Genomic DNA, 60,797 nt, shown 5'->3' with positions numbered 1-60,797 from the left:
TGGAGGTACTTCCATGTAAACTTCCTCTTCTAGATCACCATTCAAGAAGGCGTTCTTCACATCAAATTGTTTCAAAGGCCAGTCTCGGTTTGCTGCTATAGAGATTAGTATTCTGATGGTATTTAGCTTTGCCACCAGAGCAAATGTCTCTTGATAATCGACGTCATATCTTTGTGTAAATCCCTTTGCTACAAGTCTTGCCTTGTACCTGTCAATGCTTCCATCTGCCCTTAGTTTCACAGTATAAACCCATTTGCAACCAATTGTCTTCTTCCCTTCCGGTAGAGATGTCAGACTCCAAGTGTTATTTTTCTGAAGTGCTTCCATTTCAGTGTTTGATGTGCCTCTGGCAAGTGTGGTTTTCCAGTATTAAAATTGATAAGAATTGAGTCATTAAAGAGCAACTTAAATACATATTTGCTATTTATATTGATTCTTTCTATGTCAATAATATTTACCCTTTTGGTTGTGTTTTTGCAGGAAAAAGAGGAGTGAAAATTACAAATTATAAAAAGCCTTTTAACACAACACCACACGATGTATCACAGTTCAAATACCAGAGACTTGGCGCAAGTTGGCACCCGAATGGCGCAGACCCGCGCCGGATCACGGAAACTACAACGGAGAATTTTCAGCGGCGCATCATGGCACCAAAGTGGCGCCACAACCAGCACCAACACATGACGCCAAAGGGCGCCCCAAATGAGAGAAATAATGGCGCCAATTGGCGCCCCAAAAGCATGAACATTGGCGCCCCAAATTGAAGAACAATGGCGCTGATTTGCGCCCCACACATTGGGCAGCAAGTTGGCGCAAACGTGCGCCAAACCGGCGCCAACTGGCGCCGGGTTGCAGGATAGAAGTACCGTGTTATCTCAGGGGTATTTTTGGAAGAAGGAAAAGAATCCTATAAATAGGATCCTTTTGACAGAATTATTCATTCAGACCTATTTCTTCAGAAGGAGACCGACGGCAGAGCTCAGGAGGATTCTTCTACAGTTCTTCTTCTTCTCTTTTCTTCGTAATTTTATGCTTTGGAATATCGGATTATTTTTAGCCATGATTATGCTTGGATAGTTTTCTTTTATTGTAGTTAGGGTCACGAGCCCTATGTGAACCCTTGTTACGATGGATTGATTTAGTTTTATTCATTTATATAATTATCTTTGTCTCTACCTTGTGCGTATTTTCTATTTTCTTTATTAGAAATGATCAATCTGATAGTTGGGAATAGTTTGAGGGTTAGAACTCTAGATAGGAATATTGGGGTTTTTGATCTTGAAAGGGGGTAGGACAACAATTGGTATGCATGCTAGGAATAGATGTGTATTTAATTGCGGATGCTTAAATTATTGCGTTCATTGCTTAATACCATGAGGAACATTGCAAGGAATTGGGGTTCCAATTGGGGATTAAAGGGTTAACCTTGCAAGGAATTGAGGGTTAACTAATAAATATTTTTAGATAATAATTTATCCAAGTAATTATATGAATAAATATTGTGAATCAATCCAAAGTAAGAAGTGGAGATCATAAGGTGAGTGCGCTCTAGCTACAATAGTTTTCTCATATTTTTAAAATCAATTCTCATTGTTACTATTTTATTTCTCTTAAATAAAAATATAAAAAAACAAGTCTTTATTTTTATTTCATATTGTTACTCAAATTCAATTCACAATTTTCCAAACAACAAACCGAGTTTTCCAACTTAAGGGGACTGGTTATTGTAGTACTTGGTTTACAATCCCTGTGGAGACGATACTTTACTTACTCATTATATTACTTGTGCGATCGGTATACTTGCCGGAGAGCATCAGTGTTCATAGCTTGCTTCCATTTAGGATCTTCCAATGCTTCCTGCACACTATTAGGAATTTGTACAGTAGATAATTGATCAATTATTAAAGCATATGATTTAGATAACCTATGGGATGACACATAATTGCTAATGGGATATTTCCCTTTCACTTTCAGATTTGGTTCATAAGTGGTCTTTGGAATGCCTTTGTTTGCCCTCTCTGATCGTCTAATATGTGTAATATCCGAAGGTAAAGGATCTATATTCTGGACAGAAATGACTTCAATAGCAGGTGGGATTGGATGATCTGTATTTTGGGCATGAGTGGTTTCAGTGGCAGGAGATTCAGAATGTGTTTCAGATGTTTCCAAGGAAGGGGTCTTAGGTATGTGGGATATATTTGGTGTCTCATGTAAAGGAGGATTAGTATCTGTAGAAGAAGGGATAGGAATAGAAGTAGAAGACTAGAATTCTTCTTCTCGAGTATTAGGTATCTCCCCCTGAGAAGAAGAAGAGGAAACTCCCCCTGAATAGTAACCTTCGGATTCATGAAAAGAGACTTCAAGTGTGACATACATGTTGTGGGTTTTAGGATCAAAACAGCGGTAGCCCTTTCGGGAGTCAGAGTAGCCCAAAAATATACATTTCTTAGCACAAGGATCGAGTTTGGTGCGTAAAACTTTTGGAATATGGACAAATGCAGTGCAACAAAAAACTTTAGGTTCCAAATTCATAACATGAGGAATTGAAAAAACGGTTTCAAGTTTCTGTTGAGGAGTTAGGAACTTCAAAGAACTAGATGGGGTTCGATTGAGAACATAAGCTGCAGAAAGAACAGCTTCTCCCCAATAGTGAGAGGGTACATTCATGTCAAATAAAAAAGCTCGAGTGACTTCTAATAATTGCCTGTTTTTTCTCTCAGCCAAACCATTTTGCTGAGGTGTATATGCACAAGAGGTTTGATGTTTGATCCCTTTAGAGTTTAAAAAATCAGAAAATGCTTTATTTTTATATTCAAGTCCATTGTCAGATTGCAAAATTTGGATAGAAGTTTTAAATTGAGTGGCAATCATATTATGAAAAATTTGAAATACAGAAAACACCTCATTTTTGTTTTTCAGTAAAGAGATCCACATCATTCTAGTGCATTCATCAATAAAAGAAACATAATAAAAGGCATTCGAAAAAGAAGACACACGAGCTGGTCCCCATACATCAGAATGAATAACTTGAAAGGGAATTTCACTTTTATTTGAACTAGGATAAAAAGGCATACGATGGGTTTTAGCCATTTCACAAGTAGAACAATGAAATTCAGAAGGATTACAATTCGAAAATAAATGAGAAAATAATTTATTCAGATACGGAAAAGAAGGGTGTCCTAATCTCCTATGCCAAAGCCATAGTGTAGGATATTTATTTTTAGAATTATGAACAACAGTTGCCCTATACTTTATGTCTGATGCACTATGAGGGGCTTCAAAAAAATAGAGGTTGTTCTTTCTAACACAATAGCCAAGAATCATTTTTGTTTGGAGGTTCTGAAACACACAAAACGTTGGATAAAACAATACTTCACAATGAAGTTCTGAATTCAATTTGATGACAGACACTAGATTATACTCAAGGGAGGGGACAACAAGTACAGAGTGCAGGGTAATAATAGGTGATAAAACAAAAATTCCTTGACCCGTAATTGAAGCAACATTACCATTTGCAGTAGTAACAGAAGATTTATCACAAGGCAAAAAATCAGTCAAAACAGAGGCATCATGAATCATATGATTTGATGCACCAGTATCAATTATCCAAGACAAATTTCTAGAGTAAGTAGAGAGAGCAAGAGAATTACCTAAGACTTTTTCATAGATAGCATTTGTCTGAGGAGAGGAAGAAAAGTCACCATCGGAAGAGAGGAGAGCTGTAGAAACAGCCTTGCGACGAGGACGTTTGGTGAAATCCCACCAATCGAGATACCCAATTAATTCATAACACTGGTTCTTTGAATGACCCGAATCCCCACAGTGAGTACATTGGAAGGTTTTTCCTGAGGGTGCCTCCTTGCGCGGTTCTTTGAAATTCCTCCATGATGCTCGGTGAGCACCGATCACATTCTCATAACCAACGGAAAGCAAATTTTGCTCTCCAATGGTCAGTTCAACATCTAGATTTGCAACTTTCTTCATTGCATCCACCATCTCTTCATATCGATCGGCCTGCTTGGCGACATAGACGAAGTTCTCACGCTCCTTAGAGGAACCCATAGCCGATTAGATCTCCTCGAGATTAGGGTGTGTGTTATTTGAGAAAGAAAAAAAGAAAAGAAAACGGAAGCAAATACGGATACGGGTTAATAAATTCAAAGAAGATAAAAGAAAAAAAAACTGATAGGGGTAGACAACAAATTCACGCAGGAGATGAGCAAAATTTGTGTGGTTGGAAAGGACAAAAAGACACGGTTATAAGCTCAACTAGTCCTTTTCGTCCTCAAGTACGGTTCAGAAAAAAAATAAATATAATTCACTAACATAGGTAAGGATTATGACTTCCGAGGATTAGAAAAGAATTCATCTGATACCATGTTAAAATTCTAATCCTGGAAATATACATCTCTTTTTATTTATTATTCTCCTCTTTAACTGAGGTATTTATACAAGTATCAATAACAGTACTAACTTAAAAATAGATAACAAATTCTATAAATCTAAACAACTAAACAAATCAATCCTATCCAATTTACAACAATATTTCAACAAACTAAATTCTATCAACAAATTAAATCCTATCTTCAACAGTTTTAACCCATAGGTCTTTCCTGAAATAAGGTGGGGGTGTGGTGCACATCCAATACACTCCGATGCTCAAGTCAGTTTCAATGTTCAAGCAGATTTATTCATGTCAAAGAAGATCATTTTCCTTGTGTTTAGCCTGCTTGTATTTATAGTAGGGGGTGTCCAGCTTTGGGGGATATTCCTGCAAGTTGATATCCTTGCAAGTTGATACAACTGGTGGGACAAGAAAGTTTTTTAATTGGTTTCCATAAGAGGTATGAGATAAGGTTTGCAAAGAAATTTGCTTGTTGAGATGCAGGGGTTATCTTGCTAAGATGTATAATAGCATTTTTGAGTTTGAGAGATTTGTTTGAGAAGGCTTCAAGTGGGCTTTTCTTCATATTGAAGGGTTATCACAAGTGTGCTTTTTATATTTATTCCAAATCAGTTGTATAATAGAATTGCGCAACACTACTCTTGTTGAAGGAAAAATCTTTTTGAAGATGTTTTTTCATAGTAAAAAGATTAAGCTTTTGATATATTTGACTATTTACAATTAGCCCAATATAGATGTCAAAAGAATTTTAATACCGAAGAATGTCCAAAGACTAAAAAATATACATTTTAAAAGATAAGAGACTGAAATTAACAATCAAATTTTTTTCTCTTTTACCTTTTAACATGGTATAAGTAGAAACCTTTATCCTCCATGAATGGATTCAGCTCTCCATATAGTGTTTTACCACGTAGATTATGTTTATTTGATTTTATTTTTACATTTGTGTGGCTTGTATTTGGTTTTGTCATTATTTAACTTTATTTTTGGTCTCCCCTTAAAGGGGAGCATTTATATCGATTGTGGTTTGATTTGCGAAATATTTTAATTATAATGGCTCTATCGGTTTTTATGCTATATGCAACACTCAACACTGTTGTTTAGGCTGATGTCCATCTCAGCTCTTTCATTGCTGATGTCCATTCTAACACTATCTTTTTATCATCTCTTTAGACTAATTGTCATTCCAGTTGATTTGCTATGCTATCTTTTCCTCTGTCTTTTTTCTTAAAAAAAAAAACCCTAAATCATATATTGTTATTAAAATTAGGAGGGATCCAAATTCATGACCAAATGTTATTTGCGTAAATTGACGTTCGCAAATGTTTTATAAACTGAATAAATTATCTGAATCAAACTTATGCTTTTACAGGAAGCATTTCTAACACTATTATCAATATTACGCCAAGTTTTAAAAATTATATTTGAACAGATATCTTTTTCTTTGAAACTTTAACTGGCATAATTTATTTTTATAAAGTTTTAAACTTTTAATTGGTGTTATTTATTTCATCAACTATCAAATTTTATTACCAATTTTAATGACATTATAGAAAAAAATAAATTGCACACACAGATAATTACCGTAATATTTTTTTTTTTAATTAAAGTACACACGTAGAATAAATTTATTTATTTATTTTAATTTTTTTTATGACTTTGCAAAAAGGTAATGGATCTCAACGCCACGTTTCCTTTCCGTTTCTGTTTCGTACTCTCACATCGACAGTCGATAGAGAATGCCTGTAAGTCCCTATTCGTGGTCTGGTCTCGATCTGGTTCCAAAGAAGATCAAATAATGATAAAATGTTCTTAGGGTTTTCAATTCACCACCACGCATTTTGATTTTGATTTTGATTTGAGCATTGCATGATCAATTTTTGGGTTTGATGATGCAGATTAGGACGTTCATAGAGGTGGGCCCACCAAGCCCACTCAGATACTTAGTCGGAGCTGCCATTATGATGATTGGAGTCGTATTTCCCGTCGGTTACATGATGCTCCGAAACAAGCGCGTGCCTTCCAAACAGACGTAGGTTTTCCCTTTCTCTTTCTTTCTTTCTTTCTTTCTTTCAGGTTTCGTGTTTCGCCTTAAAAATCACTTGTTGTGTTGCTATTCCAGGAACAAGGTTTTGATATAGACACGTGATGATGAAATGAAGGGCTCGGATTTTGTGGATTTAGATGGATTAGAAAGTTTTGTTTAATCTATATAGACATATCAACAATTAGTTCAATTGTCGATGCCAATCCCAATTCTCTTTAGTGGTTTGTTGATTATGAACTCACTATACATGGGGCTTTCACTCCATTTTTACTCCTAAATTTCAATATTGTGCATATCTTACTTATAGTACTCGCGGAAATAAGTGTCCATGCAAACATTGTTTTCTTCTAACATAATGATGGTACTGTTTGGATTGGATATTTTGGGTTATTGTATAGATATGAGCATGGTACGGGTTATGAGCATGGCACGGGTCATTTTTTAAATTGCAATTTTATTTATACTCAAAGGGTTATTGTAGAATCCCAAACCTCAAAAAAGTCCCAATTTCGTCACACATTATTGTCTGAAATCTGCGTTGAAATTTGTTTTTGTAACACAACTTTGTGCTGGAATTAATTACTCGAGGATCTACACAAAAGCTCGATGCTTTCTAGATGCAGCAATAATACAGAGCAACATCGTCAAAATATCCATATACCATTAAATATCAATTGCTAATCATAGTTTCGGGTATGAGGTGCTAAAGATTTTCCAAGCAGAATGTGGAAAATACTTTTTTAAACTCAACAGCCTGAGACAGCGTATATTCACAAATATAATGAAACCGCAGACAAAATCAACTTGTCACGAACTATGCCACCTCCCTAGAGCCTCACCAACACGAATTCTATCCCCAGAACTGACGCAGAACTCGAACTCTTGTGATGAATTGCCCTCGTTGAGCAGTTTTGAAACTGGAGCTTGGAAAACAAGAACAACTGTTGATCCCATGTTGAAAGCACCTATCTGGGGATTAAAAAATAGTGAATTACATTATACCAAATCTATTTATTTGATAGCTCGGAAGTAGTTGAAGTACGATGAACAAAAAGGAACGGAAATTCAACAGCACCTTTACAATCTCTGTACTTATTTGAAATCAAAGAAAACAACTTATACGTTTTTCCAAGTATCTATTCAATTATAAATCTCTTTGGTAGTTATATAAATATTGTAGTTTCTGTTTACTTCAATTTGTAATAGTGAATCCAGCAAGTTCTAAAAGTCAATTAAATCACACTTCTAACCTCATCCCCTTTATTGAGAACTCTACCAACACCTTCACATTCGTAAACCCGTTCTTCAGGAGGTTCTGAATGTAGAAACTTCTTCCTTGGCTTGTTGGTCCGAAGTTCGGGTTCAATGGAAAGCTGCCATGTCAGAGTAACTAAAGTCATTAATGAAAAAGCCAGTGAATGACATGATATTAGCAACTGTAAATACAAATAAGTCATCCCCGCCAATGGGTTATATGTAAAAATTGGGTCTGCTGGCTTTTATTTTTGGTATCATTATCTTTAAAAAGGAAACTTAATATTGATCCATGCAAGCGAATATAGACAGGGATATATGCATGTTTATTGTATAGCATGTTCAGTGAACTTATTGGGAAAGAAAAGTAGGTGTTAAAGAATAGTATAAATCATTAAAAAGGCCCTCATCCAACAGTTTAAGCTTTTAGGTTGAATTAGTTCTTTATATGATACTAAGCCTCGATGTCACGGGTTCGATTCTCACCGCCTCTCATTTAATTAATAATTAATTAAGTCTTGTAGAGTTTCTTAGCACAGGATAGGTGGATTTGTGCATTGTTCACCTTTCAAGCCCAGTGAGCTCTCGTGTGAAAGGACATGTTAAAGAATAGTACAAACCATTAAAAAGGCCCTCACCTAACAACTTAAGCTTTTGGATTGAATTGGTTGTTTCCAGTATGATTTGCTAAACTAGAAACTATTTTAGTCTTTTCCCAACGTTGCTAACCCTTTCCAATATATCCCAGACAATGGGCTTACGGGAAGTTGCTCATGTTTTTACTAAGGACGTTAGATTACTATTATTACATCCTTAAGGAACTATGGACAAACCTCAATTGACCCAATATTTGTGGCTCCAATTGCAGCAAGTGCCATAAATCCTTCCTGCCATAGACCTTCAAGAATAACCTGAACAAATTATAGTCAATAGACAGTGGGTGATCATAAATTGAAGAGTGAAACACTTTAACCAGTGTCATGAATAAAAATCAAATCACTTGAGAATTGGAAAAGTAAATAAGTTGAACTGTTAATCCTGTTATTAAGTTGTGAATGATTAACCATTTTACGACAGGATTCACCAGATGGTTGATGGGTTCTTCTTCACAAATAAGTTCATCCACTGGTATTTCATAGTAATTGTCCCCAAAATAAAGACAAGACAAGGGCGAAAGACAAAATTAGGGAAATTCCCAGAGTTTATATGGAGGGCTGAGTACACCTAGATGGGATGCCACTCATACCTACAACTACATCATAATACAACTAAAGCTCATAATAATGTGATTATTTCCATAAAAAGATATTCAAATGAGAAAAATAGGGAAATTCAGAGAAAGAGTTCCTAGTACTTAGACAACAAGTGGAACAGCTTCTCCTTTGTTTTCATCAAATAGATTCTTTTTTTAAAAAGCAGAAGTTTTCTATGTAAAGTTATAGATCAGCCACTCTGATATAACTCAAGCAATTACAGTGGAGCGGAATTAAGATATAAGTCTTAAGTTCAATTTCTATTTAAGTCGCAAAAATAAATAAATAGATAAATAGAAACATGAGGCCTTGAAAGGAAAGCTAATACAAGATAGGCGCAATACGCTGACATTGCTCATGGCAATCAGATATAAATTACCCTCTCGTTCTCAATATAGAGGTTTCTAATTGTTCTTGTAGCACGTTCATTCATGGGACAAAGCCTGCCTGGAAAATAAGCAATAAATCAAACAGAAAATACAATGCAATAAAACTAATTACTAATTAATTGGTGTGCTACAAGATAATCAACACATGCAAAACTTGAAAATCTACAGTTCTACTTCATTATTTTCTCCTACTGGTTCCAGTGATTATTTTCGTAATATACATAATGAAGAGGTAGTTTTGATTTGCAGAGCTTAATCAAAAACTTGTCCACCCTCAATCTAAAAAACCGCAACTGTACCCATCAGTAATCAAACATAAAAGGTTCCCTGAATTTAAAAAAAAAAAGAAAAAAGAAAAACAATTTGAAAGAAATAAGTCACATGAGCAAGTTATGATGAAGCGTTTCATTGTTTCCTTGCAGGGTACATTCCTAATGATCACTGGTAGAATTTATTTGGTAGTTTACAATAAACAGAAGAGTTCATGACTATGTGAGTAATTAGTTTTTCTTCAACTCAAGGACTAACAAAGATAGGCAGTATCATATATGATGAACTATCATGGAAACGAATTTTCACCCCCACAATCCTTCTGGAAATTGCTTACCAAGGTGTTGTTTATATTGAATCTGTTTGGAAATTAAAGCCCGTAGGAGCCCATCGCAAAAAACTATCCTATTGGGTGGGAAAGCCTCGTGGCTTAAGTACCACATTGAACCTATTTGCTCAATGCATGACATAACATTGCACACCCTTTCAAAAGTCACGCTTGCTATGGCCACTTTTGGCATCGACACAGGGTGGCATTCACAGTGACCCTTATGTTGCAAGTATCCCTTGATTGCTCCTTCCTAGGTCACTCCTTTCCAAGTCGCCCCCTTTGAGCCAGCCAACTCTTGGTGGAAGCACCAATTGCAATGACTCAAGCCCAAAAGGAGAACCCATCCCAAAAAACTTGCCTATTGAGTGGGAGAATCTCAGGGCTCAGGTACCATATTGAGCCTCTATCTTTGGATCAATATGGGATATAACAGTTTCTATTTGCTCATAGCAATAAATCCCAGGGGTTAAGTGATTTAGACACAAACCAAGTCAAAACAGATTAACACGAGGTTTTACTCTCAATTTGTTAGACTGTCAAGGTTTGCATGAGAAGGTTTACCAGAAAAATGCCTGCGTACAAGAATGTTCCAGTCAGCTGGGGAATGTATCCGGTGGTAATCTCCAGGCTTTAAGTAAACCACACAATAAAAAAGGCCTCTCTTTGGACTGCAATGGAAAATTTCAATGATGTATGGACTGTAATGCATTACATTCAGTTTCTGTAATAATAAAATACATAGCAGATACATTGGTTTTGGTGGGCCAGAGATCAGCAAAAAACAATCATACGCATTTGAGGTGAAAAGGTTACATTTTTGGTAATAGACATAATAAATACCAATATGAAATGTATGCATCTGAACTATGCAACTACTTGGCGTGTTGAGATATAACATTTGCATGTTATGTAGTTCAATCTACTCTTAAGTTTGCTTTATGATTGTAAAATAATAATGAGAAACATACATAAAAGAAGCAAGACTCATTTCTTGAAAAGATGACAAAAAAATTGTTATTTTTAATTAAAAGAGAAAAGGGTTTTTTTCATTATAAAGGTTTTATGGCACCCTCAGTCCCCTTATCCCATTTAGTCAAATAGTTCAGATTTCAATTACAACTAGACACCAAGCTTGCCAAATCACGAGTTTCTATTATTTGAAGCCATCGTAGGATGGAAGCTGGAACAAGTTTAAACCTACCTGTAAATACTCAAACGATATTTACAAAATCAATTATCATATGCGTTGTGATAAAAAATTAACAGCAGATACATGATGAAGATTTATGAGTTAATTTAAGTAGGTTAGAAGATAAATATATCTATCAGTGATTTTCTTCAATAAACAGATCTTATTTAAATGCAAATGCTTACAACCAGATGAAGTAAGACATTGGCAGCAGAAGGCAATTATAAATACAACATCAAATTACCATGATGAAGTTGGGTCCCAAACTTTTGGAGAAGATAATGAAACTCTCCACCATGATTTCTTGCACTTCTCAGTAGTTTTTATTGATTCACTATGCTCCTCTTGCACATGATCATCAGCTGTTGTTGGAAGGAAAGGGCTTGCACCAAGAAGGGAAAAAACAGAATATGAAAACCCTTTCACTTGTTCAATCATTGCCCCTGCTCCCTTCAACTCCCCAAATCTTAAAACTGTACCATCCACAGGACTAACCTGCGGAAAATAACAGGTTATGTATCAACTGAAAATGGTATAAACGAAGATGTTTGAGATTTCCAAATAGCTGTTACCAGTTACCAGACATTGTGGATCAGCATCGATAGGCCTGGAACCTTCTTTCAGAGTGCGAACAAAAAAATCCCTTAAAGAGGCATACTTGTCTAGAGGTAAAGCAGCTTCTTCTAAATCTGAGATGTCAGTAGGAATTAGGAATTAGGATCATATTTACACAAATTCTAGATCATTGTTTATCTTGAACAAATTCAGCCAGTTTAAGACATGATGGCTATAGGAGCATATTATAATGAAAAGAAGAAAATGTTATCATAAAAACGGAAAAACTTTCATACTTGAATGGAATGCCCGAGCCCAAGCTCTATAGACATATGGCCTTAACCACACTGGAATTTCCTGAAATTTTTTCATGAATAGGTAAAATCATACATATAATATAACATGCAAAACACACAAAACTGCAGACAATGGGGACCATAAATCATTTTCAAATTTTATAGAGTCAGGCTTGATTTGATAAAACGAGAGAGAGAAATATTATAGTAAAAATATACTTAAAAAGTCTTCAAAAATATGTTGCATCTTTTAATCTTCTTGTACTTTCTTTTTTTGATTAGTAGCCCGGCTCAGCTTGTCCTCCTTTATTATACACTTTCCTTCCTTTCCTTCTAATATTTTTTTTTTCACATATTAAAAAGTCAAAAATATGGTTTGTTTGATTAAAAAGTCAATTGTTTATTTCTTCATCAAGTTCTTATACTTACATTACTCGGAATATTGTTTCTCTGTATTCTTACGGCCAGTAGCAATAGAAGAGTAACAATTTGCAAATAAACATTAAAATTACAGCTCAAAAAGTATAAATAAAAAAACAAGGATATTCAAAGATTGAGTTGATTTCTTACCATGCGTGTCAAGTATCCCCAACATCTAGAAATTGAACGTAGAGGCAGTAATCTCAAAAATGTAGCCTAGTGATGACAAGGCCATAGCACGTCTCAGAACTAAAACTGTCCAAGTGTAATGATACACACACACACACAAACAAACAAACAACAATTCAACTGTTCTTCCCCCCCTCCTTTAAGGGAGAGGGAATAATAGGGGTAAATGAAAAATTATACCTTTACATCAGGTTGGAACTCCAACTCAATTCCTTTCTCCCGCATCTCTTCAGTCTGCCACAAGGATAAACAAATTTATTTTATAGTTTGTAAACTACAAATCATACAAGGATTCAATTGACAAACAGATAACAAAAACACTAAATTCAATAAAATAAGCAAAGCACATGAAAAAATTCTAGTATCATGGCTGGAAACACAGCTTAATGTGTGGCATAAACAGAAGGCCTCACATAGGACCGGTAGAAATCTCTACCAGGAATAAAGATTCAACTTCTCATATGTCTTGACTATTAAAGAACAATTTTTATTTTTCATTATTTTCTCTGCTCTTGTAGTGTTCCCAAACAACAATAGACGTATAAGAAAAAGGAGTAGTCAACATGACTGGCCTAATGCTAATGATCAATCACTCAGCAATTATACTTTACTACTTGATAAACCAGTAAATAAACATGGAGTAGCATGTGAGGCTTGGTTAAGCAGGAAAAGGGGGAGCTGCAATTCTATCTGAGCCACTACAGGTAAGAGGGAAAAAAATAAAGTGACCAATGATGTTGCTAAAAGAATCAGAGGCGCAACCAAAAAAGTTACCCTTGCCAGCTAGACTAACTCAGTATGCATTATGAGTTATCAAAAGTGTACCTTCTTGTCATCATACAGTCGTCGGGCATGAAGAACACCAAGCATAAGTATGGTAGCTACGGTTGCCCCAGGTACAAGAAAAGAATCCCCTGCACACAGTCATAGCAATAAGCTCAAAGCTTCTGAACATGAATGAAATGTAACATAAAATATGAAAATCACAAGATATTTAGTACTCTGAAAATCTACTACAATTTCTAGATTTGCTTCCTCGTGAAGATTATGGCTATCACAACACAAAATTCTCTTAAAAAAAATCACTCATGTAGCTTATCATAGTTCAGCAATCAACGAAGCATTTAACAAAACGGTTTTGTGAGAGTTTTTATTTCCTCTAGCTTGGTTTGGCAAGAAGACACATGAGACTGCAGTTGTGAGTGGAGAAGTAACTGACCTTGAGAATTTCCACTTCCCCCATTGATAGAAGGGCGAGCTTGAGGTTTTTGAAACCTTTTGGTGAAGGAGCGAATCTGGTTAAGGGAACGTGTATGGTGAGGGAGTATAGGGAATCTGTGAGAAACCCTGTATTTCATTTTTGGAGGCGCGGCGTAGAGTAAATGTAAATGTTTTCAGAATGAAGAGGACAGCGATGTTTCTCTCTAATGTCTACACTAACACAAGACTTTTTAAGAAACTGGTACCTCGTAATCTCGTATCCCTAAACACCCTTTTGGGATAAAATTATTAAATAAATAATTATTTGAACAAAAAAAATTATACTTACAACTTTTTTTTTTCTTACGACCTCTTACAATCATATATCATAATCGTTGATTTCCGTCAATCAATGATTGTTATTTATTATAAATTAATAATTAATTAATGAGTTTAATTTGCAAAAATCATAACCGTTAATTGGCAAAAATCAACGGTTATAATATATGGTTGTAAAAAAAAAAAGTTGTAACTATAATCTCTCACTTCTTTTCTTTCTTTCAATTATTAAATAACTTTTTTAAAATTCCAATTTTAAAAAATAAATCGAGGGACACTTAAAAAAAAAGGCTCTTAAAAAATGATTTATTTAATAAATTTATTTTAAAAAGAATCAAGTTAAGCAAAAAATAAAATCAATTATTTAATCCAACTCATGTTCTCAAATTAATTCATGCTAAGTTGATTAGATCGTTGAGTCAAATTAATCAATTTATATACATTAAGATATTAAGACCTGTTAATTTATTCATTTTTTTAAGGTTCTTAATTTTTAAGAAAAAGGTGATTCGAAATTTGTGCATAAATGAAACACAAAATGTTTATTCAAACTATTTAGCCCAAAGTAATTTTTTATTGAATCTCACTTATTTAATGGATACGAAGAGAAGTAAATAAACAGTTCATGTAAAAATTTTGTATAAAATTTTTTAAGAATGGGAGGAGACAGACTGAGTCAATGAAGACAAAGCCCAGAAAACTTATAGGAGATAAGCCATCAAATCGGAGTGAAAACGATGATGTTGAACGGTGGTGATGGAGTAAATTGCAGACTTCATGGAAAATATTTTAAATTAAATTAATTAGTAATACACTTTTATTCATTTTAAAAGATAATATCACTTTCAAAAAGAATCTTATCAGTAATTTTTTTTGTTTGGGTAAAAAAAATAACTTTTATCAAGTAATTTTATTTATATGATTAGAGTTGGGGGTGGTGGTTAGATAGGCCGTAAAAATTAACACCTTTTCAAGTTGAATGGGGTTAGTAGGTGAATCAAGAATCTCTAGATGAAGAGTTAGTGATTGTATCTACACAGCTGAGGTAAATATTATTGGTATTGGGAAGTACAAAATCTCTAGCCTATAGTTTGATATTATGAATCAGGAGTGTGTGTAACATTTGAAAATGGTGAATGCTGTCGGACTAAAATATGCCATTTGCCGAAGGTAGTCCCTCTTGGGCACTATTTAGTTATATATGAGATTCTTGGGGATGGTTGAGGTGGTGAAAAAATGTCTCAGTTATCTCGTAGGTGGTAAACATGGTTGAGAAAGTGGCGAAGCAAAAAAAAAAAGGGCAGATAGTGCCAATTTTCATTTTCATTTTGGACAATAGTTTTTTTTTTAATACATAAATGAAACACAAAGAAATTACAAGGAAAATGAGAGAAATTTTTTTGGACAATAGTTCTTCTCCACCTGTATTTTTCCTCTCTTACCTGTGAGTCTCACTTATAATTTTATTTCTATTACACGAGAGAAACTTTTTCCTACAACATAAGAAAATTATTTCCCAAAAATAAAATAAAAAAGTGATGCATGCAAAACAATGGGCCTATGGCATGAGAAAAAACTTCTGAAGTAACAGCACATTAGAAAAAAAAAAACTGGTCTTGTTACATAGAAAAATAGTACACAATTAATTACAAGGAAAAATAAATTAAACTAAAATACAAACAAGAAACAATTTAACTGTAAATTTTTTTGTTTCATGCATATATAGATATTAATAAATTAGAAATTATGAAATTAGAAAACCTAAAATGATAAGGAAAGAGTCAAAAATATGTGTAAGAAAGTTTATTCACATTCAACAAATGCAATAGCAATGAGAAAACAAAGATAAAAACATAAAGCGAGAAATGGAGTGTGGTATTCTCCATGTATCTGTTTAAGTTTTGTTTAATTTTGAGGTATTTGCGATTATTTATTTAAGATCTTTACTTTTCTAATAAAGTGAGACCCATTAATTTTTATTTTTATTTTTAAATAAGGGGAGTGTATTTTTTGTACGTGAGTGTAACATAAGAGGTGAATCTCATACAATATAAAAGTATAATTTTCCTTTCTTTAAATCCAATTTAGTTTACCAATTTTTTTTTTTACCATAACAAAAAGTTGGAACAGTAAACATTTTGTCACGTCTGGTCAAAATATTTACTAGACTGCTATGCCAACAGTAAATTTTCCCATAATGACACGTGGCATAATTCGCTACACTGTGCAGCGAAATAATATGATTGCAAATAATTCGCTACACAGTGTAGCGAATTAGGCCATGTCAGGCTGCACAATCAGCACTAATGACACGTGTCAAGCAGGTAGTTATCCAAGCATAATTCGCTACACAGTGTAGCGAATTACTGCCTGCTTGACACGTGTCATTTTTGCTGACTGTGCAGCCTGACATGGCCTAATTCGTTACACTGTGGAGCGATTATTTGCAATTATATTTTGCTGCACAATGTAGCGAATTATGCCACGTGTCTCTAAAAAGATATTAGAGATAAAAGTATTAAATAAGTAGATAATATAACCAGCTCAAAAGAATTTTTTTTTTTTTTTTTGGTATCATGGTCTTCTTAAAATTATTTTTTAAGTATTTTGAAGTTATCTAGTTAAACTTCTCAGTTCCCGCTTATAAATGGAACCCGTCCAAATTTAACGTAGCATCATAAAACGACGCTCTATAAGTATCGGCTCGAGTTGTAGCAGAAAGCAAATTTTGCTGAAAATAGAAACCAGGCAACAATGGAAGACGATAGTGGAGATAGTTCCAGCTTCGTGGTCGGTATCATCGAAAATAGAGCTAAAGAGGTTTTGATACTCGATTCTTTGATAAACATTTTTTCCATTTTCCATTTTCAGTGTAATAAAGGAAAATTCATTTTTGTGTTCTCTTTCTCTCTTCAATTCCTTTTCATTTTACAATTGCTTCAAGTTTTCTATTTGATTTAGCAAACTATCAAGGCCTTTCTCCTAGTTGTTTATTGTTTGGTTTTCAAATTTTTGTATTTCTAGATTGATTGCTCGAAGTTCCTATAACTTCCAGGATTGTGTTGCGGTTTTAAATGTTCTTATTGATCTATACGTGGTAGGAATTTCAATCAAGCATGCGTTAGAAACACAAATCTAGATTTGATTTTTAATTGTAATGTCACTGAGTGCAGCATTGCTGTTTAATATACGATTTGTGTTACTGGAGTTGGAAATTAGTTTCATATCCACGTATTTCGTTATTTTGTGAAGGACATGTGAATATGGAGGTCAGTTTTAATCGTATCAGAATGTGTAAAATGCGTTTTAAGTTTGTGTATTCTGTTATCGTTTAGTTTTCTCCCAAATTCTTACTGGTTATTCTGGACTATCTGTAACCGGCCAAGATCACATGCACCTTTTGGTGTTCAAATTTTTTCAAGTAAAGCTGAACGCCACTTTTATTATTATATTGTGAAGCTAACTCAATGAATCACCATATTTGATTGTCACTAATGGAACATATTTAATGTTTTCTCCATTTTTTTTCATTTCGTGATACTTATATCTAGTTGTTATTACCAGGTTTCTACTTTGTAGTAATCTGCCAGTCAACTATTTATTACATTCAATTCTCTCCCCCTTTTCCCCTCTTATAATTTTCTAATAATATTATTAACCAAAGAAAACCATTCCTCCTTGAATCCCGACTTGTTAAGATAAGAGTGAGGAAAATCAATCTTATCTTGCATTTTAGAAAGGGGTTATGTCGTGGATTGATTAATATCATAATGAATTTTGATTTTGAACATGTTATTTGATTTTGAAAAGATATCTAATGCATCCCTTGCTACTAAATGTTCCTAAACTTGAAACAAGTCAGATTGTAAACTCTATCGTTAAGAGTAAAAAGTTTTCTTCTGGTAATTTATGAATTATGACCATTACAATGGGACTTTTGGCTGTAAGGAATTTTGTAGTGTGCTGAGGAAGATCACAGATGTTCAAAAAGAATTGTACAAAGGAGCTTTACGTGGTGTTATGTTGGTTATCATAATAAAGAATGGGGGCGCACCTGTTGAATTTCCCATGTTTTATATTTTTGTGTTGGGTGAAAGTGTTTTTAATGGTTTATATTATTCTCTAACATAATTTGATAAAGAATGGATATAATTTTTTTTTTTAAAAAGCTGAAACCATTTCTTTATGAATTTTCTAACAGATTAAGGAACTTGTTTCAGATAAATAAACGAAATTTATAATGCCTGCCTAACTGGAATCTTTTATCGGACAGGTTGGATTAGCCGCTTTTGATTTGAGGTCAGCTTCACTGCATCTTTCTCAATATATTGAAACTAGCAGTTCATATCAAAACACAAAGACGTTACTGCATTTCTATGATCCCATCGTGATCATTATTCCTCCAGACAAGTTTGCATCCAATTCTACAGCTGCAGTTACAGAATTGGTTGATAGATTTTATGGTTCGGTCAAGAAAGTAATGTCACTATCTCTGTGTCCCTACATTTTTTCCCATGGTTGTGCTTTCTATGCAAAACTCTTGTGCATGATGCCTGTCTACAAAGTTCATTTTATTTGGAGTCCTTATTTATGCAGGTAGTTTTGGCCCGTGGTTGTTTTGATGACACCAAGGTTTCATTGCTTACTTTTTGTCTTTCAGTTGATTTCAAGATTTAGAATGTTGTAACATAGTTTTTTTCTCATAAATTCACTGAAGTTGTGTGCTTTAGGGTGCTATCTTAATAAAAAACCTAGCTGCTAAGGAGCCTTCAGCACTTGGTTTGGACACTTATTACAAGCAGTATTATCTCTGCCTGGCTGCTACTGCCGCCACTTTAAAGTGGTATTTTCAGTACTCATACGTAGAGATTATCTTTAATGTTGAACTTTAATTTATTCTTGTCAATATTTGATACAAATAACGGTAAATAACGGTAAATTCTATCTCTTTAATTATCACTCAACAACAAGGAGACATAAATTATTCTCTAAGGCTTGCTGTGGCATTGTTCTTAAGGTATTATCATGGTAGAAACCTGTCCTTTTTTTGTGTGTGTGAATGGGAAGTACTTCCTATTATAGGATGCATCCAGCATGTTTGATGCTTTTATTATGAAAACACTGGTACCTCTGTTTTAAAAACAGAATTATGCTGTTGTCTGAAGAATGAAATTTCACATTGCATTTTCTATTTTGACTTGTGTTTTAGTCCTAGATATTTCCTCTGCGTTCTCTCCCCAAATTAAATGTGTAGTGAGACTATGTATGGAAGGATGCCAAGGGATGGAGTAGTAAGGAATTGAATGGCAAAAATTTATAAAAGTGTAATTGGGAGTTTTTCTAAAAGAAAGGAATCTGTCCCTTGCCACTCAACCCCAAATTTCTGTTCCATAAATCAGGGATCAAGGAGGGAATGGCATGACTCTTCCTCATTAAACAACCAAACAATGGAGTGGTGTGCTCTATTTCATTACATTATGCCTCCACTGCAGAGTCTTTTCATTCGTTTTAGTGTCAATTAGAAAGTTCAATAGTTGCTTAGCCTTTTAAGTCATTTCATTAGTGTTTATTTGGATGTAATGCGTCTCTTTATTTACTATATTTAAGATTTAGTTTTTGCTATGTTAGGCTTGTGTCATGTATCATGAAGTATGAATAGCAAAAATTATTCCCTCTTCCAATATTGTGAGTTCTATATTTCTGCATCTTATTTTATAAGGGTGGTCGGGGGCTGGTGTAAGAAATATTGGTCTTCCACACATATGTCTTCTTCCCTTGACTTCTAATGATACATAGAAGCCCAAAACCTTTTCAACGGATTCTTCCACCAATGGGCTATGCCAAAAACCATAACAAATGGTTTGACAACATATTTTAACCCAAAACTTTAGGTTGCAAATCCATGGGTCTTTCCCACTTTCCGGTTCATTTTAAACCAGCATGAGGCTTCTCAATCATACTTGAATTTCAGTCGGACATCTTATGCTCGCACTCCCTTCAAAGGCAAACTTCCACATAAATCTCTTCAAATATTGGAGTTATACTGGCCTCTATGGACGCCGCTTCACTCTCATCCATCATCTTTAAAAACACCCAAACATACCCCAAGGTACCTTAATTATGATACAGACAGCTTCTTGTAACTTGCGGAAACCTGAAAGGTGTTATCAATAATGCTGTCCCTTGATTGTAAAAGGCCTTAGGGAAGGAATAATTTCCTATTTTGATAGCAACTCAGACATCTCTTTCGTTCATCTTACTTTGCTACAGGAGGAACTTCTAGCACCTAAATGTTTGTGCTGTCGCCTTCTAAGTTTTTATTGCACCAGTATCCTATTTGTTTTTTTGGATTTCTTTTAGGTTATGAAGACTAACACATGTGATGTGTCTGTATATGTTAATTTTTTGGGAGTCCTAACGTGTATATATTTATGTATATTTAATCCTCATTTTCGTACTGTTCGATTGCCTGCAATTTAAGTTTTGACCGTGCTTGCACAGGACGGAAGCAGAAAAAGGGGTTGTGGTTACCAATCACTCATTGTCGGTATGTGTTCTGTGAAGCAAGGTTGTTCCTTAATTGAAGTTAAATTAATTGTGTTTTTTATTTTAATTCAGTATTTCTGATCTTATCCCTGGCATTCGATATGTATCTTAATGAAAATAAGGTTATGTACACAAGAATGCAACTCTGTTTAAATATATAAATATATATGTGTGTGTGTGTGTGTGTGTGTGTGGGGGGGGGGGGTGGCTACATCTGAGCTTGAGTGCGGCTACCAATTGTTAAGTTGTGCAAATTCAGTAATTTGAGTGGAAGAATCGTGCAAGTAGCATTATTAGGTAGTACAAAGGCGCATCATGCATATCTTCGCCCATTTGCACACCCACTAATAGGTCTTGATGGATACAAATTCAATTTAAAAATAGTAAATCTGGTCATCTCTTCTTGGTTATTTGAGATTACTTACGTCACAAACATATTGCTATATTAGAAGAACCCAAGATGCATTATATCTTTTTCGAATGGGCAAACCCATATGCAAGGTATAAAAGAAGTTCCATTCTGTTCTTGGGTAAATAAATTTCAAATTCAAAAATGGAGTTAAGAATCTATATTTGTTTGATTCATTATGCATATTAATAAGCTTTGGGTGCTGAGTAGTATACAAATAACACTCATATGGCAATATCCTATGTCGGTCCTTTGTCATATCTTTCAAATTTTCCATTACAATGCTTAAAAAATATTCAGTATTCATGCACGTTCATTCCTTATGATATTTTTTACACACTTGGAGCCTTTCCGCAAGTTTTTACATTGTAAGCTTGCAACCATTTTCTGCCATTCATTGGGTTAGTAATGTTCTTTACGACAGTGGTCAATGTCCGAACTCTTAAAAGTCTTCAACCAAAAAACTCCCATATTTATTTTTATATAAATTTTAATCTGTACCCACTACCCAGTGTATGGAGGACTGAATTCTCCAATTTATTTTATGCATTTCACTATTTCAGGTCACCTTTAATGGATCATTTGATCACATGAATATTGATGCAACCAGGTAAGCCTGCCTGCTTTTTTAAGTTGATAGCTGCTCTTTACTGATGATTCATAGATAGAAGTCACAACTCGAAGGGGAAGAGGGGAGGCGGGGAATTACAAACTGTAGTAACTTTCCCTGAAAAGGGACCAATTTATAACTTTTAGTGGACTGTTACGACTTGTCTTGGCCTTGTAGATGTTATATCATAAAGAGGGTAAAGGCTCGATCAAGTCCGGATATAGCTTTGTTCATGTTAGTCTTTCAAAGATGAAAATTATTATATGGACTTCCAAAATATACATTTTATCAATCAAATTAGACCCTGAAGTCTTTAAATTATGGATTAATTTGATGAGCAAAATACATATTACAATTTGTCCAGATAGTTGAAAATGGATATTAAAATCAGTCTATAATTGGTTGATTATGGTTAATGTTTACATAAAATATTTTCTTTAAGTAGACGAAACATATTGAAAGATTAAAAAGTAAGACCTTATGGTAATTGATAGGACTGATTGCCCATTTTGAAGAAAAAATATGATTTATTTTTGTAAGATATTCTTTTAGTAATAAAAGTTTGGATATAAGTCCAATTTACTTTTCGTATACCATGTGTTTAGTCGATGCTAATGGATTCCGTGGTTAAATTTTAATGGCAGTGTCCAAAATTTGGAAATTATTGAGCCATTTCATTCTGCTCTACTGGGAACAAGCAACAAGAAGAGAAGTCTGTTTCACATGCTCAAGACAACTAAAACTATTGGAGGGTATGTGATGATTCACAAAAAATTCCTGATGCAGCATTAGTTGTTTGACATGGTATTTGTTTCCTACAGCACAAGGCTCCTCCGTGCCAATCTGTTGCAGCCTCTAAAAGACATTGAAACAATCAATGCTCGTCTTGATTGCGTGGTCAGTGTCAATCACATTTATTCAAGTTTCTCTTTTGAGCTATGCCATATGTTCCTTATTAATTACGATGTGTTCCTTTATTTGCTAGCCTTTCAATTCTCTCTACTAATTTACCTAGCCTTTCAGTTCTCTTTACTAATTTACCCTTTTAATAAGTCCGCCTTTATTATAGATTCAATTCAGATGTTATTCTTGTTTAACCTTCGGTGCTCTAGTCTGAAACTTAGAAATCAGATGTTTAGATATACTGTCTCATGACTCATATTTGTGTTCTGATTTTAATTTGTAAGCTCGAAAACTACCTGACAGTGTTTAACAGCATTCCTTTGTATTTATTATTTTTAACGTGTCCTCTAATATTTCATTTCAGGAAGAATTGATGAGCAACGAAGAACTATTTTTTGGCCTCTGTCAGGTTTTGCGTAAATTTCCAAAGGAGACTGGTAATTGAGAGCAGTACTTGAGCACACATCAGTCTTTAAGAAGTTTATACATCTTTGGTAGTAATGCAGAGCTGTATGGTTGCAGATAGAGTATTATGCCACTTCTGCTTTAAGCCGAGGAAAGTTACAAATGAGGCCTTGGCAGTTGATCATGCTAAAAAGAGTCAAGTGCTAGTTTCGAGTGTTATCCTCCTTAAAACTGCGTTGGATGCACTTCCTTTACTGTCTAAGGTAAACCCCCCCCCCCCCCCCCCCCTCTCTCTCTCTCTCTCTCTCAAACACACACACACGTTTTCCGTAAGTAATCAAATAAAGAAAAGATTTTACAGATGATCCTGTCTTCTGATAAACATATCAGGTGCTTAAGGATGTGAAAAGTCCCCTTCTTTCAAATATCTACAAGTCAGTTTGTGAAAATGAGAAATATGATCTTATTAGGAAAAGGTATGCTAAGCTCTGCTGCCCATGAGCATATACAACTGTTACATTCTAGATGATTAGTACAGTGTATGGAAATCCATTAATTACTTAGGTTAGTATTAGTACACCAGCGGCGTAAAAATGGCATACGGGTCCACCCGCGACACCATATAAAAATTTGTATTCGGGTTGATCTGTTAAAAAATTTTGTATCATATTTGTGTTAGGAAAAATGACCCGCAAAAAATTTGTATCGTGTTGCGTGTCAAATTCGTGTTAACCTGTATTTTTTTTTTTTTTAATTTCCACCCATTTTTTAATATTTTTTGGTCAATTATCGTTTTGACTCGTATTTTGCGTGTTATTCGTGTCGTGTTGATATATTTGTGTCATGTCAAATTTGTGTTATGTTAACCTGTTTTGACACCCCGTATAATTATCAAGACATATATATCTTGATAAACTCTCTCTCTGTATATATATATGGGTTTATCGTTTCTCTTATAATAAGAGATAAAATTATTTCCTGTTACTCTAAAATTATGTCGTTTTGAGGGTTATGGGAATTAATGAAAGGTGTTTTGATAAAATTCATATAATAAAAAAAATTACTAAAATACCCTTCATTAATTCTCTCAATTCTCAAAAAGATGGTAACTTTATCTCATGTGATAATAGAATTTTTTTTTCCTTATATATATATATATAAAAAAAATAAAAATGGCTAGGCTATACATTTAATTCCAACTTAGATAATAGGACCAATCAACTCATGTCTTTAGGAGTTTTTTGTTACAGGATAGGGGAGGTTGTTGATGAAGATGTGCTTCATGCAAGGGTTCCTTTTGTTGCTTGCACTCAGCAATGCTTTGCTGTTAAGGCCGGGATTGATGGTCTCTTGGATATTTCACGAAGATCATTTTGTGACACCAGTGAAGGTTTTATAAAACTGCTTGCTTGACTTTTCTTTCTTGTCAACAGTGTAATCTTTCTCGGAATGCAGCATACTATATGAGGCTTTCCTAAAGCTTTTGGAGTTACTTTCACAGCTATCCACAATCTTGCAAACAATTACCGAGAGGATTTCAAGTTGCCCAATTTAAAGCTTACCTTTAAAAACCGGCAGGGATTCCACTTTGTTATACCACAGAAGAATATTCAAGGAAAGCTTCCAAGCAAGTTCATTCAGGTTAGGAATTAGAATTTTCTTGCTATATTTTTAAGAATATCCTTTTAAAATTTCTGTTTCCCTGAACCTAGTGTTCTTTTGGCTTATATTAGGTCGTAAAACATGGGAACAACAGTCATTGCTCAACTTTGGAACTAGCGTCAGTGAGTAATTTGATCATTTGGATTTCATAAACATATGATTTCTATTTAACTTCTAGAGAATGGAAGAAACGAAAAAGAAGAGGAAGAATGCAGAGAAAATTATACTTCTCATTGAATCGAATGCCTGATATTACATGCAATATTGATATATATACATCTAGCTAAAACTGAATTGTGTAACTAACTAACTTAAATTAGTTACAATCTGTTATTTCTAACAAACTCAATAGCTTAATGATGAATCACTGAGTTATTGCTTCCAATTTGTTTCTGTCATGATTCGTGGGCCTGATATATGAAGTGGATGAAACGTTGGACTTGGGCTCATGTGGTTTGGGCTTGTGAGCTGATTTATCGGGTGAGACCCCCCCGCAAGTGGGACGTAGCAAATTGTGAAGACCCAACTTGAGGATAGCTGGAGCGAAGGACTTGGCTGGTAAAGGTTTGGTAAAAACATCAGCGAGTTGAGCCTGGGAAGAAACTGGAAGTAGATGTAAGAGACCGGAGCGAATCTTCTCCCTTGTCACATGACAGTCAATGTCGATGTGTTTAGATCGCTCGTGAAAAGCTGGGTTCTTAGCTAGATATATTGCTGATTTATTATCACAATAAACTGAAGCTGGTTGAAGCCAAGGGACTTGAAGATCAGTGAACAGATGCTGTAACCACTGAAGTTCGCAGGTGAGAGAAGCTAATGCTCTGTATTCTGCTTCAGATGAAGATCTGGATACAGTCGACTGTTTCTTGGATCGCCAGGCAACTAAGGAAGATCCAATGAAAATGCAGAGACCAGAGATCGAACGACGTGTGTCTGGACAAGAGCCCCAGTCAGAATCACTAAAGGCTTTCACTTGCATAGCAGATGAACTTGAGAAAAATAAGCCAGCAGCTGGTGCGTTCTTGAGGTAACGCAGTACTCTGTGAGCAGCCAAGACATGTGTGTCAAGTGGTTGAGAAAGGAATTGACTCAACTGTTGGACTGCGTATGAGATATCTGGACGAGTAGTAGTTAAGTATAAGAGTCTACCAATGAGACGACGATATGAGGTAACATCAGTGACTGGGTTGCCATTGGACCTACTGAGAATAACAGAAGAATCCATGGGTGTAGTACAGGAACGAGCAGCAAGAAGACCGGCATCGGATAAAATCTCGAGTGCATACTTCCGTTGATTGATGTGAATACCTTGTTTCGAACGTGAAACCTCAAGACCAAGGAAGTACCGTAAGGAGCCCAAGTCTTTAATGTGAAACTGATCGTGAAGAAACCTCTTAACACGTTGAATCTCTGAGATAGAGTTCCCTGACAATACAACATCATCGACATAGATTAAAAGAACGGTAAATTCAGAATCACGTCTGAGTGTGAACATTGAGTGATCAGCTTGGGCCTGAACATATCCGATGGAAGTAAGAGCAGAGGAAAGTTTGTTGTACCACTGTCTACTCGCCTGACATAGGCCATATAGTGACTTAGTAAGGCGACATACTTTATGTGGTGAAGAGACAACAAGGCCTTGAGGAATCTCCATGTAAACTTCTTCATGAAGATCCCCATGCAAGAATGCATTGTCCACATCAAGTTGCTCTAGCAACCATCCCTTTGAAGCAGCCAAAGCAAGCAACACCCGAAGAGAATTCATCTTGGCAACCGGAGAGAACGTATCGAGGAAATCCACCCCTTCAAGTTGAGTGAATCCCTTAGCCACTAATCTGGCTTTGTATCGTTCAATCTCACCATTTGATTGATACTTAATTTTGTAAACCCATTTACAACCAATGGGTGTTTTTCCATGTGGTAAATCAACAATGGACCAGGTATTATTAAGTGATAATGCAGCAAGTTCTTTATCCATAGCAAGTTTCCAGTGATCATGTTTAACTGCTTGACTAAAAGTGCGTGGCTCATCATGAGCAATGGTGTTAAAACAGAAGTGTTTGTAAGATGGAGTGCACAAATTGTAAGACAGGACATCAGACAAGGGATAGAGGACATTTGGAGTTGGAGGATTACCTGAAGAGGAGAGTTTCTGCTGACACGAGGAAAGAGCATAGTGATAGTCTTGAAGATATCTTGGAGGGTGACGCATTCTGGAAGATCTACGAACATCAGACTCAATAGCAACCTCCACTTCATCATTTGCAATGCTCAAAGAATGGGAAGTAACATTGGTTGTGGGGTGTATATGTGGTTCAATGGCTAATTGGGCTAATGGGGTAAACTGTGAGTCATGGTGTTGAGGGAATGGCATGGTAAGATCTCTGTCAGCAGGGAATGTATTTTCTAAGGAGGTAGGATTTTGAGATATGGTAGGTGTGGGCACTGTTTGGTGAAAAGGAAAATCATTTTCATGGAATATGACATTCCTGGAGAGAAAAAGTGCATGTGAATGTAGGTCATACAACAAATAGCCTTTTGTACCATCACGAAAGCCTAAAAACACAGCTTTACGTGCACGAGGAGAGAACTTGGTTCTATGGGATGAAAGAGTTGAGGCATAGGTGAGGCATCCAAACACACGAAGGTGTGTGAGGGAAGGGCTGGCATTATGAAGTTTTTCGAAAGGTGACTTGTTTTCAAGGTTTGGTGTACAAGTTCTGTTAATAAGGTGGACAGCATGTGTTACTGTGTAATTCCACAATGGATCAGGAAGCTTGGCTTGGAAGAAAAGGGCTCGGGCTACGTTCATAATGTGTTGATGTTTACGCTCAACTACTCCATTTTGCTGAGGAGTCTCTACACATGTACGCTGATGGACAATTCCCTCCTGGGCATAAAATTCATTTAGCATGAATTCTGGACCATTATCCGATCTCACTATTTGAACTTTAGTGTCAAACTGGTTCTTAACGAAGTATATGAACTGTTTCAAGTATGCACGAGTCTCTGCCTTATTTTTCATGAGAAATACCCATGTAAAACGTGAGTAATCATCCACTAAAGTTAGGTAATATCTATGCCCATGAATGGAACTAATGGAATATGGGCCCCAAATATCCACATGTAACAGACTGAAAGGTTTTATTGAATTGGAAATGCTGGAGTTGAAAGGCAGCTTATGTTGCTTTGCCATATGGCAAATATCACAAGGTTCAACATTAATACAAGGTATGAAAGAAAATTGACTGGACATGAGTTGTGCAGCATCTCTGGAAATATGGCCAAGCCTTCTGTGCCATAACAGTGAAGCTTCTTTATTTCGAACTACATTACAAGATGAGTCATGACCTTCACCAACTTCGATATCTCCAACTATCACATATAATCCTTCCTTACGCCTAGCAGAACCAATCATCGTCAGGCAATTTTGGTGTTTCTGTTGAATTAAACAAGAAAAATCAGTGAAGGTAATGACACAGGGAATGGAACTTAAAAGTTTTGTAACTGACAACAAATTGATGTGAAACTCAGGAACAAACAAAACATTATCTAATCGTAGCATGGATGACAGAAAAATAGTTCCAGATACATTTGCTTTAACTGTGGAACCATTAGGTAAAGAAATATTGATAGGATTAATTTCATGGAAAGAAGAAAAATTTGATAGAAGGTGTGTGATATGGTCTGTGGCACCCGTATCGATGACCCATTCCACACTTGTCATACCTGATCGGGGCGTGTTGGAGTGTAAGTGTGATATATGGACTGCATTCGCAGAGTGTTGTGGTGGTACACTTTCAGTGATATTGGTCTTTTGTAGCAAATTCAAGATTTGCTTGTACTGATCTTGCTGCATCTGCATCTGCATCTGCATTTGAGTTATGGAAGGTTGATCTTGTTGCAACTGCATCTGAGTCATGGATGAGTTTTCTTGTACATTACAATTGACATTGGCAACTGAAGCAGTATTGGTAGTTCTCCTATAGGCAGGTGGAAAACCATGAAGAGAGTAGCAGGTATCTATGGTGTGATTACTTCTGTTGCAATGAGTGCAGAATTTCGTGTTGCCGTTTCGTCCAGGATTACTACGGCCACGTCCTCTAAATCCTCTTCCACCATTGTAAGGATTGTACCTTCTTGATGGATCTCCCATTACAGCTAAAGCTTGAGGATTATTGGAAAAATTCACATTACCATCTGAATGAAACTGACGTTCCTGTTGTGACACCATTGCAAAGGCTTTAATCACATTTGGCAATGGATCAAGAAGCATCAACTGTGAACGTACTTGAGCGTACTGCTCATTTAAGCCTCTGAGAAACCTTATTGTTTGATCATTTTCGCGATACAAACGCATTCTTTCAGTTGCACCGCAAATGCAAGGAACCACTGGATTGGGAAGAGGTTTCAAGTTATCCAATTCATCCCACATTATTTTCAGCTGAGTAAAATACTCACTTACTGATCTTTCTCCCTGGCACAGTTTGTGCACGTCTTCTTGCAGATCAGATACTCGAAAGATATCTGATTTTGAGAATCTGTCTCTCAAATCACACCACGCATTGTGAGCATTTTCGATCCACAGAATGGATTGCGCTATAGTTTGGGTGATCGATCTATGAATCCAACCCAAGACTATAGTGTTACATCGATCCCACGCTTCAAAGGCTGGATCATCGTCATTTGGAGCTACCACCACTCCATTGATAAAACCGAGTTTATTCTTTGATCTCAATGCCATAGTCATCGCTCGAGACCAAGAATGATAATTGTTTCCGTCTAGCAAAGGAACCACCAATACTTGCGATGGATTTTCATTTGGATGAAGAAAGAAAGGATGCGCAGGATTAGTTAAAAACTCAGGAAGAACAGCTTGATTCGCCATGTTCAAGAACTCAAGAATCTGAAGCAGATATCAGAGCATGTGCTCTGATACCATCTAGAGAATGGAAGAAACGAAAAAGAAGAGGAAGAATGCAGAGAAAATTATACTTCTCATTGAATCGAATGCCTGATATTACATGCAATATTGATATATATACATCTAGCTAAAACTGAATTGTGTAACTAACTAACTTAAATTAGTTACAATCTGTTATTTCTAACAAACTCAATAGCTTAATGATGAATCACTGAGTTATTGCTTCCAATTTGTTTCTGTCATGATTCGTGGGCCTGATATATGAAGTGGATGAAACGTTGGACTTGGGCTCATGTGGTTTGGGCTTGTGAGCTGATTTATCGGGTGAGATAACTTACAGTAATGACGAACAGATAAAAAGCCCAATTTATGTACATGACCTGAAATTGTACTTGTCTGACAACATATATGGTTAGAGTTCAACTTATGTAAAAGCCTTTAATGTGCTGAACTGAAGTTTAATGGGATCATGATCAAGCTAACTCCATTATTATTTATCCCAATAATGTCGTTTGATGGATAAATGCCAGTGAAGAAAATGATCCCTCTGTTCCATCTGCCTCCTGCCAGTTTTTGGAGATTGTTTATTTTGTAAGACTCCTCATATGCTAAGGACGCTTATAAGTTGTCACATTGATTAGGCTTTTCACCGGTGAAATTATCTTCTTTTTCTTTTTCTTTTTCTTTTTTTTAAGTTTGCCCAAAAAAAATTTTGGACGCTCAAACTGAGAAACATAATCCAAACTTCTGATTAAAAATATGACACAAATTACAGCCACATTTGTTTAATATGTCACCGCCCCATAAGATATTACTTTCTTTTCTTCAGAAGCTTGTCTGGGCTCTTCAAAAGCCTCCATTTTTCTTTTATTTAAATGAAATTTGCAGTTGAATGCCAGGAATAAATCTGCAGCTGCAGAATGCTATACAAGAACAGAGGTTTGTCTGGAAGGTAGTGCTTGATGTACCTGCACCTGCCAATAAAAACTTTCACAAGCTCGGCATGTTTGCTTTTTGTTTATTTGTGCATGAATTATCCTATATATTTAGTTCCTTGTACTTGCACTATCTCATATTTTCAGCTATTGCATTTCCTCTGTTATAAAATATATCCATCGTAATAGAAAAAATTTACAGAACTAATGGATGCCATTCGTGAGAATGTCTCTGTGTTAACACTGCTTGCTGAGGTCTTGTGCTTGTTGGATATGATTGTGAATTCATTTGCTCATATGATATCCACTAAGCCTGTTGATCAATATACAAGACCATCATTTACAGGTAAGAAAGTTGGTAATTTATGTCACATTTTTGTACTTCGATTTAGAAAATTCTTATTTGTGACTTCATTTTATTTACTAGAGAATGGGCCAATGGCAATTGATTCTGGTAGACACCCAATCCTGGAAAGCATACACAATGACTTCGTTGTACGTAATGAGTATATCCAATATCATTATAACTAACCCCCCCCCCCCCCCCCCCCCCCCCACACACAAACACGGCAGACACTTTTCATGTAGGAGGATTTCTGCACTATTTTTATTTTTATTATTATTTTTGAGTAAATTAATCTTTTGCATTGCAGGCTAATAATATATTTCTGTCTGAAGCGTCAAATATGGTGATTGTCACGGGCCCCAATATGTAAGAAAATTTCTGTTTCACATTTAAGGTGTACTGTTCTAAACAGAATAGGAAAATTCCAGATATGTTAAACTAGCCTAGAAAATGGCTATTCATGAATCATGACTGAATGCTTTTGATAAGAATAAGGAAACATGTTTGGGCTTATTAGTGATGTGTCAATCTCACAATAACGAGCAAACGAAGCACGAAGGATACAAAATTATTTTACTTAGAAATGCCTCAGATATGAGGTTGTAACTTTGAAAATTCCGATGAACTAAAAAAGTTGAAACTAGGTTATGTGACAAAAACATGTCTGGTGCATTTTCCTTCAAACTATGCCTTAAATGCCTGGCTTCAGTCATTAAAATTATGTGCGTTTCTTGCATACAGTTTAATGGTGAATTATTCGTGAACTAGAGCAAAGTTTAATGGCTCCAGTCATTAAAATTATGTTTGGTTGGCTATCTGTTTGCATGAAGAATATGAAGTTTGGAGATTTATTTTCTATATTCCTTTCCCCCAGGAGTGGAAAGAGCACTTACCTTCAACAAGTCTGTCTTATAGTTATTCTTGCTCAAGTTGGGTGTTATGTTCCTGCCCGCTTCTCAACTCTGAGGGTAGTTGATCGTGTATTTACAAGGATGGGTGCAGTTGATAATCTTGAATCAAACTCTAGCACGGTACAATTTCTAGACACTTGCGTTGAGGCTATTTAATCCCAATCATGTGGTTTAGAAATGTATATGAAGTTATCTGGATGTGTAGTTCATGACAGAGATGAAAGAGACAGCTTTTATCATGCAGAATGTCTCACAAAGGTAATGCGCCTTCTGATCCTCTTCACTCTAGGTACACATGACAGCTTTTATCCAAATATTCTGCTGGATGCAGGAGTCTGATTGTTATGGATGAACTTGGGAGGGCTACTTCTTCTTCTGATGGATTTGCAATTGCATGGAGTTGCTGCGAGCATCTTTTGTCACTTAAAGCGTAATTGTTTCTTGATTTCCAATTATCAGCAAGCATTTGTAGCAACTTTAGTAGCATGGATTTCTGATAACTACTAAAATGAAGGTCTTAGCCGCTTCTCAAATTCCTATTAATTCAATGGAAAATAATATTGGGAGAAAAAAAAAGAGCAATGACGGAAACACTTAAAGTATTTTTTATTTATTTATAATCTTTTGGGTAAAGTTTTAGAGAAAATATTTCCTTTAATGTGATTTGGTGTTTAATTGTTTATTGTAATACAACTGGTATAGAGTTTTCATCAACCATCAAAGAAACATATTTTTGTACATTGATCTTTCTCTCTCCTGAGCTATATTTTTTATCCTCCTTCAGGTATACCATATTTGCCACTCATATGGAAAACATGTCAGAATTAGCAACAATCTATCCCAACGTGAAAATTCTGCACTTTGATGTCGACTTAAAAAACAACCATTTAGACTTCAAGGTGGTATCTTTACGTATTTTATCTTGTGTTGAGATGATGATTATCTGCGAACTGAAATTCTGTTTTACTTAGTTTCAACTTAAGGAAGGACCAAAGCATGTTCCCCATTATGGCCTTCTCTTAGCAGAAGTGGCAGGATTACCAAATTCGGTTATTGAGAATGCCAGAATGATTACATCTAGGATTACAGAAAAGGTGATTATATACACACAACTTGTCGAAAATGGAATGTTAATTTAAATTTTGTACATTTTTAGTCCTCAAATTTTCTTGATTGTTGACAAAAAGGGTACTCTAGGTGGAAATTTCAAATATTACTCCCTTTGTTTGACATTCCGATTTCGTAAATAGCGCGTTCACTTCTACTAGTTCATACGAACTATTGGGTGAACCGGGAAATTGGCTCTATGAATTTTATTAGGCTGTCGACAATATGATTGTGCCATCTAGGCATATATTTCTAAATTGCCCGAAATTGCAAAATATCATCACTTTTTTCACATTGAGTTTGTAAAGAAAAGGACTTTGTCATCTAGGCATATATTTCTTAATTGCCCGAAAAGCAAGTATAAAACGCAAACCAGTTCTAACATATGATATGGACTTCTTGTCATTAGGAAATGAAAAGGATGGAAGTTAACTGCTTGCAGTATAACTCAATACAAAGGGCTTATCATGTTGCACAACGCTTGGTTTGCCTGAAATATTCCAATCAAGATGAGGTTACGATTAGGCAAGCATTGCAGAATCTCAAGGAATGCTGTATCAAGCAAAAGCTTTGAAGTTTGCATCACGAAGAATCATTTCTATAGGCTGAATAGTTCTTTCATTATTTCTTCTCATGCCATCTATCATTAGACGAAAAAACATGATGTAATGCATCAAAAAATTTAAGAAATGTTATAGTTCTTTTAAAAGAGATTAAATCTACAATTTGAATTGCATGTCAAAAATCCTATTAATAGGCTGAAGAGTTTTTCATTCTAAACGCTTATGCCATCTATCATTAGACAAAATAATATAGGAATGGAGAAAGTGTAATACACGAAAAATATAAATTTAAGAACTGTTATGTTCTTTTAACAAAAAAAATAAAAAAAAATAAATCAACCAAAGCGAGAGAAAGCCCAAATTAAATGTCAAAATGATTATTCATGGTTAAATATTCAATTAATTATGATTACGAAAACATTTGATAAAAAAAAAATAGAAAACTAGTGATAATGATGTGAATCCGTGATGTGTAAGTATTATCAAACTGATCTAAGTCAAAGGGCCTACAAATCCTTCGACTTCTATCAAACTGCATAATGCCATTACAAAGACCAAGAATTGCTAGGCCTAACTCTACCCACCTCCGTGGTGGGTATAACTAATATCGGTTATAAACTTCGAAGTGAACAATCAAAACTCGACAATTTATAGAAAAAGATATGATTCGGGCGTTCAAAACTCGGATTTCAAATAAAAAACAACAAATGTTATGTCCTCAAAATAGTATTCAGAAAATGAAACAAAAATAAATAACTGCAGAAAAATCAACGGTAGCGGCGAAGGGACAAAGTGTTGTTTCTCTTCCAGGTTGCCCTGCGGGATGGACGTGCTTTGTGGTACAGATGTCCTCTGCCACGTAAGCCCCTGTTACTTTTCCCAGCAGAGGTGAGCCCACGGAGCTCCCTGTGTTTGTGCACTGGATTGCAGAGCCAATTGATTCTTGGATCATTTCTAATGGCAGTGTGAGCAACATCCACCAGAATTATCTCAAAATACTTATAAGTCGAGTCCTGAAACACAATAGTAGGGGTCGGACAGCGAACGCGAAATTCACAACCACATTACAATTTCTACAAAGTAATATAATAACAAACCTCGTTCACCCAGTAAGAATTGAGGACCCTAAGGCCACCAAGCTTCCGTCCAGCTCGCTCCTCAGCAACTGACCTCTTGCTACGCTGAAATTTCAGTTGAGTTACACCCTGATTTGTGGGCTTCCCATAAACAATACCTTTGGGAACTGGTCTCTTTCTGCCCCCCCTCCGTACACGAACTCGGTAAACCACATAGCCCTACAATGTGATAATCACAATCAACACCAGATCAAAACAAATGAGGCAATTGTGCAATAGCTCTTTATAAGTACAGACATAATTGGGGCAATTGTCTAACTCCACAAGTCCATGAGAAATCATGTAACATGCTTTACCAAGACAAAAAAAATTCATTGAAAACCCATGTAAATGAAAATCTAAAGACTTAAAATGGAAATGGTGAACAAATAAGTCCAATCAAGACAAAAGCAAAATTCACAAGAAAGACAATTCGCTGGGTCAGTATGATCAACTATTTATTATTGCCGGCCTCAAGAAGCATCCAATCATTGTACATAAGCAATTCCCAAAGACTAACTGCATATACATTACAATGCCACTTAAAAATGCAGAAAAATAAGCTCAGCCAATCATTCATTCTTAACAAGGATTCATCATAATTCTGATGGCATGCCAAAGCAGATGTCACTTCTTCATAAATTACTAAACTACTAAAGAAATCAGACCATATTCTCATTGCTTGGCAATTGGAACGAAAATGAGAGAAAGTTAAAAAACCAAATATACGGTACAATCCGTGGAGAATACAGTAGATGAACTAAAAAAACACATGAAAATTTTGTTACCTGCTTGGCTTTATAGCCCAAGCGACGAGCCTTATCAGGTCGAGTCGGCCTTGTCAGACGAACAATTGAAGGTTGCTGCCTATACTCCCAGCACCTCACCCGCTGCAAGAATCTCATGACATCAGACTGCTTCTTGCGCCAAAGCTCTGAAACATACTTATAGGCACCTATTTCCGATGAAACCAACAACAAAAAAATTATCAATCACACTTCAAATTTCCTAAAGCTGTATAGCAAATTGTCCAGCCTAATTATCAAACATTGGTCTTTCAATAACATTTAATGTAAAATAAGTGACAAAATGACTAAAGAAAGACATGAATGCTACATATTTTATTAATCATTTGATTTTTAGAGACTAGGGGGGTTTGAACTACATCTGACGAAAAACAACAGAAAACTGTACATGATTTAAATCTGGCAAGTGCAAGTGGGATCAAACGATAATATTACAATAGCAAAATCAAATATGAAACAGAAAGCACATTATTCATCGAAAACCTCACTGTCATTCCAAAGACCAATTTTCCATCGTTTACAATTCCTCAGATATGAATACCAAATTAAAAATCTAACAAGATGGAAGTGAATAGGTTCTCAAATCCTGAAATTCTAACTAAAGAAGCAGAAAATGTATATACATAGTAAATACCAATAATGTTTTCAATTAGCAAAGTCATGGAAGAGATAGCAAAAGAAAAAACATATATAGATTAGAAACAAAGCCAATTTGTAAAACAAAAAAAAAAATGTCAAACAGAAATGTAACAATCATGGATCAAGATAGAAGTGTCCATTTCTGAACCAAAGTCTTAATTACGGCCTATGGTACAAGGGGAAAAAAGACTCGAATAATTGACACAATAACAAAACCCCGTGCTCGTTCAGGTTAGCAAAGAGAGAATGTTATTTATCTTGTTATGGCTTTAGCACTAAAACACAGAACCTTATTAAGGAAGCTCTAGCAAAACAATGGAATAGAAGTTAACTAATCCAATTCCTTTGGCCATAAACGAAAATAAATTTCAGCTGAGCCAACGTTCTTCTATATCCGTTGGACCTCATATCATGAAAATATCAGCTAGCATACAAATTACATAAGAAAAATAAAATCTACGAACGAAGAAGTAAGAAACTAAAGAATCATTCGCATTCAAGCACCAGATCAAATCAAACAATAACAAATTTAAAAACGAATAGCAAAAGAGATAGAAACAGTACCCATCGCGCAGTCACCTCAGGTGAAGGGTTCTACCTCACCTACACACCAACTGAGAGCTAGGGTTTTTGGGCGAGTCGTAACGCTTTATAACCCTAGCGTTGATGGGCCCTGCGGTTAATTTGCACGTTGGTCAGGATTGGGCTTTTCTTCTTGATGTTTTGGGCCGGGCATTTCGTGCTGGTTTTATGTAATAATAACTTGATCAAACTTCAAAGCCATTTTTATTTTTATTTTTTACTGAAAATAAAGAAGGTTAATGCTTCTCCTTTTTTTTCATCTTGAAAAATATAAATATTGCTGCTCTACTTTATTTTAAGGTAATAAAATAAAAATATCTTTTTATTCTAAAATAAAAATATCATTTTATTCAAAAATAAAATTCAAATTAAAAATAATAAAGGACGTATAATCATTGTAATATACAAATACCAAAGTCTTTCTATTCAATATGACAATGTGTTTTTACCCACATAGATCGAAGTTGATCCATCAACAAAACTTTTATAAATTTTATCAAAATATCACTTTATTTTTATATATCTAATGATCTAAAAAATATGACTTTTATTTTTATAACAATATATTTTTTGGTGAATTTATAATATTTCAATATTCTCTTAAAACTTAAGTCAATCTTTCTGCAAAGACAGATTTGGCTATGAATACCAAAATCTCAAGTATATAACCATTGTCATGAATTCCACTCCTATACCATAGTACCATATCATACACATAAACTAAAAGAGCTCTATCATAAATTAACTAATGGAATAGATGCTCTGATATTAAAATTTAACATAACCTGATCATATATATTTTTTTTATTTATCTCTCTTTTTATTAATTATACTTGGACCTCGTCAATTTAATACATGTGAAAAAAAAGGGAAAAATCTTTTTACACCGGTGTAAGATTAATAAGACTTACACCGCATCTCAACCGTTGATGGATGAAAATCATCGGTTGATATTTGTAGTGTAATTAATTATTAATTAATTTATATGACTTCTTAAATTATAATCGTTGGATGCACAGAAATCAACGACTGAGATGCAGTGTAAGACTGCATCTCAACCGTTGATGGACGAAAATCATCGGTTGGTATTTATAGTGTAATTAATTATTAATTATTTTATATGACTTCCTAAATTATAATCATTGGATGCACAGAAATCAACGACTGAGATACGATATAAGACTTATTAGTCTTACACCGATATAAAATCATCCTCATCCAAAAAAAGATAGACATAAAAATTTCAGATAAATTTTAATATGAGAACGAGAAGATGCACTTCAATATAGCTTACCAAAAAAAAAAAAAGATGCACTTCAATATTATACAAGAGGCTGCTGCTCACACTCATCAGGTACGCAACTCTCATTCAAATACGTTATGCCGTATCTAATTGAACATTAGAATGCCTTTACATGTACACTATTCATGCTCCACCGAAGCAGTTACTACACTGGAATGATTTCAGCATTAGAGCTAGGTCCAAGTTTCAAACTCGAATCCCACTTAAAGAACGGTATCATAGAACAAACTGGAATATAAGATTTGAAAAGTAACAACACACTTTTTGACACCTTACTATTATTATTTGGAAATGATCAACTTACATAAATGTAAAAATAATAAGTTTTACATTAAATTTTAATCGTTACTTTTTGTATATCTAACGATTAAGATTTATTGGATCATATTAATTAAATAAATAAGGAGAAAGATATTGTGACAATCAAGTTGTGTTACTACCAAGTGACTACCAATGAATCTCACCGTTAGATCGATTATGTTGATCCAACGGTTATATTTATTTTCATCTTTGTATGGTCATGATTCCCTAAATTTAATACTTTATATTTATTTTCACCTTTGTATGGTCATGATTTCCTATATTTAATGCTTTCACTTTAAATATGGGAAATCATGACCATACAAAGATGGAAATAAATATAACCGTTGGATCAACATAATCGATCTAACGGTGAAATTGATTGATAGTCACTTGGTAGTAACACAACTTGGTTGTCACAATATCCTTCCCCTTATTTTTATATCAGTTTAAGAATAATCTACCCCATTTTTTTTATCATTGTTAAAATCTACCATTGACCCCTAATCTGAAGCCACTCTTTATTGGTCGGGCATTTCACCCAATGACAGAGAGCTTTGAAATTTGAAAAGAGAGAATTAGAAAAATGTTGGTAACATTTTTCAAGTTTTGAATTAGTTAGACAAGAAATAGAACTACAAAAGACATAAACCCGGCTGGTGCTTGAATGGTTACAAAATAGAGAAACATAAGTAGGTTTTAAAACTATATTGCACCGACACGGGATATAGAATATGATATGACACGATATTTTGACACGTTAATTTTAAAAATTATTAAATTTTAATATGTTAGGACACGTTTTGATATTAAATAATATTTTTAATTTATGTAGTATATATTATATTTAATATTCAATAATTTAATAAAAAAAAATAAAGTTAAACTTATAATATCTATTAATTTTGTAAAGAAAATAAGATATCACATTTGATCCCTTGCTATGTGTATGGAAAAGACTTTGCTGAGAGAAGTTTACCCACTTAATATGATATCCCGCCTCGAAAGAATAGTCTTCGGCTGTCGGCTGGAGGATACCTTGAAAAAAAAAACATAAGATATCACAAATATTTATATTAAGCTCAATAAAATGGTAATCGTAATCCAACGAATCTAATAGTTGAAACTAAATACACAATGCAACGCAACCTTTGAACCCTTTTGTTAATCTGTGCAACGTGTGTTGGAGTGTCGAGAAGTGTCAGACACGACACGTCAAATTTTTTCATTTTTGAAATGTCTGTGCATCATAGTTTGCAAATAGCAGACAAGAAATTTTATGAGGGAAGATAAAATTAATTATTACTTTTAAATAAAAATACTAAATAGGGCTCGCAATTGGATGATCATTAATTATATGATCGAAAAATAAAAAATAATATTCAAATTTAAAGGTTTGTATAAATTTAAAAGCTACGGTCAACCTCCCCAACTCCTCATTTGCTACATTACACCAGTTGACAATACAACAATCAACAAGTTGTTGCTTTCAGCCATGTAACTATGTGACCAATGACCATTTTTGTTACCATACTCAAACTCAAATGACGCACACGTGGATGAAGTGAAGAAACACGTGGATAAATAGATCCAACTAATTTCTGTTTGAAATGAGTTGGCATCAGTTTCTCTTCTGTTAGTATTCTGTTAGTTAATTATTGTTAGTGGTAGTTACTGTTACTGTAAGTTAATTTTCCGCGCTTATTTCATGAGCTTATCACCTGATGTATATAAGGTGAAAGCCTTCTCTTGTAAGCACTAGATTTGCATAATGAAAGTTTCAAAGAATTCCAAGATGGTATCAGAGCTTTAAGGGCTCTGAACCATTCATCACTTCCGCAAGCGTTCTCTCTGATCGAACTCGATAATCTGCAGAATCATGGCAGATCAAAACCATTTCTCAGATCCTTATTACCTTCACCCGAATGAATCACCTTCTTTGATTCTTGTTTCTCCGCTGATGAACGGAAAGAACTACAATTCATGGTCACGTGCCATGAAGGTAGCTTTAACATCGAAAAACAAACTAGTTTTTGTTAATGGCAACATCACAACTCCTGAAGAAGATGATCTATTGTTTGTAGCATGGGAGAGATGCAACACAATGGTACTTTCTTCGCTCCACCATTCTCTTGATGATTCCATTGTTCAATTGATTCTTTGGATCGATAAAGCATACGAAGTGTGGAATGACTTACAAGATCACTTCTCCCAATCTGATATGTTAAGGATATCAGATCTACAAGAAGATTTTCATCAGATTAATCAGGGTGACAAAATCGGTTTCTGATTATTTCACAAGCTTGAAAACGATCTCAGATGAGCTGAATAATATAAGACCACTTCCTCCTTGTACCTGTGGAAATCTAGCTCGCATGCGTGAGTATAGAGACACAGATCAAGTAATCAAGTTTTTGAGAGGTCTCAATGAGCAATTTGCTCATCTCCGATCACAAATAATGCTCATGTCTCCTCTCCCTAACATCAACATAGCCTTTTCTTTGGTTTTACAGCAAGAAAGGCAACTTCAATCAGATACACATGGTGGAGGTGCAAGGTAGATGAATTTTTTTGCAAATTCCTCTGATAGCTATCGTGGCCGTGGTTATTCATATAATAGAGGAAGATGAAGGTCTAATACTGGATGTGGACAAGTCACAGGGAATAAATTTTGCACTCATTGCAAAAAGACTAATCACTCGATTGATACATGTTACTTCAAACATGGATCCCTCAAGGCTATCGTTCAAGGAATTACCAGAATTCAATCAATGTTGTGATTTCTGAAGAAATTAATAACACTACTGCAAAGTGTGAGAATGATGTGAGTCAACAGATTTCAGTTCCAAGGAACAAATATGAAGAATTCTGCAATTTCATGCAACAATCTGAACCCGAACATGCCATAAACATGGCACAAACAGCAATGAATGATCATATTTCTCCAAACACAAGTATGAATCCAATTATATGAATTTTAGATACTAGAGCTACAGATCATATTGCTAGTCTTTGATGCATATTTTCATCTCTTCACAAGATATCACCTAAATCCATAAAACTACCAAATGGTGATTCTGTTTCTGCTTCGTATTCTGGAAATGTCAGCATTTCTTCTTCTCTTACTTTAAAGAATGTATTATATGTTCCAAAATTCAAGGTTAATCTCATATCTGTTACAAGATTACTTCATAATGTTGACTGTTTCCTCACCTTTCATGGCTCAACATGTTTCATCAAGCAGAGCAGCACTTTGAAGACGTTTGGTACAGCTGAAAGGCATGGAGGATTGTTTGTAATGGCCACTGATTTGCTTCCTTTGAAATCAAGATTACAAACTTACAGTAATTCTGTTCAATGTAATAAAGATGATCCATCCATATGGCATCTTCGTTTAGGTCATGTCTCAGATAGTGTCTTGAAGCATGTTGCTTCACAATTTTCTTTCATACCAAGTGTAGTTACAAAACCTTGTGATATATGCCATTTATCTAGACAAAAGAAACTATCATTTCCAGCTAGCAGTTCACTGGTGAATAAGGTGTTTGAAAGGTTACATGCTGACATTTGGAGGGAATTTTCTGTCCCTACTGTCCAAGGGTACAGATATTTTCTGACCTTAGTAGATGAATTTTCCAGATTTACTTGGGTTAGATTCATGGTACACAAGAGTGAAACTCGGACAATGCTGCAAAATTTCATTACTCTCATAGAAAATCAGTTCAGTGTATCATTGAAATGCATTCGAACTGATAATGGCAAGGAATTCATGATACCAGATTTTTATTCACAAAAAAGGATCATACATGAGACTAGTTCTTTGGAAACCCCACAACAAAATGGATTGGTGGAGCGCAAACACCAACACATCATGAATGTCACAAGAGCCTTGGCTTTTCAAGCATCTCTACCACACTCCCTTTGGAGTTTTGCAGTGAACCATTCCATCCTCATTATTAACAACCTTCCAACTCCTTTACTTCAACAAAAATCACCATATGAAATCCTATATTCCAAATCCCCCACCCTTACAAACCTTAGAGTCTTTGGTTGCTTAGCCTATGCTTCCACATTATCCTCCCAAAGACACAAATTGTCACCACGAGCCCGTAAATGTGTTTACTTAGGACACCCTGCTCATACCAAAGGCTGTATTCTTTATGGCCTTCAATCTAAACAAATATTCATCTCTCGTAACTCAATTTTATATGAGACCTTCTTTCCCTTTTCTGCTAAACCATCTATTCATGATAGTGAGCCCAGCCAATTTTCAATATTTCCCAATCATTCATCACTTGACTATGATTCACCTCATCATCAGACTATTACATCTCCTTCACCAATAAATAATACCAATCTTTCTGAACCCCCAATACCTATAAACTTGTCACCAACTCGTCGTTCCTCAAGAATCAGACATCCACCTTCCTACCTTCAAGACTTTCACTAAAATTCATTCCATACATCCTCAACTGTCAAATATCCTTTACATGATGTACTCATATATGATCATTGTTCACCAAAGTTTCAAAAGTTTTGTTTTAATGTTTCACTGCAGGTTGATCCCAGAACTTACAATGAGGCCATTAAGCACAATTGCTAGAAACAAGCCATGAACACAGAGTTACATGCATTATCCTTTAATGATACATGGAAACTTGTTGAGTTACCTGAAGGAAAGACTCCCATTGGTTGCAAATGGGTGTATAAAACTAAATATAATGCTGATGGCACCATAGAAAGACACAAAGCAAGATTAATGGCAAAAGGGTATACACAAGTCGAAGGCATAATAGACTACTTTGATACATTTTCCCCAGTTGCCAAGTTAACAACCGTGCGGACTCTTCTTGCTCTTGCAGTGGCCAACAACTGGTACCTCGAGCAATTAGATGTCAATAACGCATTCTTGCATGGTAATTTAGATGAAGATGTATGCATGGTCTTACCACCAGACATGGTCAGTTCAAAACCAAATCAAGTTTGCATGCTCCTCAAATCACTATATGGCCTCAAACAGGCTAGTAGGCAATGGCACTCCAAGCTCACCTCTGCTTTGTTCTTCTTGGGTTATGCTCAGTCGCAAGATGATCATTCCCTTTTCACATCAAAGAATGGTCATCATTTCACTGTCATCCTAGTTTATGTGGATGATTTGGTTTTAGCTGGCAACAACATGTTTGAAATTCAGCGTGTTAAAAAGTTTCTTGACAACAAGTTTCTTATAAAGGACCTTGGTGCATTGAGGTTCTTCCTTAGTCTTGAGATTTCTCGTTCCACAAAAGGCATTATTGTTAATCAACGTAAATATGCTTTGGATCTTCTTTTTGACTCTGGTTTACTTGCAGCAAAGTCAGCATCTACACCTATGGATGCATCCATCAAGCTTAAGCGTGCCATGGGTGTTCTGTTACCTGATCCTTCTTCATATCGTCGTCTTGTTGGGAGACTTCTCTATCTAACAACAACACGACCAGACAATGCCTTCCCTGTGCAACAATTAAGCCAATTCATCTCAGCTCCCACTGATGCACATCAAGCTACAACATTTCGAGTTCTTCGTTACATAAAGAGATCTCCTGCTTCTGGTCTCTTCTTTTCCATTGATAATGATTTAAATCTACCTGGTTACTCTGATTCATATTGGGCTTCGTGCCCTGATACACGACGTTCAATAACTGGAAATTGTATATTTCTTGGTTCAACATTTATCTCTTGGAAGTCCAAAAAGCAGACTACGGTCTCTCGATCTTCATGTGAAGCTGAATATCGTGCTTTAGCCAGCCTTTCTTGTGAGGTTCAATGGCTATCTTATCTTCTTCGTGATCTGCATTTTCCTTTGTCCCAAGCTTCGACAGTCTACTGAGATAATGCTTCAGCCTTATACTTAGCTCACAACCCCACGTTTCATGAGCGGACCAAACACGTGGAATTAGACTGTCATGTCGTTCGTGAAAAAGTGATTCAAGGCTTAATTCATTTGTTGCCTGTCTCCTCTGCTAATCAGATAGCTGATCTTTTTACCAAACCTTTGTATGTCACTGCGTTTCAGCAAGCCATTTCCAAGTTGGGACTTCTGGATATCCACCGTCCCACTTGCGGGGGGATGTTACCATACTCCAACTCAAATGACGCACACGTGGATAAAGTGAAGAAACACGTGGATAAATAGATCCAACTAAATTCTGTTTGAAATGAGTTGGCATCAGTTTCTCTTCTATTAGTATTCTGTTAGTTAATTATTGTTAGTGGTAGTTACTGTTAGTTAATTTTTCCGCGCTTATTTCACGAGCTTATCACCTGATGTATATAAGGTGAAAGCCTTCTCTTGTAAGCACTAGATTTGCATAATGAGAGTTTCACATAATTCCAAGAATTTTAGAAGAAATTAAATTTCGGATTTTTGTCCAAGGATCAAAATTTGCTCTTAAAATTCAATGGCTGAAAGTAATCTGTTTGCGTGCATAATCTATATGTATCTTAGTCTTTCCTATTAAAGTATTATACTCAAACTCTAAATCAAGGATATTGTAGGTACACAGAAACGTACATTTGTGACAGAAGCTTTCGAGTTAAAACTTGCTTGTTAGTACGGAAACTTTCATCATTTCATTGAATAAAAAGCAGCGGGGCTCAGGCCGTAGATAACCAACAGAAGGTGTTGATGGAAACCCTTCTATTTCTTTATCAAAAGCAGCTGTATTTTTGAAGAAAAAATGAAAATTAATTTCATGCTTGCACATGATAGCATGGATCGAAAAAATTCCAGTGCTCCCGGCATATGAATCATTCAGTGAGATAGGCCAATAAAAATGAAGCAATGTCTATGATGGTGCAAGGAAAATAGAAGAATTTTTTTTTAACTTAAAGTGTCAATTTCTTAATGGAAAGAACACATACACTGGTAGTACTGAACTTTTTCTCAGCATGGACAAGCAAAATAAAAAATATCACTCGTTTGGCATTAAGACAACTAATACGTTTTTTGCTAAAGCATTAGCATAGGAAGTAGGAACCATGTGGGTTCACACTGGCATGGATGTGTAAAATAACTAAAAAACTGAATCGAATCATGAACCGAACTAAACTGCACTTAAAATAATTGGTTTTTAAAAATCAGTTCATGAGCCGAATTGATTTTAAAAAAAACCAGTTCATGAACTGAATTAGTTTTAAAAAATCAGTTCAAGAACGTGAACCATATTAAGAACCGACCCATTTAATCATATTATTTCTTTTACATCTCAACGAAGTTCCCAAATCACAAAGCCATCTTCGCTGCAATTTTCGGTTTGCACTCGCCTTTTTTCGAATTGGAACTGCAGGCCACCAATGAGGTATGCTTGAACTCCTCGTTCAGTATCTATGTTGCAAGGTAGTTGGCCACCATTTCTCACTGCAAATCATTGCTGAAATCGACTTGTACAAGTTCGACCCATGGGTTCTTCCAAGTAATTAACTATTAATACCCATCTCTCATTTTCATTTTTAAAAAATAAAAATCAAGTCTTTCTTTACTCTCTGTTCTAAATTAAAAATGTTTAATTTTGCAGGCAAAGCAATCTTCCAATGGTACTTTTTAAGCCTCAGAGATAGAAAGTACCCAAACGGGTCCCAACCCAACACAGTAGCCAGGTCCGAGTATTGGAAAGCCACCGGAACCAATAAGATCATCACCATTGAATGGAGAAAATTGGTATAAAAAAGCCCTTGTTTTCTACATTAGCAAAGCTCCAAAAGGTAGCAAAGCTCCAAAAGGTACCAAAACTAACTAGATTAAGCACGAGTATCACCTCCTCGACTCTTCCTGAAAGAATGGCAGCGCCAAGGTATGTGTGTGTATCACCATAATTTGCCGTTGTTCTAAAATGCGTTAAATATCCATGGTTGAAATCGGTTCGGAAATGATTATAGTTCAAAATTGGTTTAAAACTAGTTCATAGTCGGTTCGGGTCGAACCGGTTCGATTTATAAAAAATAATTCAGTTCAAAGAACCAAACCCATTTAAACCGGTTTAGTTCAGTTCTGCAAAAAAACAGGTACGGGTCGACCCATGCTCATCTGTAACACCCCAAATCTAACAATTTATAATAGCATAAATAAATTCAATAATTTTATAAACAACAGCGGAAGTTCAAAGTAATCGAATTTGGGAAGTGTTACCGCCGCACCTGTACAGGGACAAGTGCAAGGCTAACTCTATTACATTCAAATAAAAAATCTAAGACTACAGTTTTTTTTTATACATAATATTTATGACAACTAGAAATATTCGAGTCGTGATCCTCACTGCCCACAGCTAGCCCCATCCTTTGAAACATGCTTCACTGAAAATCTGCTCCCCCGCAGCCGCAGGATCATTGCAGTCAAACAAACAAAAAAGTCAGCAAAGCTGGTAATCCCAATCAAAATACAATTAATGTAATTAATAACAAATTAAATCAAATATCAAAGAGTGTTCAAGTCAATTCCACATTAATCAAATCAAATATCAAGATAATAATCAAAATTCCATTATATAATATTTATCTTTATTAAATCATTTAATGTATTTGGTAATTATTAAATAACATATTTAGCACAACATTAATCATAATATGATAATATTTACAACTCAATGACATTCTTCATAATCGAATCAAATAACAAATTTCATTATTAATAATGTTTAAGTTCATTATATTTAGTGGGAAGAGAACCATGGTAGACCCGGGGAACCCTGCCAGTCTACCCTGTGACCCGGGAAACCCTGCCAGTCACAAACAAATCACTTTGGCCATAATCAATTCACATCTTCCTAGTGTGCACACCTCTTCCCAAAGTTGCTACTAGTATCCCGGGAAACCCTGCCAGACACCACTTTGGAAAGAACGAATATAATCTTTTTCACATCAGTTTCACATCGGAGGCATAAAGCCCAAAAGTTGTGTTCATCACCTTGGGAGGTACCACCCCAAAGCTATCCTCCCACTATTAATTTATTCAATCACATACAATCAATTCAATCTTGTCACGATTCTCATAATTGTCAAATAGTTTTCATGATTTTCCACATCAATTTAATCAAGAGTATAATTTCAAAATTCAATCTTTCAATAATATCATAATTTCCAAATCCATTATAATTTCCAAATCATTTATCCAAGAATATCAAAACTTTCAAATCCATTATTCAAATATAAATAATTACACAATTAATTCTGATATTTTCTAGAGGATTAAAATTCCCAACAATAGGGAATATGATTACATATATCAAACATATAACTACCTGAAGATTAGGATACACCCAATAAAATTTCATACACAACAAATCTACAACCACCTAGAGATCTACAACCACCTAGAGATTAGGATTACATATATCAAAATTCATATCAATATAACCTATGACTCTCTAGGGATTAGGATTACTATTAATAAACTTCAAACAAAACTATAACCTAAGGATTAGGATTACACATATCAAAATTCATATCAATATAACCTATGACTCTCTAGGGATTAGGATTACATATATCAAACATATAACTACCTAAAGATTAGGACACACCCAATAAAATTTCATACACAACAAATCTACAACCACCTAGAGATTAGGATTACCTGGTCTCCGTTTTCGCTAACTTCTAGAAGAAAAGAGTAATTTGGGACAGAGAACCGGTTGGTAACCAGAAGAATAAAAAACTAAGAAGAGAGAATAGTAGAGGAGAAATGTTGAAGAGTGAATTGGTTTGGTTAGGCTAGATCTCTATTTATAGTTGAAGTTTAGGGCTTACACATTACTGACTCAATGCTGACTCAAGATTGACTCATCATATCTAATCAAATTACCAATCAACATTATCAATCAATCATTACCAATCAAACATTACCAATCAATCATTACCAATCGAACATTATCAATCAATTAATAATCCAATTAATTATAATTTATCATCTAATATATATAAACATATATATATATATACATATTAATATTATGTTATTATAAATAATTTAGAGTATTACAAAGTATCAAAATTATTTTCCAATAGCATTCATATCGCACAAAATAATTTTATCAAAAATAAAATTAATATTCTACTTTGTTATATATATCTATATTATTATTACTACTAATTTATAGTTTATTATTATTATTATTTTATTAATAAAAATATGGAGTATTACATTCTGCCCTCCTTAAAAGAAGTTTCGTCCTCGAAACTTAAAAGTTTGAGCTTCTCAATTAAACTAAAAGCATAAGGTTAAAGTTAATAAAAATATGATGAGATATTACATTCTATCCCTCTTAAAAGAAGTTTCGTCCTCGAAACTTAATTTTTTTTTTTTTTTTTTGAAACCACCTTTAAAAAAAAGTAAGCAAACAACAAAGAGTCATGCATAACCAAACAAACAAGATAACATAGAATACAATAAATTTAAAACACTACAGATTAATGAATTGTTAACTTTAACCAAGCTAAACCCTGTACAGGTGCGGCGGTAACACTTCCCAAATTCGATTATTTTGAACTTCCGCTGTTATTTATAAAATTATTGAATTTATTTATGCTATTATAAATTGTTAGAATTTGGGGTGTTACATCATCCCTACTTTCCAGTACACAGTGAGTTGCTATGAAAGTGTTTATGCAATAAGAAAAGGGTTTTGTTTACAAACTTTTTTTTACAAACTATACTATATACTAGGTGTAGTACATTATGTGCTAGAATGTATCACATAATGTACCACTCCTAATACATAATGTAGTTTATAAGAATTATAAAAAAAAAATTGAAAATAAAACTTTCCTCGTACAACAAACATGGAAACAAAAAAAGACACTGACATATTTCACGGAAGATGTATAATAACGTATAAATTAAGACTGTGTTTAGATTTTTTATTTATATATTTATTAATAAGAGATAGGTTATTATGTCTACTCTTAATTTGCATAGTTTTGCCTACCCCTCTTAACACCGTTAGATTATAATCTCATTCAACGGTAGAGATTTGTAATATAAAATAATTCCTTTTACCCCTTTCATTCTCCTTACTGCCTCCCACCCTTTCTCTCTCCTCCTATTTCTCTTTATCGACGAAGTCAGAGACAACTCATTGTATTGTAGAATTGTATTCAACATTTCTTCTTTAAATAATAACATATGATGATGCAACTCATTGTATTATAAAATTATAGCAATTGAATCAGCAAAACAATAAAATCGATTAATGAATTTGTGCCCGCAACTCATTGTATTGTAGATAAATCAATCAACATTTTTATTTTCTTTCTCAACGATGTAGGTCTCCACCTCATTCGCACCATTAAACAATTTAGAGGTCCCTAGTCCGAAAATTCCCCTTTTTATTTATTTGATTTTTTTTCATTTTGTCGGTGATTGAAATTATGGGGATGAGGCTGCACCCTTTGGTTTAGGTGGTTAGAATTACTGGTTTTCGACATTAAAACGAACTATGGAGAAAGGAGAGAGAGAAAGGGTGTGTGAGGTGGTGAGGAGAACGAAAGGAATAAAAGAGTTTATTTTATGGGTTCCCTTTTTGTCATTTGACATGACAAGAGCACTTTCCTACACACACAAATCAAGTGTGGGTCCCACGCTTAAAAAAAAAAGTCAGACCAAAGTCAGGATACGACGCCGTATCCTTAGGATACGACGCCGTATCCTTGTTGCAGGAATGAACAGTGCCATTCCTGCAACATGATTCTTATATTTCCCTTATTTTATACTATAAAACTTTATCGTTGGATGAGATTATAATCTAACGATGTTAAGAAGGATAGGCAAAAGTAGTCAAATTAAAAGTGAACAAAATAATCTATCCCTATTAATTAGAACAATAATAACGCATTTTTTTAAAGATTAATGAAGTTATTTTCATCATTTTTTTATAAATATTAATAAAAAATAAAACAAAAAGATATACAAACTAACTAACTCTAATTTTTTCAGGTTCAATTTCGAATACCGTATTCTCCACCTTCTGCCTAGAAAAAACAAACTGACATATTGGAATTCAATACGACAAAATATATCTCAGAACAGAACAGAACGAACATGAATTTATCTGAGAATGAAGAACGCAGATTTATTTACCAAAAAAAAAGAAAGAACGCAGATTCACTATGACATGGAATATACAAACGATGGGACAACGACGACCGCTTCCGACAACAGCATTGACTGTCCACTAGTAGTGAGATCAAAGGTTCGAAATAGTACAATTGTCGAGTCACAATTGGAACTCGACGAATTAACACCCATGTAATTTTAGGAATCAACTTTGCTTCATCAGTATACTCTGAATTCCATAGAGACACAGAGCCACTATAACCATATAGTTATCAATTTCAATATATATTTTTTTGTATTACTATTGATTCAATTGTGTATGGTTATGAATCTTGATTCTTCATATAACTATATCATTTTTTTTTACATTAGAACATTCAGATCCCACTCGGAAACCAATTCTCTCACGTGGAAAAAAAAAATGACATGATCACGTGAAAAGATCACAACTATATAAAAGTAAATCAACGGTTATGATTTTCTAATTATCAATTTCAATATTTTTTTTTTCTTTTTTTTTATTATCATTGATCCAACTTTATATGATTATGATTATTCACATGATTATCATTTTTTTTTTCACGTAAAAGGATACAGATGCAATATCACTGTATTTGCAAACCCAAATATCCTACGACAAGATTGCACTTAACAACATCCAATATCCTGCCCAACGTTCCACGCCTTTTAATTCTAACTCCCTTTTTTTTAGTCGAGAGAGTTTTCTTGTCGAGAGCTACAACATAATTAAAAATAAATAAATTTGCAGTTAAAATAAATGGGTTTAATATTTCTTATATTGTTGAAGATAAAATTATCTTCTATACACACATTAAAGTATGTGTGACCCATTTTTTTTTTCTCTTTTCTTCACATAGTCTCATATGTGTCTAACATATTTTTATGTGTATATAAAATCCTACAGCATAAGAAACATCAAACCCTAAATAAATACATGCGGTTTATTTTGTATTAAATTAAGATGGATCGAACAAAAATAGCCATGGAAAAATATTCGCAAACCCAACCTAGGAAGGAAGGAAGGTTGTAATGCCTCGTTACGTATTGGTGTGCTATCATTACGTATGGTATTAAGTGCAATTACAAATTCAATTAAAAACACGGCTAAACTTTTTCTTTCGAACATTATACGTTTCTGATTAAAACAATACCGTCTTTATATTAAACCAAAACTGTAATTATAACAATGTAACTTTGCTGAATAATTATACCTAACTTAAACATATCATATTACCTCTTTTAGACACTACTGTGAGAGTCTCATGCCTCTCAGAGACTTATTTTCTTGTCTTTTGTAACCAATAAATAAAAAATAGAAAGAGAGCTTCTCATTTTGTTCATAACCAAAAAAATAATAAACAAATTAATAATAGAAAGATAAACTATATCGTATCATAATCATTTGATAGAAGCAACCATTTTATTACTTTACCAACAAACCATCAATGGCTACGCAACAAGGAAACACAAGCTCCACGCAAATTAAGAGAAACTCATAAATAGAAATAGCGAACATGTAATGTAACAACTCCCCAGATACGAGATTAGACAATCACAAATTTTTCACTTCATTACAGCTACCCAATGCTCTGCTTTCTACTTTGTGCTGTTTGGATTTCAATCAAGTTCTAGATACTTGTTCACCCAATCGAACGCATAGGGTCCTTCAGCTGAGAAGTCGAAGAATTCGTTCACATCAAAGTCAATTTCTGAGTACCCACTTCTATCAATGGCCTCATGATTCTCTACCACTGCTCTTTCCCCAGTATTCTGAGTCATATGTGTCTCTTCTAACGTTGAAGTTTCTGGTTTTTCCTCTTTGTGATTAACTTTTTTGCTCAAACAAGAATTCCAATAGTTCTTAATTTCATTGTCTGTTCGTCCTGGAAGCCTCTTAGCTATTAAAGACCACCTAAGACACGAAAATGTGGATGATTATCATATTCATAATGCATGCAATGCATATTAATATACTCTATAGTATTTTTTCTTATCTTAGTTTATGAATGAAGAACCTGTTTCCCAGCAGTCTATGAAGCCTAATAATCAAATCCTCTTCTTCATCGGATATGTTGCCCCTCTTGATATTGGGTCTCAGATAGTTTAACCATCTCAGCCTGCAACTTTTTCCACATCTATTTAGACCTGCCAAAGCATATAGAAGTGTTCAAGCTAATCCAAATCATGGTGGGATTAGCTCTCTCATTAAATTTTTTTTTGCATTCACGTGGACTTGAAACCAAGACCTTGCTTAATCGGAATCAAGCATGTATTACATGAACCAAATCATTTTTGTTGTTTGGTTATTTTTGAAATTAGAATTGGGTTGAAGCTAGCTCGCTAACCTGATTTGGCTGCAACAGTTTTCCACCTCTTTGCGCCGTGAATTTCAATGCATTGGACTAGCTTCTGATCTTCCTCAGGGTTCCATGCTCCTTTATTCTTTGTTTTCTTAGTTGATTCGTCATTCTTGGGTGCCATAAGAGCCAGAGTGACACTTCAATTTTGCTGTTGAGAATTATAAAGACAATTTTGGTTATGGCCTTGTTTATGGGACAGTATAAAACATGGTGGATTGGCGGGAATTAATGGTCATGCGTTGTAGGGATTAAAAGGCCTATGGAGGGTTTTAAAACAAAAAAATGGGTGCCCTGTGGTTCGTTCATGAACGACAAGTGCAATGATGTCTTTTGATTCTTCGCTTCAAACTAGTCTCCCAAGTAAATAAATATTGTGTTTTTTTATTTCTTTTTTTAAAAAAAAAAAATTGACACGTTTTTAGAAATAAGTTGGACTGGTTTGGCACTTGAGAACGATTAAAATTTGTAATCATCCCTTTTTTGATTTTTTCTTCTGTTTCTGGGCTATGTTGTCAATACATGTTGAATGTCTTCTCAGATTCGTTTCATCCCACATACCATACTGGGGAATCCCGCAACATAACAGCAGCTTCAAACAAACTTATGAATAGTAAAACACATAATTTTCTTCCAAAAGTACATTTTACAGATTCTATTGGGAAAAAATCTAGCGTACCTATATATCTATTACTATATATGGATAGCAGACCAATACGAGCACCCCATGTCACTTGCTTTTGTATTGGAGAAAAAAAATAGTAACTTTCGTATTTAGTTATTGGGAAATATTATTCTTATGCAACATAAGATAACACTCTTTCCTACACACTCATTGATTTTCGTGTAGTTTAGTTTTCATTTTTTTATTTTTTATAAATGAGTGGACCCCACCCATGATTGTCTCTATGGTAGGAGAAAACTTCTCTCCTACAACATAAGATTAATAAAGCCCTTAGTTATTTACACTATATAGTATCAATAGTACATAGTATAAATACCAAGGGAAAAGTAAATCTCATGTTGTTGAAGAATTCAAATCTTATGCCATAGATACCTTAAATGTGGGGTCTACCTATTTAAAAAAATCAAAAAACAAAAAAAATAAGTGGCACACCTTTTTATGGTGTGTGTAGAAAGAATTTGTTTTCTCGTGCAACATGATAAAAACAAACCCCAAATATTAATGTCGCACCATTGGTTAGTGCGAGTGCGACCGTACAGAAAATGTATTCTTTTATTGGGCTTGAATGCACTATTTAGTTCCCATGTTCTTTTTTTTTTCTTTATCTTCTGAGACCATTCTTAAATAAAGAGTAAAACTTTTTTTGGGTCCCTAACAAAAAAATATGATTTCCATCTTCGTCCCTTATAAAAAAATATTCATATTAGTCTTTTTTACGGACTAAATTGGATTATCATTATTTTATGAGGAATCACATTTTTTAAAAACTAGAATTGTAGAGAGAACAAAAGTTGATTTTTTTTTATAAGGGACAAAAGTGGAGACTACATTTTTTTGTTAGGGACCTAAAAGGGGTTTTCCTCTTAAATAAATAAAAAAATAAATCTAATGTGTACTTAACATGCATTTTAAAAAATTCTTTAAAAAACATTTATAACATAATTTTCTTTTAATAGATTTATCCTAAAATTAATATTACATAAAACATTGTCATAACATTTTTTATTATTATAAAGTATCCTCGCAACTTTTGGGCATTAATAAAATTTGAACCCTGAACATTGAAGATAAAATTCATAGTAAAATTCTAGCTTACTTTTCCTGCTTGAGGAAAACCTTACCGTACCACATTAGGACAATAGGAGTTTCTCAAGTCACACTGGAAAAGAAAAAAAGAAAAAAAAATGAAAAGCTGGAAAATAAACAAATAGGGCTTTGAGACAAGTGAAGCCCAAACTCTCGAATCTGAGGTCCAACTAGCAGGCCATTGTTGGGCTGTCACTACAGTAGTGAGGGTGATCCCCATCATGATGAATAAAAAGAAAAACTAGAGAACCTGATGAAATCAAAAAAATATCTGGTGATAACTAATCAGTTGTTTTTTCCTTCATCTACACAAACGAGCTGGATTACGTATCCAGACATAAATCTTAGAGGAACTTCACATGTGGCTATGTGGAAAAAGAAAAACACCATCCATTTGCCCTTTTTTTTTTAATTAAATTTTAATGGGGTCCTACTACTAGGAGAAGGGAGAGGAAGGGGAAAATGTAAATAAATTCTATCAAAGAGAATTACATTTTTTATCTATAACTTGCAAACAAATATCTCAATCAAGTGAGTTAGACCTATGAGACTTTTTCTTTAATCTTAACATGTATACAATGTGAAGGTCATATATATTTATAAATTCAATGTATGTGAATTGAAAGCTGACATGTGACATTTTTATTGTGCTGTTGAGAAAATGATATACCATGTTGTTGCAAATAATTTTTTAAGGGATAATTGTTTATTCTTCTATAACCTTAAAAGGACGACGTTTTTTATATTTGAAAAAAAAATACAAGTTATTTTAGTAAAATATATTATACAAAATAATAAAATTATTAAAATACTCTGCATTTATTTTAAACACTAAAATAATGTCATTTTAAAATTATAGTAGAAATAATTTTTTCATATTTTAATCATATAATTGTTAGATATGAGGATGATCCACTAGGATCGCATTTGATACTTAGTCAGTTTCAGCTCAAACTTAGTTGTCAGGAGTGAAAAGATACTCAAAAACAAAAACAAAAACAAAAATCAAAATCAAAATAACTTTCATTGATACATAATGATTGTGGTCCATACTTGTGTTGCCCAATGTGTTGAACCATAGTCAATACCAAAGTCAAAGATTCAAGTGAAGAAAGGACCTAGAAGACTCAAACGATGAAGACACTTGAAAATAATTGAAGACTTGTATTTTGATTAAGTGTCATGTACTTTTAGAGTCTTAGGTTGTATGGAGTTGAGTTTATTGAGCTATATCTCTTTAATTTACATTTAGGAACATAAACTCATGCATACAAGTCTCACACACGTGGAACACTGTAATATTGATGCTAGAAGCATGCATTAATGTGTGAGAAGTGACAAAGAATTAATTAGAAATGATTTGAATCAAATTTGGATGCATTTTGGGTTGTTGTCATCAAATATATAAATATGTGAGTTATCAAGATACTGTATATCCGGATATCAGAACCTAGAATATTCGGATACAGCTTCTCGTATATCCGGATATCTGTCAGGAATCACATAATAATTTTTTAAATCAGAATGAAATCTTTTTATATCTTTTCTAAACCGACTTGGGTTGCTATAAAATCATGCTTTAGGGTTCAGAAACATAAAAGAACGTATTATTACATGCATTAGAGTTAGAATCACTCACGTACATGTGTTATGCTTAAATTTGATATTATAGAGATAGAGCTATTTAATCTTCTTCTTCTTCTGTTTTTCTTTGTAATTCTGCATTTGGAGAGGTTGTTTTGCTTCTGTGATTGGTTCAATTGGAGTGATCCTAAGGTTCAAGTTAAGAGTGGTCAAGGGGTTGGTCACGGTCTTGTAAAATTTCAATTGAGTTTTGAGTTTTGGTTCAAGGGGAGTGATCCTAGGGTTTAGGTTAAGCGTGATCAAGTAAATCACATGTCTTGTAAAATTTCTCTTGTAAAATGATTTCTTCAAGCACCGGTTGGAAGCTTGTTGATAGTTGAAAGATCGGCCTCAGTCTAGATGTAGCTCTCAGTGGTGGAAAGTGAATCAGGATATATCCCAGTATAATCTTCTCTTCCCTTACTTTTTTATCTTCTGCTGCATATTATTCTTCTTTGATTCATTGTTCTTGATAATATGAATCTATTTTAAGGGTTTGACAATTTTTGTTAATTGTTAAATCTTTCTTACATGTTTTCTTGAAAAAAGGGTTTTTAATTTTTCTTTGTTATTTGGGAAAAAAATTTAAAACATAATTCATCTCATCTTGTGTTGTTATTTAGCCATTCTTTCTTTACACAATGATCCCAAGCCAAAAGAGACCCTAACACAAGAAGGAAAAGGGAAAGATATGAGGTTAAGGACATAATCCAAGGTGAGTTTTAGCTTTCTTCAGCATCCAAAATCATAAGGAACCTAATGACTGAGAGCACTAGGAAAGAGCCTCAGAGAGGTGAGGAGGACCTCTTGGAAAAAAGTGTTACAAAAACTAAAGAAAATGAAATGGAAGACTCCACCATGGATGAGATATGGTGGAGGATGGGTGAATAGCAAAAGTCAGAAGGGAGGCAAACATTTATGCGGATTGGTTAGCGAAATTCAGGGGTGATCCTGACACCAACTTCATCGTTCATCAAGACATTCCCAAGGGATTGGGGGAGATGCTGCATTTTAGTTTCTAATTCTTCTTAGTTTTTTTGGGCTTTGGCCTCATTTCTCTACTAAAAAAAGGAGAGATATGAGAGGGCTTGAACAAAAAAATAAAAAAGCTATAGATCATAGGGATTTTGACCACTATGTCATAGTTCCAAAAAAAAAATACCATAAAGCCATGCAACTAGAAATTTTCAAACTGTCACGCACGACGTCAAGCCCGCTAGCAGTTGTGGCGGATATGATTTGCCACGTGTCACATTTTTTGAGGCCACCAAGGTTACTATCAGTGGCAGCGAATTTATTCTAAAGTTGTCGTCACTAATAACGACTTTAGTGGCCTATCATTTTGTGACAGGTGGGATAAAATTTTGAAAATTTTATCGTAAAACTTTAAAAGGTCATAACTTTTGGTTCGTATGTCCGAATCAGGTATTTTTTTTACTCCACATAAATTTTTGAGATCTACGTGCTAGCAATTCCTGCAAGGGATTTAGTTAAAAAAATTTCGCAAAAAATACTTCTTTGTGCCCCATTTGGCATATTTTATCTTTGTAAATGCCGTTATTTAATTTTTATTTTTACTTTTCAACACTAAAAATTAATTTTTCTAGTGCGTAAATCTAAAAAAGTTACATAGAATAAAAAAACACCCAATTTAAATACCCGAATAAAAAGTTATGTATTTTTAAAAAAGTTGACTTTTTGACCAATATATTCACTGCCACTAATAACAAGTTTGTCCTATTGTGTCACATGTTGATAGTAAGTTCGTGGCATTCCCGATTTTTTTTTTGAAGAACTGTGACAGTACTGTCAATCTCTCGTGGATCATATCATTGATGGTGAATGAATATAGTTTCTATATATAAAGCGAAGATACCTTAAATTGGTCTTGCGGGCGAGTTTGATATGTATAGGATGTTTCATTTAAGGGAAGTATAAGTTATCTTATGTTAGTGAAACAAAACAATAAGAGAGATTTTACAAATGATTAGAGATAAAAAATAAAGGTAGGACCCACCTTTGTTATGTGTGTGTAGGAAGATGAGTTATCTCATGTTGAATGAGATAAATATAACCCTTCATTTAATGGCTATACATTAAAATTACATATCAATATTTAAAAAAAATAAAAATTACACATTATTAAGTCTTCTTTAAAATATACACATAATTTAATTTAATTTCACTGTCAATTACAAAAGTTTAATAACGTTATTAAATAATGTTATCACATTATTTAATAATTTTAACCTCTCATGTATTAACAAATTCATTTGATATTTTGAAAATAATTAAATTATAATATAATTTTTTATTCAAATTTATATGAATTATAATTTCATTAAAAAGTGAAATATTCTGGAATTTTACTTGATTAAAAAAGCAAATTAATTAAGAGCTTTTTGATAATAGATAGAGGGTTAAATAAATAGAAAGGAGTGTGAATATAAATTAAATAATTTATAAAGGAGTATTAACTCGAGTAACAATAGATTTTCTTTGTCTTCACTAGAGACAATTATCATGAAAGTTTGAATGTTTTTTAAATATCAATCAAATATGGGAGAACACCTTTGAGATTCTGTCGCAAAATATCAAGAATAGTAAAGATATTTTTCAAGTTTTGATGACGTAATGCAAATTTCTCAAAAAAGGGCAAAAAAAGAATGGGGGACAGAAGCTACAGTCAGACTAAAATGGGAAATGTTGGATAGCCATAGAACGAGGATTAGTGATTCAATTTGACATTATCTCCTCTCTCTTTTTTTTTAGTATTAACATTATCTCCTTTTTGGTTAAGGGAACGAGAATGACCTGATATTGATGTGAACAACTTTTCTCGATGAGTTTCCAAGTTTGGGAATGCAGTGGAGTGCAATTTCATGAGTTTGCCAGGTGGCCACTCAGCACTCAGTGATGGTTAGTTTATGGCATATAATATAATGCCAATAATAGAGACACTTGATTTGAGTCATCAGACTCATCACTCATCGCACAATTGCATCGAGCCAAATATGGGATGTGCCCACAACTTCTCGTTAAACTGTCGCAAGCCTATAATCTTTCCGAATAAATTTAACCGCATAATTTTCTTCACTCTAATGATTTGGGCTGATAAAGCTGGCTCGACTTGGTGAGCTGATCCGTTCACTAAATAAGATAAGACAAGTTGATTCATATTTTAATAAATTGATGACGGAAGAGGTGGATTAGTGTAAAAAAATTAGGGCTAACGGGCCCATCCGCTCTGCCCATCAATCTAGGCGGAGCAAGTTTTTTTGGCAAGTTAATCGCCTAACCCGACTTGCTCAATATTGAGATATACAAAATTATTAATGTAGCCTCACCTAACAGTTTAAATTTTTGAGTTGAATGTGTTCTTTACATGTTATCAAAACTTCGATATACATTTTTTTTCTAGTAAAATTTCTTTTTTTTATTTCTAGTGGAATTTTCCTGCATCGACAATTTTATGGCCTTCATAGGTTAAAAAAACAGAAGCAGGCAAATTTATTGATGGCTGTGTGCAGGAAAATATTTCCCTCTCCTCTAATACGAGAGTTACATTTCCCTACATACATACAATAATAGTGTATTTGTGCAACCAAATGCTTTTAATTAATTTTTATGTAGAATGGTGGCATTTTCAACGACTCTATTGCCTATTTCCTCTTCGGGGTTTGCTCCATAACTAATATCTCTCATCTCTTTATGGGATGTTTTGGGACCCCTTACTTTTTATGTACCGTGGTCCGTGGGGGCATTTTCAACGACTATATTGCCAATTTCCTTTTCGATGTCTGCTCCATAACAAATATCTTTTAACTTTATGGGATGCTTTGGGACTGCTGACGTCCCACATCCATGAGCATGACACACAGTGGACAACAATAAAGTGATTATATAGTCTTTGCTTTCACTATACCGTTCACAACTCATCAGGGGCTGCATTTTACAAACCTAGTTTGAACAAAAACAAATGCTCGCTACGTAAGTTGAACAAAGTTGATTTCATGCATGACCACTAAGTATAGTATAAATAAAAACCATGGCTTTAAATTTTATCACGTTATAGGAGATAAAATTTTTGTTACATATATTCATAAAAATATATAAAACCTAACTTTTTTCTTTTTCTTCTCCTCTCCTCACATAGCCCCACATATTTTTATGTATGTATAAGAAATAATTTTATCTCCTATTGTTGAGATATTCAAGTGTGATGAGTCCCACATTGGTTGGTAATGAGCTAAGTGAAGAGTATATAAGTGAAAGGACCCATGAACCCAATGCCTTAAGGTTTTGGGTTGAGACATGGTGTCGGATCCACTTGCTACGGTTGGTGTAGCCTTAGCTCATTGGTGGTGGCCCCCGCCACGGGCTTCCCCTGAACCCGCTTGACATTGGAGTTTGAGGGAATGAATTTCCCAACACCTATAACATAAGAAACTTTAGTCCCTTTAAATTTTTTTATTTTTATTTTGGAAGATCTTTTTTGTAAAGAACCAATTCAATCCAAAATGTTACGTTGTTAGGTGAAAGCTCAACAATGGTTTATATACTTCTCTAACATCCCCTCACACGAAAACATGGATATAAAGGGGGATAATACACAAGTTCACCTACCTGTGTTAAGAAAGAAATTCCACAAGAGAAAGTGAAGTGCAGTGAGGATTGAATCCGTGACACTGAGACTCTAATATCATGTAAAGAATCAATTCAAGCCAAAAACTTAAG

At 34.4% G+C, this 60,797-nt stretch overlaps 4 protein-coding genes and 1 long non-coding RNA gene across 6 annotated transcripts; 2 read left to right on the top strand and 3 right to left on the bottom strand.

The window, feature by feature from the left end:
* Nucleotides 1–6,076: 6,076 nt before the first annotated feature.
* On the top strand, nucleotides 6,077–6,821 carry LOC133311287 (uncharacterized). Of its 2 annotated transcripts, none has more exons than XR_009751544.1 (3): nucleotides 6,077–6,150; nucleotides 6,304–6,437; nucleotides 6,528–6,821. It is a non-coding gene; the product is annotated as an uncharacterized LOC133311287 (long non-coding RNA). The 2 variants fall into 2 exon arrangements; XR_009751545.1 differs by lacking the exon at nucleotides 6,077–6,150 and adding an exon at nucleotides 6,185–6,213.
* Nucleotides 6,822–7,093: 272 nt separating this feature from the next.
* Nucleotides 7,094–13,956, bottom strand: LOC133311274 (phosphatidylserine decarboxylase proenzyme 1, mitochondrial). Its single transcript, XM_061512296.1, has 12 exons — nucleotides 13,818–13,956; nucleotides 13,424–13,512; nucleotides 12,779–12,832; nucleotides 12,560–12,625; nucleotides 11,990–12,050; nucleotides 11,718–11,827; nucleotides 11,383–11,633; nucleotides 10,511–10,617; nucleotides 9,339–9,406; nucleotides 8,540–8,617; nucleotides 7,703–7,825; nucleotides 7,094–7,421 (listed from the first exon to the last, which is right to left on the bottom strand). Exons 1-12 carry the CDS (start codon nucleotides 13,954–13,956, stop codon nucleotides 7,260–7,262), a joined length of 1,308 nt encoding a protein of 435 aa, XP_061368280.1. The 3' UTR covers nucleotides 7,094–7,259.
* A 2,935-nt stretch (nucleotides 13,957–16,891) lies between these two features.
* On the top strand, nucleotides 16,892–33,528 carry LOC133311279 (DNA mismatch repair protein MSH4). The gene is made up of 24 exons (XM_061512303.1): nucleotides 16,892–16,957; nucleotides 18,411–18,614; nucleotides 18,734–18,769; nucleotides 18,868–18,980; nucleotides 20,639–20,684; nucleotides 21,656–21,702; nucleotides 22,347–22,454; nucleotides 22,524–22,599; nucleotides 22,970–23,042; nucleotides 23,128–23,273; nucleotides 23,401–23,486; nucleotides 24,261–24,400; nucleotides 24,512–24,651; nucleotides 24,744–24,794; nucleotides 30,485–30,548; nucleotides 30,734–30,877; nucleotides 30,959–31,026; nucleotides 31,185–31,243; nucleotides 31,752–31,908; nucleotides 31,994–32,046; nucleotides 32,120–32,218; nucleotides 32,573–32,687; nucleotides 32,760–32,882; nucleotides 33,305–33,528. Exons 1-24 carry the CDS (start codon nucleotides 16,892–16,894, stop codon nucleotides 33,467–33,469), a joined length of 2,379 nt encoding a protein of 792 aa, XP_061368287.1. The 3' UTR covers nucleotides 33,470–33,528.
* A 596-nt stretch (nucleotides 33,529–34,124) lies between these two features.
* LOC133311262 (large ribosomal subunit protein eL15z) lies at nucleotides 34,125–36,634 on the bottom strand. The gene is made up of 4 exons (XM_061512281.1): nucleotides 36,583–36,634; nucleotides 35,362–35,528; nucleotides 34,556–34,753; nucleotides 34,125–34,471 (listed from the first exon to the last, which is right to left on the bottom strand). The coding sequence occupies exons 1-4, from the start codon at nucleotides 36,584–36,586 to the stop codon at nucleotides 34,226–34,228; spliced, it is 615 nt and encodes a 204-aa protein (XP_061368265.1). The 5' UTR covers nucleotides 36,587–36,634; the 3' UTR covers nucleotides 34,125–34,225.
* A 15,292-nt stretch (nucleotides 36,635–51,926) lies between these two features.
* On the bottom strand, nucleotides 51,927–52,790 carry LOC133311277 (transcription factor WER-like). The gene is made up of 3 exons (XM_061512301.1): nucleotides 52,655–52,790; nucleotides 52,325–52,454; nucleotides 51,927–52,221 (listed from the first exon to the last, which is right to left on the bottom strand). The coding sequence occupies exons 1-3, from the start codon at nucleotides 52,788–52,790 to the stop codon at nucleotides 51,927–51,929; spliced, it is 561 nt and encodes a 186-aa protein (XP_061368285.1).
* Between the last annotated feature and the right edge of the window lie 8,007 nt (nucleotides 52,791–60,797).

This window comes from Gastrolobium bilobum, unplaced genomic scaffold (assembly GCF_033153095.1).
Source record: "Gastrolobium bilobum isolate Gb01-03AN ecotype WA unplaced genomic scaffold, APGP_CSIRO_Gbil_v1 utg3539, whole genome shotgun sequence".
NCBI classification, from domain to species: domain Eukaryota; kingdom Viridiplantae; phylum Streptophyta; class Magnoliopsida; order Fabales; family Fabaceae; genus Gastrolobium; species Gastrolobium bilobum.
The sequence above is the reverse complement of the archived record's forward strand: the minus strand, read 5'-3'. Positions and strand labels throughout refer to the sequence as shown.

Excerpts from the sequence above, each read along its gene's own strand:
- LOC133311277 (XM_061512301.1), bottom strand. The coding sequence starts at position 52,790 with ATGGCACCCAAGAATGACGAATCAACTAAGAAAACAAAGAATAAAGGA. Across the intron at positions 52,455-52,654 it reads AACTGTTGCAGCCAAATCAG|GTCTAAATAGATGTGGAAAA; the intron begins GTTAGCGAGCTA and ends ATGCTTTGGCAG. Across the intron at positions 52,222-52,324 it reads CATAGACTGCTGGGAAACAG|GTGGTCTTTAATAGCTAAGA; the intron begins GTTCTTCATTCA and ends TTCGTGTCTTAG.
- LOC133311279 (XM_061512303.1), top strand. The coding sequence starts at position 16,892 with ATGGAAGACGATAGTGGAGATAGTTCCAGCTTCGTGGTCGGTATCATC. Across the intron at positions 23,043-23,127 it reads TAAATTTCCAAAGGAGACTG|ATAGAGTATTATGCCACTTC; the intron begins GTAATTGAGAGC and ends GTATGGTTGCAG. Across the intron at positions 31,909-31,993 it reads TTGAATCAAACTCTAGCACG|TTCATGACAGAGATGAAAGA; the intron begins GTACAATTTCTA and ends CTGGATGTGTAG.
- LOC133311262 (XM_061512281.1), bottom strand. Across the intron at positions 34,754-35,361 it reads TGGGCTATAAAGCCAAGCAG|GGCTATGTGGTTTACCGAGT; the intron begins GTAACAAAATTT and ends ATCACATTGTAG. Across the intron at positions 34,472-34,555 it reads ATTCTTACTGGGTGAACGAG|GACTCGACTTATAAGTATTT; the intron begins GTTTGTTATTAT and ends ATTGTGTTTCAG.
- LOC133311274 (XM_061512296.1), bottom strand. The coding sequence starts at position 13,956 with ATGAAATACAGGGTTTCTCACAGATTCCCTATACTCCCTCACCATACA. Across the intron at positions 12,833-13,423 it reads GACTGTATGATGACAAGAAG|ACTGAAGAGATGCGGGAGAA; the intron begins GTACACTTTTGA and ends TCCTTGTGGCAG. Across the intron at positions 12,051-12,559 it reads GGGGATACTTGACACGCATG|GAAATTCCAGTGTGGTTAAG; the intron begins GTAAGAAATCAA and ends AAAAAATTTCAG.